We start from the raw sequence: 72089 nt of genomic DNA, 5'->3' as shown, positions 1-72089 counted from the left end.
GCAGGGAGTTGCTGATGAGTAGTGTTCACAACTGTCACTACCACATGGAGTTAGGTCCATTGGGCAGAGCGTCCTAGTCTGTTCTCATTCAAAATGTGGCCATCCCTGGGTAGATGGCTGTAGCAGCCCAGTGGGCTCCATCATCTTTGAGATTCATGGATCCATCCAGGAACCAAGCCATAGGATCAGCTAGAATATCTTCGAGCCCTGCACCCACTGAGCAAAGGGAGGGGTGAGAGCACCTGTTCCAGGGCATTCAGTCCCCTCCAGCAATGCAGCCACTTGTTCATGGAGTCAGCTGATTCCCTGGAGCCCTGGTCGGACTCAATCATGAATGTACCATTTTCATTTCATGAAGGAGCTTTGCAGAGCCTGCTCTCCCTTATCAGTGGGATTAGTGAGTACTCCCATGAGGACAGGAAGCTTAGGTCTTAGGGTCACATATGGTGTATCAGTGGTCATGTGTTCTGTTTCCTGTAGGGCCCAATAGCAGGCTAGGAGCTGCTACTGGAAGGGGGTGTATCTGGCGGCGACCTCAGGTAATTTACATGTCCACAGTCAAAAGCCCACTCACCATGGTGACAGTCGTTTGCCACAGGCTCCGATCCACATGCATTGGAGTCCCTGAGACCTGTAGTTCCACGATGCTTGCAGGCTCCACTCACCCCAATGGGAAGGCTGTGCCGTTGCATGTTGCAGGGCTTCTAACACCTGCTATCGCTGGGGTCCCACTCAAGGGTGATTGGCCTTGTAGGTACACTTGATTAAAGGGGCCAAATAATACCCATATGTGGTATATGTTGTCTCCAAATAGTCAAAAGATCTTCCTGGCTGCAGAGCTTCTGTCTTGTTGGTGAAGGCTGCTATGGACAGTTAAACCTCTATTTAACTTTATCAAGAATACACCTCTAACTACCAGGCCTGGTGGTTCCCAGCATCTGTACTTGTCAAGGAAGTCCTGGGATCTTTTCAGGGTTGACAGCCTAGCCTGCCAATGTCATAGTTTGATGACCTTATATAGGGCCTGGTCAATTTATTTCTCAGATTAGCAACGGGAATGTCATCAGTATAGTGGATGATGAGTACTTCTGGAGATAAGTGGGCCTTTTGTAGATCATGGCATATTGCAGGGGAGTTAAGTTATCTCTTCAGAAGTTCAGCGAAAGGATTCTGCACGCCATTCCATGTGAACACAAATTGGTCCTCATCTTTGTCCCACAGAGAGACTGAGATAAAGGCATTAAGTAGATCAATAACGGTATGCCGGTGTCCCATGCAGGCCGCCACTGCTTTGGTGATGGCAATGATGCCAGGTCCCCCATTGGCCAAGAGTGGCATCTCATCATTTAATCAATGGTAACCCATGGTCAGCCAGCCAGACTCTGGGCTGTTCGCTGTGCTGACAGGACATGGGATCCTCCTGCCTGCTGCAAGCCCTGAATTCCCAAAGTAGTGCGTTTTCCTCTGGCTGGTGGGAAATGCTGTTTTTGTTGAGTAATTTGTCAAGTTTTGGGTGATTCGGGTGGTGAGTAAGAAGGCTGGCATCCCACGTTACAGCTCTAAATCCTTTGTTGTGGCGAGGCGTGCCCCTGAGGCTGTGGTGAAGTTTGTGCTGTAAGCGGCTAAAATATCAACACCTGTTACACACTCAGCTTTAGAAACCTGGATCACCAATGCCAGCAACGACCCAAAGGCCCCACCCACAAGTATGTACACACTTGTCTGCCATGGGTCCTCACACTTGTCCGAAAATCCCTCAATGCCACCAGCTTTCCCTAACACTGTGGGGGCCTGGAATTATTGTCACTTGGGCATCCGGGTCCAACAGTCTCATCAAAGTCTGAATCCCCACTTGAGAGAAATGGAAACCCTTATACATTGCTGGCGGGAATGAAAATGTTTCAGTCAGTGTGGGAAATAGTTTAGTAGTTTCTCAGAAGTTCAAACATAGAGACATGTAGTAACATGACCCAGCAATCCCACTCCTAGTTTTATACTAAGAGCTTTGAAAATATATTTTCACACAAAAACGTGTACATTAATGTTCAGAGCAGCCTTATTTATAACAGCTAAAAAGCAAAAACAACCCAAATGTCCATCGACTGAGGAATGGATACACAAAATGTGGTATATCCACACTGTTGAGAGATATAGTTATGTGTAGTTTCTGACCCCCTTGCATGGCTCCAGAAAAATGGCCTTGGATCCAGACCATTTCTTTAATGGGAGACAAAGAGCACTCACAGCTGGTGCTGAGCTTATGTCCTTACTTGGGAATTTCTTTCCCCATTTTGGACTTCCTAGTTCAGCTTAATCTTTTGTGTCATACAGCACCTGGCCAACCCCACTGTTCCTGGTAGCATTGAGGGATTTTGGGACAAGCATGAGGACCCGTGGTAGACAAGTTTGTACAAAACAAAACAAAATAAAACAAAACAAAACACCAACAGTCATGAGGCCATAACTGCTTTGGAGGTAAAACAAAAAAGCAACACTTGTTGCTTTGCATTTTGTTTATTGCAGACACCTTAGTGGGTATGAAGTGGTATCTCAGTGTGGTTTCAATTTACATTCTCTGATGACTAATGATGTTAAGTCTCTTTTTATTCACCTGTTGGCCATTTGCATATCTTCTTTGGAAAAATACCTATTCCAGTCTTTTGCCTATTTTTAAATTGAGTTGTCTGACTTCGTATTGCTGAGTTGTAGGAGTTCTTTATGTATTCTGACGCTGGACCATATATTTGCAGATATTTTCTCCCATCATGTTGCTTGTCTATTCACTTACTTTATAGTATCCTTTGAGGCACAAAATTTTTTAATCTTGAAAAATTCCAATTTATCTATTTTTTTCTTTTGTTGTTTGTGTTTTAGATGTCCTATTAAAGAAATCATTGCATAATCCAAAGTCACAAAGATGTACACCTACGTTTACTTTTTAAAGTTCATTGTCTTAGCTCTTACATTTAGATCTTTGATCCATTTTGAGTTAATCTTTGCGTATGGTTTGAAATAGCACAATTTAATGAATAAAGCAATCTTACCCCATTGAATAGTCTTGGAATCGATGTTGAAATCAGTGGAACATAATGTGAGTTAATTTGTGTAGTCTTATTTTGAATCCATTGATCTGTATATCTATTCCCATGGCAGTACTACATCATTTGACTACCATAGCTTTTCAATTAGTTTGAAAATCCAGAAGTGTGTGCCCTCCAACTTTATTCTTCTTTTTCAATGTTTCTTTTGGTGACTCATTGTCCTTTGCAGCCCCATATGGGTTTTAGGATTAGTTTGTCAATTTCTGCAGAAAAGGCAGTTGGAATTTTGATAGGGATTACAGTGAATTTGTAAAACAATTTGAGGATTGGTGTCATCATTACAATATTAAGTCTTCCAATCTATGAGTACAGGATGGCTTTCCACTTATATATGTCTTCAATTTCTTTCAACAAAAGTTTTACAGTTTTCAATGTACGTCTTGCATTTATTCTTAATTATTTTATTGTTTTGGATGTTAATGTTAGAATCTTCAGAGTTTTCTATATTTAAGATCATATCATCTGCAAATAGAGATACTTTTAATTCTTTCTGATCTGATTGCTTTTTCTTTCTTTCTCTTGCCTGATTGCCCTGGCTGAGATTTTCAGTCCAATATTACATAGCAGTGTTGAGAAAAGACATCCTTGTCTTCTTCCTACTCTTAGCAGGAAAATTTGTTTTTACAGCATTAAGTATTATGTTAACTGTGAGTTTTTCATACATGCCCTTGATCAAGCTGAGGAAGTTCCTTACTATTCCTCGTTCTAGACTTAGTTTCTATTTCTAGAGTTCTTTTATCCTGAAAGGGTGTTGAATTTTGTCAAATGAATTTTCTGCATCAGTTAAGATGACCAGGTATTTGGTGTTCTTCATTCTGTCATATGGTGTATTGTATTAATTGGTATTTGTATGTCAAGCCCCTCTTCATTCCTGGGATAAATTTCACTTGGTCATGGTGCGTAATCCTTTTAATATATGTAATCCTTTTAAAATATCCTTTCCTCCTGGATTTGGTTTGCCAGTATTTTGTTGAGGATTTTTGCATGTATATCAATAATAGGTGTCGGTCTATAGTTTCCTTTTCTTGTGACGTCTTTGTTTGGCTTTGGTATCATGGTAACACCAGATTCAGGGAATGACTTGGGAAATGCTAAAAAAACCTCTCAGTCTTTGCAGAGAGACTGTGTGTGGGTTAGGGCACACCTTTGACACTCAGCCCGACAGCTGACAACTCTGTCTTAGCCTTCACTACCTCCTTGCACAGAGCTTCAACATCAATCAAAGGTTAGAGTTCAGGGTCTTTTCAGGTCTTTGCTGAGGCGTATGTACAGCATGGGCATGTGTGTGACCTTGATTCAAGAAACATGTTAGAGTTTTTCAAAGCCCTGTTCTCCTAAGCTCTCATTCCTCAAACTTTCTCCACAAGCTCTTTGTTTAGTCTATTGTTTGTTCTAACTGTTATCCATTGCTTCAGGCAGCAGTGGTTAAAACATGTTCCTGTATATGCTTTGGACAGATGCTCAGCACTCAATAAGTTCTGAGTTAAGTGAAGTAAAGACAACCCTTTTGAGCCAATTGTCTAGATCCAGCCACCAGCAGGCAATAAACAAAGACTAAATGCGAATAAAACAAATGACTATAAATACCTAGAATTCTTTGCAACTGAGGTCAGTTCTGCTTTCTCCTGTACCTGTAATGGAATCTGGACTGTCATTTTCAGGGATACCGCTAAGCTGGGAATTGGGACTTGGGACTAGGGTAGGTTAAATGACACATAGCTCTCAGTTCTTGCCAAGACGCAGACACTTTTCTTGAATGAATTCTCCCTGTTTGCTGCAAGCTTTTGGATGATTTCCAGAGTTCTGAAAAAGTTTATTCTCACATTTTTTTCCAGTTCTTCCATTGCCTTTATGGAGAGGCAGACCTTTGGAGTTCCTTAATCCATTCCCTATCCTACCTCATAGGAATTTAACCATCCACTTTTGTATTAACATTGGTGCTCATCTTAGATGGAAACAAATAAAGCCAACCAACATAAGCTGTGCAAGTTTAGAAAGATGAAATCCATATGTACATACATATACACAAAGACTCCTCTCACGAATTTCTTTTAGTAACTTTACTCATAGTTGGAGGCTATCTGTCATATTTAGTGTTTTTATTTTTATTTTTCTTAAATTAGACTCAATGGAGTGGCCTTCAAATAGTAACATGACAAAATTAAGTAAACACTGGAGCAAGAGAATTGAAAGAAACTGCCTTTTTATTTTCCTTTACAATAATTCAGGGAAAATCAAGGCATGTCTTTATGGGATTTTAGGATTCATGCATCAAAGTGACAGACTGGAAAGTTAGGAAATGATGCTGTAGTCCCTGGAGGCTGCCTCCAGGTCAGGACCAGATGGCTCTTTCTCTCTCCCTTGTAAGCAGTCAGAGCACTCCTGACCGATGCTGTGCTATGGAGGGAAATATTCAGCGAGCGGATGTGTGAAATGAAAACCTAAAGAAAGCTTCCCTCAGCAAGTTTAGACAGGTTCTGTCTCTGCCCTATGAGCAAAAACAAAACAAACAAAACAAAACACACAAGCTATGTTCTCTGAATTATCTACTAATGGCTTATATGTACGCATATTTTCCATTGCTAAGATCACAACTAAGTGACATATACACAATAAACGATAATATAAACTGTCTTAAAATGACTTTACTGTCAAATAAAACAAGAATACTCACTGCTAACTCTCCAAAAAGGAATATAGTAAATTGTATTATGATATTTTTGAAGGGCTAGCATGAAATCTTACAATAATTCTGTTGTCATTTTGTATCACTGAATATTTATTGATCAACTAGCATGTGGTAGACATTTTCAAGATCTGGAGATTAAGGCTGCCAAATAAAATACAGGATATCCCATTAAATTTGAATTACAGATAGCAAACACATTTTTAATGTATGTTCTCAATATTGGGGCATATAAAAAATTGTCATTTATCTGAGCTTCAACTTTAAATGGACGTCTTGTATATTTTTTTTGCTAAATGTGCCAAATTTATAGGAGATACAACTGTGGACAAGATATGAGTATGGCTGTTCTTATGGATTTTACCAGGTTGAGAGGTGTAATTAAATGGGCAGGGGCAACCCAGGGAAAGTAGTGCAACAAGGGTGCTGAGGAGGATGTAGAACCCCTCCTTAGGGTGGTCAGAGAAGTTTTGTGGAAATATCAACAGGTGTCTGAGCCAAAAGTTAAGTTATAAATCGTAGGAGAAGAGTCTGAGGAAGAAGGATTCAATTAGAAGGAAGAGCTTGTACAAATCCTTAAAAATATAAAAGATCTTAATTGAGGAATTGTAATTGATTCATATTCCCAGAGCATTGAACGGCAGATGGAAATTTCATATATGAATCCTAAGGTCCCACATAGACCAGATAAGTAAGTCCATATCATCCAAAGTTAAGAGGAAATTGTAAGTGGGCTTGGTGGGATCATGTATGGAGAACATTCACTCTGGCTGCAGTCAGGGGGGTAGATCTGGGGCATCAGGCCTAAACTAGGGAGTCCCGTCCATAGTCTATTGCCATGTCTGACCGTAGTAAGAACAGAGGAATGAGAATAGAGATGGAGAAAAACCAGATGTATTTTTGAAAGACCAATGCAAGTTACTGACTGATAAAATATGAGGGATGAATGCAAGAAAGGGGTCAAGAATGATGTTTAAGTTTCCACCTTTGGTGACTAGATGCGTAGAGTCACCTGCAGGACACAGGGGACATCACAGGAAATGAAGATTGAGGAGAGTTTAATTTAGGCAATGTATAGGGACATCCAAAGGTGGACATCTTGAATATTGGTGTAAATTATATATATTTATACACATACACACATTTATACATGTACACACATGCAATCATACTCTATATATGTGTGTAAAATGGTTATTATGTGCATATATTGGAGCAAAGGATATATGATTGAATCATCAGCCTGCTGATGATACCTGAAGCTTTTGGAATGGACCTGTTCAACCAGGGATGAAGAATAGAGAGAGAGAAAGAGGGGCCCCCAGTAGAACCCAAGGAATCAACCCATGGTGTTTAAGCAGCTGGTAAAGGGGGCATCTGAAATATCATCAAAAGTTAGAGGCTAATGTTCTGATGAAAAATCCCAAAGAAAAAAGATTTAAGGAGGGATGATCGTTAGTGTCAACATTAACATGCATATAAAGGAAGGAAGCCATAGATAAATATAGGACCCACTGAATTACATATTAAAGATATGGGTGACCAAGGTCCATAGTTCTCTACCTACTTCACCTATTTTTCTTATAGATTTTGGGAGAAGGTAAAACTTTCTTTTTAAAATCAATTTAATTTTATATTATTTTTAGTTTATCATCATTATAATTATCAGTATTTTGCCTAATTCCTCCTCAGTAGGATGATGTTTTCAACGAAAACCAGCCCAACTTCCATGCATGGTTGCAACTTCCTGGCTGAGACTTTATCTGACAAATCTTCATATGTTTACTGATTTGTTTTTGTTATCCAGGAGACTGCTTTTTACTGCTTTCAAAAAAACAAAAGTTTATTTCATAGATAAAGCATACATTCATATTTAAGATTAGAAAAAAATATTGCCTATTTCTTTCCTTTTATTCTAAGGCATTGTTTCTCCCAACCTGATTTGGCCGCTGATGAACTCATGGATGACACTGAGCTGAACAGCTGAAGTTGCTCCTACCGATTAAGGGTTGCTTAAGCAACAGGCTGGGAGAAGCAATATTTCCAGTTTACTGCAGTTGCTGAGAGCAACAGTGAAATGAGAACCACGGAATCATGAAACATTAGATCTGGTGGGACCCTAGAGAAATCTTATGCCTCATTTTCAATTGAAGAAACTGTGGCTTTGAGCAGTTTATTGATTTCTTTAAAGTCACACAGCTAGTACTGGCAAATCAGAACCAGACCCTCATTCTTCTGACCTCCACTCTGGTGTTTTGCTGGATCTCATTCCTTGTCCAGCGATGCCCCAATCTCAGTATTACCAGGGCTGAAAAGGCAAATTTGAAAGGTTGCCTAGTCACAAAACCAACAGAGAAATGGGAGAAAGATCAGATCAGGGAAGAGTGGGTGGAGAAGCTCAGTGTTGCAGAAGTTAGGGAGCGTTAGTACCACACACCAGAAAGACAGGAACAATGACTAGGAAATATGCCGCATCAAGACCCAGCACAAAGCCAGCTTCACAAAGGCTCAAAGCCACATGCTAACTGGGCAGAGTACCAGGAAAGACAGCTGTATGGAAGCTATAGTCCAGAGACATGCAGAAGAAATGCTGAAACTTGAAATGTGTGGCCAACAAGGGGAACAGGCACCAATAAACTGGGAGCATATTGAGTAAATAGCCTCATTATTTCAGTCAGTGGCTGAAAACATAAGGCTTTAGCTGGCTGTAAAGATTCCTTTCAAGCCTTTTGGACCTGTTCTTCCCATCTGAAGAGAATGTCGTTCCATTTGAGCAAAGGGAGAAAGAGGCAGGTGCATCTTATCTTTACAGAGCATGTTCCATGGGCATGTTTCAGACCTGTGTTAATTCTAACTAAAATTCTTCCAGTTTGCTATTATTTTCTTTGTTTTACAGATGAGGAAATTGGACCTGAAAAATAACCATTTCTTACCTAAGGTCATACAGCTGTAAATGAAAGAGAGGGGTCTTGGGCACCTGGGTGACTCAAGCCCCAAGTCAGGCTCCCTGCTCAGCATGGAGCCTACTTCTCCCTCTCCCCCTGCTGCTTACCCTGCTTGTGTTCCCTCTTTCTCTCTCTCTCGCAAAAATAAATAAATAAAATCTTAAAAAGAAGAGAGAGAGAGAGAGAGTGGTCTCAAATTCCAGTCAGCTTAAAGCCCAACTTCAGATGTCTTTCCAATTGCGTGGTGGGTCAATTATGGAGGAGAAGATGGTAGTGAAGCTGTGAGGGGCAGCCCAGTTGTATTTTAGGAGATTTAGAGTTGGAGTTTGATGTAAATTTTGAGAAATTAGGGATGAGGATGGAGCTGGAGCTTTGAATGAGACTGCAACGTATTTCAGGCTCAGCACTGGAGTGTGCAGCTCAGGGAATAACAAAGCAATGGTGTGCTGGAGCCAACTCATATGTGCTTGTGAGAGACAGTGGTTACATTGATGGAAATCTGTCAGTTCGGTTAATGCAACTATTATTAGAAATCATATTATATCTAGAAAAATGCTGCTATAGCTGATGTCAGAGAGATTATGGCCTATGCTCTCTCAAGGATTCTTCCGGTTTCAGGTCTCACCTTTAGGTCTTTAATCCATTTTGAATTTATTTTTGTGTGTGGTGAAAGAAAGTGGTCCAGTTTTATTCTTTTGCATGTGGTTGTCCAGTTTTCTCAACACAATTTGTTGAAGAGACTGTGTTTTTCCCCACTGGATATTCATCTTCCTTTGACAGAGATAAACTGGCCATATAATTGTGGGTTTATTTATGGGTTTTCTGTTCTATTTTATTAATCTATGTGTCTATTTTTATGCCAGTACCATACTTGTTTTTAAAAAATATTTATTTAAGAGAGAGAGCAAGAGCACAAGCAGGGGGGTGGGGCAGAGGGAGAGGGAGAGAATCTCCAGCAGACTCCCTGCAGAGCGAGGAGCCCAACATGGGGCTCAAACTCACAACCCCAGGATCATGCTCTGAGCTGAAACCAAGAGTCAGATGCTCAACTGACTGAGCCACCCAGACACCCCAAGTACCATACTGTTTTAATTAATACCTCTTTGTAATATAACTTGAAACATTGAATAGCGATACCTCCAATTTTGTTTTTTTCTTTCAAGACTGCTTTGGCTATTCGAGGTCTTTTATGGTTCCATACAAATTTTATGATTACATTTTTCTAAATATATCTCCTGAGGCAAGGGGAAATAAAAGCAAAAATAAACTGTTAGGACTATATCAAAATAAAATGTTTCTACACAACCAAAGAAATAATCAACAAAACTAAAAGGCAACACCTAGAAGAAATTTGCAAATGACGCATCTGATAAAGGGTTAGTGTCCAAAATAAAGAACAGATACTACTTAATAACCCAAAACCAAATAATCCAATTAAATAATGGGCAGAAGACATGAACAGACATTTCTCCAAAGAAGGCATCCAGATGGCCAACAGACGCATGAAAAGATGCTCAACATCACTCATCATCAGGGAAACGTAAATCAAAACTACAATGAGATATTACTTCACACCTATCAGAATGGCTAATATTAAAAACACAAGAAACAGCAAGTGTTCCCCAGGATGTGAAGAAAAAAGAACACTCTTGAAGTGATGGTGGGAATGCAAACTGGTACAGCTACTGTGGAAAACAGTATGGAGGTTCCTCAAAAAATTAAAATAGAACTACCCTATAATCCAGGAATTGCACTACTGGGTATCTACCCCAAACCACAAGAACCCTAACTCAAAGGGATGCATGCATCCTTATGTCTATTGCAACATTATTTACAATAGCCAATCTATGGAAACAGCCCAAGTGTCCATTAGTAGATGAATGGGTAAAGAAGAAGCGATATGTTACTTATGGAATGTTACTTAGCCATAAAAAATAATGAAATTTTGTCCTTTGCAGCAACATGGATAGAAGTAGAGAGAATAATGCTAAGTGGAGTAAGTCAGGCAGAGAAAGTCAAATACTGTATGATTTCACTCATATGTGGAACTTATGAAACCAAACAAATGAACAAAGGAAAAAAAGAGAGAGAGAGAGATAAACCAAGAAACAGATTTTTTATTATAGAGAACAAACGATGATTAACAGAGGGGACGTGGGGAGGGGAGGATGGGGGAAATAGAGGATGGTGATTAAGGAGTACACTTATGATGAAAAAAAATAAAATGTAAAGAAATTATATTATAGGGGCGCCTGGGTGGCTCAGTCGGTTAAGCGGCTGCCTTCGGCTCAGGTCATGATCCTAGAGTCCTGGGATAGAGCCCCCCGTTGGGCTCCCTGCTCAGTGGAGAGCCTGCTTCTCCCTCTCCCTCTGCCCGCCTCTCTGCCTACTTGTGCTCTCAATCTTTCTCTCTGTCAAATAGATAAATAAAATCTTAAAAAAAAAAGAAATTATAAATAAGCACACAAATTAATTATACCAAAATAAAGGTGAATATCCAAAACTCATTACTTCCTAATTATTATACCACATTTTTCTATTATCTATGCTATTGGAGTTGTCTATGCATATGATTTCTGTAGTAGAGACAGTGTACTACTTACTGAATATCACTGCCCAGCTTTGTGTTCAATATCACATTGGGAGCATGAAATTGGCCATGATGGGAGTAGTTATTCAACAGAAATCAGCAAATACAACAACTTGAGCCTTCATCTTTGGTTTTGTGGACTACCCAGGCTCGAGAAATTGATGAAGGAAAAATTAAATAAGGCAGAGTAAACTCAAAAGTGTGTTATATCTCTCATTACTTCATAAGTCACATAGAATATTGTCAAACCATGGCTGAAGTGAAGCCATAGGTTGGCTGTGGACCCAAGATACAAGCATTTGGCAAACTACATAAAAACATTCTGTGAAAATCAATTGGCTAGATGGAATTTATGATAAAGGTATTGGACATTTTGTTATTAATTGCCAATTGCTTGCCATACATTTTTGCATCAATAAAATACAACACAAATGTATACACACACATACACACACATACATTTTATTTTTTCCGGAGGGCCAGTTGTTAAACGTGTTCTAGCCCACCACAAAGTGAAGGGGATCAAAGTGATGAGGTCAGCTGCAGGCTGACATTGGTCAATATACAAAAAACAGAAATGGAATGCAGTAGACAAAGCAGAAGCTGATTGCACTGATGAAAAGCACTGGGATCATATCTTGCAAAAAAGCTCGAACAACCCTGATGGTCATAACAATGTGACCTTTTAATTGGCATAGACCTCAGCACCATGGATACACACTAAGGGAAAAAACAGGATATTTAAAATTTAGGAGATCCAGTAATCCTTATGGAAATGGATGCAAAAGCACAGGGTGGAGGAGAAGTGGGAGTAGAGGAGAATTTATGAAAACCCATGCCTGTGTTACTGCATTTGCCAGGGTTTGACACCTGTAGAGATAAAATTACCTGCCTTCCGATTATTCAAATGCAGAACTCTGGCAAATACATGCTTTCAAGTTCTCTTCCTTGTCATTGATCAATTCTAGTCAATGGATGTCAATGAGAAGTTGATTTTCTAGATAAGAAGGACCTCAGATACATTATAATTCTACAGGTATTTTTCATTAAATACATTCTGTTCTTTGGAAGGCTTTTTGTTTATTTATAAAATGTTTCTCCAGTTTTATTAAAAATTGGGCTTCCTTCTTCATTCATCTCTGAAATGATATTGCAGAAAACTGTGTCATTTAAAAATCATCCCATCACTGTGTACACTCCAGCAACTTTTCGTACCGTGACTGCATATTCTCTTCTCAGCAGTCCTGGGAACCTTCCCTCATTAGATCCTAACTCATTCCATCTTCTCTGATGGGAGCTGCCTTCCAGGCAGGTTTAGATTTTTTTTCTCCAAGACTTAGACATTTTATTTACAAAGTTAAGAGACATTTTGTGAATCCAATTTCTTTTTTCTTTTTACATTTTTTCTGCTTTAAAGCAATTGATTCAACTCAGGGTCTGTTTTTTTAAGGAGAGGCGTTTTCTCACTTTACACATAAAAATTTTCCTGTACAAGATTTTGGGGAAAAAAACACAAAAATAAGGAGTGCGTTTTGTTTTTTTCTTTTTTTTATTCAATTGCAGACAGAGTTGAAACAATGATAATGGAGACATTTTCTCTGGTAAAAAAGCAATGGTGAAACAATTCAATTTCTATTTTATTTTTTTCCTAAAGAACTGGAGCATACTGTCACAGGGTTATACCCTTACTTCCATGTAAAACTAGCTATACAACAAGCACCGTACATTATGAGGACCTCACAAATTAAATATGGAGTGGTGATACATCCACCGACATAAAGATAATAAATACAACACAAAATACGGGTTATATGACAGAGTTGTTAATCAAAAACATAGAATCAAACCTCAGATTCTTGTAACAAGGCAGCCATTTTTATAAATTCCACCGCTTAATAGTACATACTGGTGAAATATTCAGTGGATTTATGGCTGGTTGACATTTTGTACTCCAACAGTGTCATTATCATTTGGCCGCTATTACATATGACTTTATTTTGGGTTGAGGACTCATCTTTCCTATAAGACTGAAGGCTCATCAGGTCAACGGCTTTGTTGTGTTTTTAAAGCTTTTGCACATTACACATTGCTTGGTTCATACATATTACTTGGAGGAATGATATATAATTATAAAATTAGTACCAAACAATCTATTTGATAAAGAAATATGAATGAATATATGTAGCATAAACTGTGAAAGATTCCTTTTATCTTTCTTGGTTGAAATCAGGTTCCACTAGCAGAGTATTGACCCCAGCTCTAACCTAAAAGAAGGGCCTGAGCAATTGCAAAGGTTCAGATAAGAGCCCCAGAGTAATTTTAGGGCAATATTCAGCTGAAAGAATCAAAAAGCAAGGCACTTGCAGTGACAGCCCACTGTACTTGATGCAACTGATGTAGTATGAAGAGCTGTTCTCTTTGTTCTGGAAAGCAGAACAAACAGGCTGATGATTTGAATTAAGTATGAGGAAGTAATATAATATCCTTTATTCCTAGCTTAATCAAATGATCCCATTGCTTGAGATCAGAGAGTTCTTTCTGCATTGACGGCGTTGGCAAGCAACTATGGCAGATTTCATAGTAGCAGGGAAAGCCATCTCCTGTCTTCACTGAGGCTGGAAATCACACTGATGGTATTGTTTCCCTCCATATGAAATATTAGCCACTGCCTACCATAATCCTTTAAAATTCACATGGCCTTACACAGTGTAATTTAGATCTTGCAGTTGTCAGTACTGATGTTGTTTATTTACCAGATTGTTGCCACTTCTCCCTCTGAAGACAGCAGTAAGGTGTCTCAGGGTGTGTGTGATGTTGACTCCCAGAGAGGGAGTGCCAAAGAAGAGAGAGAGAAAAAGATGAGCAAAGAATAGAAGAGGATGTAGTCTAACAAATAAAAAAATACTTATCTTAAAGTAATTATTTTTTTATTCATGGGAGTGAAATGAAATTTATGTACTATTTCTACTTTTATTATTCTAGAATTTGGTGAAGCTCTTTCAGAATGTGTTATTATATAACAGAAAACAATCTTTCTTGTTCTTATGCGAAAGATAAGTTAGTGAGAAATAAGCTATTAAATCTTTTTAATTGTTCAGTAATGATTAATAAGCTATAAATAATTATGGTGGTGATATTAACTGATGCCATCACAGAACAATAAATTTATGCAGAGCTTTGCAAAAGCAGCTCTAAATGTGCCTCGGAAGTAAAACATGGGCTTCTAGACTATTTACTTTCACATAAAATTAAATATACCCCAAATTTAATTAAAAAATCAGAATTATCACTTTAACAGATGCATAGTTTTCCTCATTAGATCTCTTTAACTATTTGTCTTCGTTTATTGACTTACAATATTTAGGATCTAAATGAATACTGTACATAACATTTGGTAACATCTGTGCCATATATTAGCCTAATGGCAGAAAGTATTCTATATCATGTAGATACATACTTAGTATTTCAATTATTTTTATATTTTTATAATCCATCATAAAATTCTGTACATTTGAGAATACCTTAATACATTTAAAATATTGTCTCACAAGTAATTTATTGTTTCATTTCTCCATTATTCAACAAATACTTATTTCATGCTTGTTAGGTGCCACTCGTGTGAGATATTACAAGGAATTCAGTAGTGACCCAAAGAATAGCCCAGTGAAGGAGACTGACAGACAATTAAAACAGAGAGGTAACATACAGGAATACGTATTGGAGGTAGTGAGAAAAAAAATGGGAGCAGGGATTTTTATTTGAAGTAGTCTGGGAAGGTCTACTAAGGACTCAATATTTGAACTAAATGCTGGAACCTAAGAAATGGCTGGCCAGGAAGAGCCAGGGAAAGGGTGTACAAAGCCTCCTACCACTCAAACCTTGCAGCCCAACGTGGGAGCATGGGGTCCAAAGAGCTATCGGCTACCCCATGCTCTAGAGACGGGTAATCAATAGCGACTCCGTTCCAGTGGGGAGTATTCTTGAAAAGACAATTTTGGGGGAAAATGAAAGAGTTTTATTTCGATATTATCTGTTCATGGTAGTTATGAAGCTTTTATGTGTAGATTTTTGTTGAGGAAACAAATTGGAACTCAGGAGACCTGCAGCTTGGCGTCATCAGAGTATTGATGGGTAAATAACTGCAGGGAGAGTTAAGATCCTGGAGACAGAGGAGGATTCTGACATCCACTCTGGAGGAGCTCAGAGACTACTTGGAGAGCAGGGTGGACAGGCCTGGGAAGGCTGTGCCAGTGCTGGACACATGCATCTTTTTTTTTTTTTAAGATTTTATTTATTTATTTGACAGAGAGAGACACAGCAAGAGAGGGAACACAAGCAGGGGGAGTGGGAGAGGGAGAAGCAGGTTTCCCGCAGAGCAGGGACCCTGATGCTGGGCTCGATCCCAGGACTCTGAGATCATGACCTGAGCCGAAGGCAGATGCTTAACGACTGAGCCACCCGGGCGCCCCTGGGCACATGAATCTTGCTACTAAAGGTGGTGGAGGACTGAGGAAGTGTGACCTCCTACGATCTCTTATTTTATCAGGCATGGTTTTATTACAGAAGATATAAATCATACCTGGACCGAGGGGAATGATCCTGCACAATATTGTGTTTTAATGCATAAAGGGGTCATCAAAGAAACATGGGTGTGGGAACTTGAGTTCATGGTAAGGTATCACCCTTTGATTACAGAATATTTGATTTTTTTCAAATGTTTTTAGAAATGGGAAGGAAGAAGGATGCTAAAAGTGGGAGTCCTGGGGCAGTAGCATTTCCATAGGACGTCAATATTTTTTTCAATGAAGTAGAGAGAACACCCTCTTTTTAAGAGTGTAGTGGTACTGTTGCCAGATTTAGCACACACAACTACAGGATGCCTAGTGAAATTTGAAATTCCAGGAGGCAACGAGAGATGTTCTATATATGTACGCCCCATGCAATATTTTGAAGAATATATGTCACTATAGTGAATGAAGGACATGTCTATAGCACACATTACAGAGAGCAGAGACCAAGGTTCCTCAAAAGATAGAATAGAAGTGACCGGTGTTGTGTGAGACCATATCAGGCAGGTGGCAATGAATGTATAAGTGGTGTCAGGTTGCCAATTCTGTGATTTTCTTCAGGAACATTCTGCTGCATGCCTAAGGAAGATTCAAACATAGATTTGCAGCTCGTTGGGTTTCTAGAATTGTGGTCTTAGAGTACCAAGTGCAATGGAAGGAGAGGAATATGAAAGAATTGTTTTTTTTGTTTTTTTGTTTTAAAGAGTTGTTATAGTGATTAACCTAGATGTGGATGTGATTTCAGGGATATTGCAGTTTCTGGTGATGAGAATGTTCATGATGTCATCTTGGGAATGGGGATCTGCGGGCAAGGAGAATAAAAATGTGAGGTATCACAGAGATGAGAATAACAAGTGGTTGGAAATTTTACTAAGTTAGTAGGAATAAAGAGAAGTCTACGAACACAGATTACAGGCTTGAGCAAGTGAGACAATAACTGAGTTGTCAGGGGGTAGGTAAATGTCAGTAAATCTATAGGAATGATTATTTTCTTTCTTTTCTTTCTTTCTTTTTTTCTTTTGCATGAACCAGCTCTCCTCTTTTTTTTTTTTTTTTTGCCCAGTTTGGGGTGAGGGAGACAGGGGTGGTGTTACTGAGGAGAACAAGCTCCTTCTTCCAATTTCCTGACAAGCACATGTTCTCAGAGACACGTATCAGTATTTCTCTGTGAACTTAGAATTGCATTTTTAAATTGATGGCCAAAATCAACATTATTCAATATGTTTTATTAAAGATTTTCTCCTGTAAAAGTTAAGAATCTATTACAGTGCTTCTCATTATGATTTTTTTCATTTCTTTATTTTGTATCCCATTTCATATTTTTTACTATATATAAAAGAAAATTGAAGTGTAATTCCAGAATGTACAAATATGTTCTCGGCTGAAGCAGGAGTCTAGGAACTTATGACCAGACCACCAACATTAGTTTTGTAAGAACTGTATCTCTTTATTTTTGTTTTCCCATGACACATTTGGTTCTTATTTCAAACCCCATTTTACCTGCTAGCAGAACACGTTTGCCGATAACTCAGGAAAACCGAGTCAGGTCATTGTCTTTTAACCTTTGCCAGGTAAGCTGTACCCATTTCGGACCCTCCCCTCTATTCCAACTCCTGTGATGTGCATTTTATGTTTCTGGGAGGCTAAGCAGTCATGTCTTTTTGCACGTGAGATAAGGAGGAGAGCTCTTCCGCGCAGAACTGAAGGAAGATACCTTCAATACACAACTGCCCCAAATAAAAAGGTTCTCACACCTTAGATTTGAGACTGGACCTAGAAGGGTAGCTGGGTGCAAGGCCCGTTCTCACCAACTCCCTTTTATTTCCCTGTGATTTTTCATTTTCATTATCTTCCAGTTTGGAATATCTTTATCTAGACACATGGGAATAGTTGTGGTGAGATAAACTGTCTCTGTTTGAACACATTCTTCCAAAGTTCTATGTTTTCCATCTGATCTTCGTCTCTTAAGGGCTAATCAGCCATTTCCTAAATTTTAAAAATTAAAACAAGAGAAGACCAACAAGATACACAAATATTATACTATTTAACATATGCATATACAGATATACATGCTGATAAACACACAGACAGATATTTATGTGTTTGTGTGGGTATGTGTGTATAATGTCAGGTGGAATTGAGGGCAATAGAGAAAATAAAGCAGGATTTAAAAAAAGATATGGAGTGCGGGGTAGGGGGGAATTGTCAAAATAGGAAAGTTCTCTCTAATAAAGTGAAGCTTCCATAGTCACCTAAGATAGAGGTGAACCACATGCATTTTCCAGGAAAAATATTCAAGCAGAGAGTATTTAGCACATAAAACTCTGAGACCTGAGTGACCGGGTCAGAGTGTGTGTGTGGCGGGTGGGGGGAGAGAAAGAGAGAGACAGACAGACAGACAGACAGAGAGACAGAGACAGAGAGAAATGGAGAGAAAGAGTGGGGGAGGGAGGGAGGAAGACAAGTTGTTGGATGCAGATGTGGGGAACAGGATCGGATCGTTAAGTTCTGTAGGTCACCATGAAGACTTCACGGTTCAGTGGGAATGAGACTTCAAACCAACCATTACAGGGGAGTGACATGATCCAAGTTACATTTTCAAAGGGTCACTCAGCTCGGTGGAGAATTGGCCCTCAATGGAGGGACAAGGCTGGCCACAGGGAACCAGTCAGCAGTTACTGAAATGACCAAGTGGAGAGATGACTGTGGTTTACAAGATAGTAGCTGGGAAGATTTCAGAGGTAGTCAAGATGTTGGACATATTTTGAAGGTGGGCCAAAGAGCATTTGTTGATGGATTAGGTGTAGTGTGTAGGAGAACTTGTGACAAATAGTTGACGGTGGTTATAACACTTTTTCAGATGGTGATTCTTAGCAAGTATAGTTTTGATATGTACCTTAAACTCCTAAAATATATTTATCACCCATACAATATTAACGTGTATAAGAGATTCATTGATTTACCCACGACCAAAAGAGGCATTAATGTCTCAGCAAAAGTATGTTAGCAGATGTAATAAAGATTGGGATTAGTGTATGCAAAAGACTTTGTAATGATAGGTGCTAATAATATTATCAGTGTTCCTCTATTTATCTTCTCCTTCCAAAACAATAGCGTGATCCTTGGAGTCACTTTCATTTCAAAGAGATCATTCCTAATGACATGCTACAACCACCTGTCAATATAAATCTTCACAGTGATTTCATCTTCTGAACAGCTAAGACTAAAATTTTCACACTCAGCATTAAAAAAATGTATCATTTAGTAAACAACACTTCAGTTTTTTTTAAATCGGATCTTCAATATTCAAGACTATGCCAATTTAACATAATGAGATTTAATATTTATATTAAATATTTGTGCATTGGTTTGCATATATTCTTAGACACAAAAGTTCCACATGAAATATACATGCCCTTTACATAATTATACAAATGTTCATATATTCAAATAGGCATGAAAATTTTGAAATCGTTTGTGTAGCTTTTCTTTTATCCCAGTCTATCTAATTTCAAATACGCTATTTTTGTAACTTCTGTTTCTCTGATAGCTTATATGAATAGTTTTCACATTTTATCTCAGTTAATTATCAAAGCTACTTTAAAAGAAGTAAGTCATTAGAATTATGGTACATTGAGGAAACACTAATGATTAATTGACTTAGTTATTTAAGTACTATGAGTTTTACCTAAGATGTGAATCCCAACATTATGATTTCAATTTCTCTAAAAATATTCTGTGTTGTATTCTTTTTGAGTGGAGAGTGGCAGGGGGATGGGGGACAAGTCACCTTTATTAGAACTGTCTCACAGAGGCAAATATCATGGCTGATGCACTGTAGAGAGTAAGTGTACCTTTAACTGTGACCAAGGTACATGGCAGCTTTCTGGAGGAAAAAAAAAAAAATTCTTGGGCTGTATGAACAATTTGTGAAATGATGGAGCTGAAGCTGGGGAGTTACAATAAGTTGCAATTAAATGATGGGGACAGGATCCATCCCTGTTTTCTCTGATTCCAAAGTCTGCAGCATTCCTACCATATCAGACTCTCTTCTAATAAAGTTAAATTAAGTCTGCACACATGACATTTAAGTAGTTTCTAAAGGCTCCAAATGAAATACATATATACAAATTTCTACCTAGATATATAATAGGAGAACAGAGAGTCCTGGGGAAACATGTGATCGCTATGTAGAGTCCCAGAAGTTCTGCTCTTAAGTGCTTCTGGTGAAATACTGAAGATCTAGAAAAGGTAAGGAACAATCTGCTTACTTCTTAGGCATTGCTGCTCATTAGAGTGCTCTGTCCCACTGAGTGCTCCAGCATTTAAGAGGATTATGAAGACTTTGGTAAAAGCACATTGCACAGCAGCAAAAATCATTACAAGACAGGAAAACAGAATCTACGAGGTCAGGTTAAGGAAAGTGACACTGATGAGGATGGCAGATTTCAAAATGACTCTCACATATAAAAAAGAATGGGGTCTTCATCTTCAATGAAACTTGGGGGAAAAGGTTTAAAATTGCAAAATAGACATTTCCTGTAGGTAAAATGTTTGACATACCGAGAAAAATAGGAAACGTATTTGTTTGTGGTATCATTCTGTGGTGTAAATAATAACAACAGACAAGGAATCAACATTCTGCTGATGTTATTTTTTAGTTGGACACCGATAGGGTTGGGAGAGATCCAGAATGAGCTTTAGCTCTCACTTTCTCATATATGGTGAGGTCTTGCATGTCATTGTCCAAGGAGGCAGCTTTTTTTAAAAAAAGATTTTATTTATTTATTTGAGAGAGAGAGAGAGAGCAAGCAGGGGGGAGAGGGCAGAGGGAGAAGCAGGCTCCCAGCTGAGCAGGGAGCCCGATGCAGGACTCGATCCCAGGACCCTGGGATCATGACCTGAGCCCAAGGCAGACACTTAACCAAATGAGCCACCCAGGCGCCCCAAGGAGGCAGCATTTTTAAGGATGGGTATTTTAAAACCACTTGAAAGCTTTTGAAATACAGACTTTATTTTTTGAACAGTTTTCAGTTCATGGTTAAACTTGAGCCAAAAGTACGGAGATTCCCCATGTACCCCCTGCCTCACATAGGCACAACACCCCCCACTACAGAGCTCCTGCACTGGAATGGAACCTTCCCTCCCATGGATGAACCTACATGGACACACACCATTGCCAACCAAGGTCTGTAGTTTACATTACAGTTCACTCTTGCTGTTGTACGTTCTATGGGATTTGGTCCTTTTTATAAAACATGAAACTCCTGTGAGTAACAACAGGTGAGAGAAAAGTGCATCTTGCTGACACCAGAGCTCAAGAGCCGGGTTGCCTTAGCTCATCTGAGCCTCGAGAAGCTTTCCAACCAGGGAGCCAGGTTTCAAGACACTTGTAGGAGAAAGAGAACTGCATTTGCAGTTGGACAGATCCTCTGTCTGGCTCTGTAATTTAGTAACTTAATCCAAATTGCCATGATTCATTTTCCCTATCTCCGAAATAGAAATCATCCCAGACCTCACAGGCCTTTGGGAAAGATTTAACGGAGGTCAAGTGTATGTAATATACCATAATAGCTGGCACAGGTAGTCATTCAGTGAAGGATAGATTCCCCTAAACTTTCTAAATCTTATTTTACTCAAGACTAATGTGATTAATCCCACCTCTGCCTTCTTCCAAGTACAATGTTGAAGGTACATTGCAATGAGTGACATTTTATTATTATTATTCAGAGAGATCACGAAGTATTATAAGATGCCAGCCTCAAGAGCAGGTTAAATATGGCATGATGTAGATCTGCTAATAAAACTCGAGTAATTATCTCAAAATATCAGAAAGCTGAAGTTTGCATTATTCTAATTTATAGAAAATTATTGATTTCACATAAGCCTCTAAATGTACCATTTTCACCCTGCTTAGGTTATTTCTATATGACGATCATCTGCATGGGGAAATAGAGAAGACAAAGAGCAGGCACTCTTTCTGATAATTTTTTTTGTCTTACGGCATAAGGAATGTCTCTAATAAATTAAAGGCATACGTTTAGCCATATCTTATGGCACGTAAATATTTTTCTGAAAATTTAACTTTGGAATCCAAATTTCTGCCTGTGTTTTGACTACTATTCCATTACTTGACTGAATAATTTTGAATAATAGCCTATTCTTTTGATTTATCTTCATTTTTCACCTATTGAAAGAACCTGTTTTCTACTTCCCCATCTATTTTGCATGAATATACCAAGATCAAAGATTTAGTGATTATGAATAACATTCAAATTCCTGACTGTAATGTAGTACATATCTTTTCATTATCCTTTGTATAGATTTACAGGATTATATGATAAATTATGTTATTTTACTTGGCCTTCAGTTAATTCTATTAGAATCTGAGTTTATAATTTACAATGAAGTGAATTAATGTTGGAGTGTTTTGTTGTCATTTTAGCTTACCATAAATAATTATCTCTATGTTATCTACTGTTGACTTCTCATAAAAGATTAATGTAGAATTAGTGACAAAATGGGATTCTCATCAAATATAAAATCCCATAAAATTAATGCTTCCCAAGTTGTAACTTGAAAATTCAAAAGGCATTTGTGATTTAAATCTGTTAACGCTCATTATAAAACTTATATTTCTGCTTCAAACACGTACATGAGGGCACACACACATTTTGTGTAAGAAGCAAGAAGTGTGAAGAAATGTCATAATCAAGTGTAATAAACTATTTATGGTAATGCATTCATACTTTTTTGTTGCTGTTAACATGAATTATGGGAATATTGAGCTACCATGAATCTAGGTACCTTTCTAAAGGTAATCCCCCCTTATGTTCCAATGGGTCTTCTAAAGGATAACCAGTATGTAACTGCATATTACATAAATTGATTTGGTAAGTAAAATAAAAATAAAATGCAATATTTTCAGATTTCTTAGCTTGGAAATGATCTAATCAAGAGGTACAGAGGAATGCATTTTTCCACGAGAGTTATAAATTACACATAACATGACATAACACTAAAGCATTAACAGGTCTATCACTGGTTAAATAAAAAAAAAAATGAAGGCTTTCTATCTGACAGATCTGACTTTGCTACTATATTACATGTTGGCACAAATTTATTGTTAAAAGCCTTTTAATACTATCCATCCTAATTTTCATTTTTAATCAACTAGGCAAGGAAATATTTAATGTATCGATTTGTTCAGATAGCTTACGTATTGTTAGCATCAACCCAAACCTTGTCTTTGTTCACTATATTGTAATAAAGTTTTGTGCCATGTGGCTGTCCTCAAAAGAGTAAAATATAAATATCTCAGGGTGAAGGATGTCCTTTGTTTTGCATTTTGCCCTTTGTTTATACAACATAAAGGGGAGTTCTAAACTAAACTTCATAAAGGGGAGTTCTACAAAACTCTTCTCTATAAAACTTCCTAGAAAATTATTTGCCATTTCACTCTAGGTTTGCCTGGCTCAAAGATAAAAGAAAAGAATTCTTTCCATATTTTCCATACCACACCGTTTTAATCTATTTGCTAAGAATGCTCTAGGGCATGTAGTACTGCCTTATGTTGTGGTGCTTCTAGACCGAGGACCATATGGGGTGCTATCGAAACAACAGGGTTCACTTACAGGGTTGGATGCTTTTTTATTTCCTTACCCTGACAGGCCCTGCATTTATACATTGTTGCCATCAGTGCTATTTATTTAGTATAATTAGTATACTTCTGATGCATTTGTTAAGAATGCTATATACAGCATTATTTACATGTATCTCAATATTCACAGCTTTGTGACTTAAAATGCAGCATTCTGTATTATATAGCAGTGTCATCCACAAATAAATTTGAGCATCAACCAAATCTATTTTGGAAAAGATAGAAATTATTCTACTGCACAGATTGTCTCCCCCCCTAAAAAGGTGACTGTGAAGGCACTTTACCATACCTTATTGCAGAGATTGATAAATGTGTATCAAGGCAAGAGTGTATAATCTATTGGGTCTGCTTTCAAAATGATCATAATATCTTGGCTCATAACTTATGATATGAGGTTACTCTACAAATCTATAGTGTATTCCTGAGTGCATTTAAATTTGAGTTAATAATTCAAATTTATAATATCTATTCTGAAACTATTATTCAATCTCTAGGTTAATGCAAAGACTAGGAGGCAACTTGTGGAAAAGGACTTAGAATTTCTGCTTCCTTAGAATCAGAATCTGGGAAAACAGCAGAGAATCCTTTGAGGATGCATTTGATTTGGATTTTGGTAACCTTTAATTCATCCTGGAGCATCCTCCATAATGGAGGACTACTCTCTGAGGGAAAGGAATTTACTTGCGTCCTATACCACCCAGAGGAAGGAATGCCCTGACTCCAGCACCCTCTAGCCTATCTGCATGACTTAAAGAAGAAAAGGAAAGAAAAGAAAAAGAAAGGAAAGGAAAGGAAAGGAACAGGAAGGAAAGGAAAGGACAGGAAACAGAAAAGGAAAGAAGAAAGGAAAGAAAAGAGAAAAGGAAAGAAAAAGCTAAAATATACATATGAAGGCCACAGCCCAAGGACTTAGCTCCACTAAAAGACTAGGATTTAATCATAAGATTATAGAAAACTTCTCTCCCAACTTTACTGCCTTACCAACAGAACTCCCATGTAAAACATTAGATTATAACTGAAGAGCTGGGAGAGAGAGATGTTATCTAAAGAGGGTTTTTAGGAAAGTCCAGAAAAATAAAGGAAAAGGAATTATAGAGAAATTTGAAAACTCTAGAACGAACAACTAAAACAAACATTAAATGCAAACTCCTAGCCAAATTAACATAAAACCTCACACTAAGGGCCTAACTACCTCAGCATCTATTCACTGACAGATGATGACCATTTTCAACAAAAATTACAAGGACAAAGGAAAACAGCATGAAGAGACAAAGCAAACATCATAACCAGTCTCAAATATGACACAGATGTTGCTATTATCAGACCATGAATTTAAAATAACCAATGACATACCTTCAACATCACTGATGATTTCATTGGCTGTGTCCAGTCTACTGATGAGCCCACAAAAGCATTCTTCATGTCAAAATTCTTTTTTTTTCACTTATTACATTTTCTTTTGATTATTTCTTAGCACTTCCATCTCTTTTCTTATATTAATCATCTACTCTAACATGTCATCTGCTTTTTCCATTACGGCTCTCACGAACACAGATGCAAAAATCCTCCACAAAGTATTAGAAAATTGAATTCAGCAATATACAAAAACATCAAACATCACATCCAAGTAAGACATATGACACATATACAAGGCTGGCTTACTATTTGAGAATCAGTCAGTTTAACTTACTACGTCCACAACATAAAAAAGAAAACTCATATGAGTATATCAATAGAAGTTGAAAAAATATTTGACAAACTCAAATACTCATTCATGATAAATACACTCAACAAACTAGAAATAGAGCAGAACTTCCTCAACTTGATAAAACACATGTACACAAAGGTACAGTTAACATCTTACTAAGTGGTGAAAAGCTGGATGTTTTCTCCCTAGGATGGGGAAGAAGGCAAGGATATGGTCTCATCACTCTGCTCTAACATCAGACTGGAAGTCATGCTAGTTCAATAAAACAATACAAGGCGATAAAGCTATACAGATTGGCAGATGTCATGATTATCTATGCAGAAAACTCCAAAAAATAATAATATAAAAGAAAAGAAAGACTGCTAGAATTGGTAAGCAAACATACCAGGGTTGCAGGAAACAAGATTAACACAAAAAAATTCATTTGCTTTTTCATACATTACCAATGAATAATTGGATTCAAAATAAATAATGATGTTGACAATAGAACTAACAACAACAACAAAAGAAACCCTGAGGTATAAATTTATCAGATATGATCACAATATAAGAATCTTGTCTACCCCAGGTCATCAGAATATTCTGCAATGCTTCCTTATACAAGATGGGTAGTTTTACTTTCTATGTCTGTGACTCATCTAAAATAACATATGGGTATACTTTATAATATTCAGGTATTCTTCTTACATTCCTAGTTTGTTAGAGTTTTTAATTATGTGTGTGTCAAATTTTTTTCAAATGCTTTTCCCACATTTATAGAAATAATTGTGTGAATTTTCTCCTCACATTAATTCATTTTTGAATGTTCAGTTAACCTTCCATTCCTGCTTTATATCCTTTCAGTCATTATGTAGTAGTCTTTATAAATTACTGGTATGAGTCAGGACCCCAGTTCATGTCTTTCCCATAAATTAATCCAATTCAAGCATGTTTCATTGAGAAAAAATTTTCCATTTTCCATCAAATTGCCTTATTGTCTCTGTTAAAAAGGAACTGACAAATACATGCTAGTCTATTTCAAGGCTTGCTATTCTGTAACTCTGTTACACAAATCTCTTTGCTTATCCATATGTCAAATCGATACTGTGTTGATTGTTGTGAATATACAATAAGACTTGAAATCAGGAGGTGCAAGTCATCCAGTTTTGTTCTTTTCCAAGATTGGGTTGGCTATTCTAATTACTTTGCATTTTCACATAAAATTTATAATCATCAAATTAGCACAAAAACCAATACCATAAACTATTATAACTTTAATTAGATGAGAGAAAAATTAAATTTGGGGATTAGATAAATGTGGATGGAATTGGCATTCCAAACAATATTGAGTTTTCTAATCTGTGAACTCAATGAGCTTCTCCATTAGTTAAGTCTTCTTTAATTATTTTCAGCAAGATTTTAATGCATATCTGTTGTTATAATTATATATATTTATATCTATGAATTTCATGTTTTTGATGCTATTTTAAATAGAATATTTTTTTAAAGTTAAATTTTCCAATCGTTTGCTACCAGTACATAGACATTCAATTGATTATGTATCAATCTTGCTTTCATTAATCTTGTTACATTCACTTATATTTCTAGAATTTCTATAGATTCCATAGGATTTTACATAAATAATCACATTACCCACAGATAAAGATTGCTCTTCTTTTCTTTCAGTATTTATGCCTTTTGATTCTTTTCCATATTGCATTGACTGCGATCATCAGCCTAAGGGCAAGTAGGAGCAGTAAGCACAGACATTTTTGTTCTGTGCATAGAGACGTGGGTAAAGGTTTCTTCAGATACCAACATGTATTGGGTGTGGATAACAGAAGATTTCTCAGCATGGCAGCATTTGATTTTACCCTGAAAATGTCAGAAATTACCTACAAGGACACGGGAAGACAGAGGACTAGACAAATATGCACAGAGACATTAGACAACTTTAGAGGAGAGTCAGACCAGAGATTATGAAACAGCTGGTTTGCTTAGTGAAATTCTGGACGTAAGCACAGCCATGTATTCAGCCACAGATCTATATCCACTATGTGTGAAGCTTTGACCAAGCTTTCTGCCTTCTCCTGCAAAAGGCACTCCCTTTATCTAAGCACAGCACCTTCTTCAATTCTATTGAGATAAAACAAATCTATTCATCTATCTATTATCTATCCATATCTTTTATCTATATTTATAGATGTATAGATTTTTGTTTGTTTGTTTGTTTTTACTGCTCCAGTCAAGGGAAGGGAAACTTTATTGAAGACCCAGGGCCCTGGGGCTCTGGCAGGAGGCTGCCCTGCAGCAAAGGAAGAGCAGGTGGAGAGACTTATTTGACCTCCTTCTTGGGGCGCAGGTTGTTGGCGTGGCCATACTCCAATGGCAGTTGACAGAGCAGGGGTGCAGGTGAGCGTAACAGTTGGGGCAGATCATCTGGTTGCAGTTGTATTTCTGGGCCAGCTGGTGGAGGAAAGGCTCAGTGATGATACCACCCCGCAGGAGAAGCACCAAGTGCCGGGTGGACTCTCTCTGGGTTATTGTGGCCTGAGAGAGCACCACCATCCTGCAGTTGTTTGCCCACAAAAATCAGACGCTGCTGGTCAGGCGGGATGCCCTCCCTGTCTTGGGTTTTGGCTTTGACATTCTCCGTGGTATCACTGGGCTTGACCTCGAGGGTGATGGTCTTGCTGGTCAGGCTCTTCACAAAGACCTGTGTCCCTGTGTTTGCTTCAAAGCCACCAGGATCAAATCACTCTGCCACCTCATTGAAGACAAAGTCCCTAGATGATTTTAATAATGTATTTTAATCACCAAAAATATCAGAATTTCCAAAGGAACTAAATTGAACCTATCCAAATTAAGGCTGATTCTGAAATTGCTTATTCCAATGCCTAAAAAGGGAAATGTACACAGTGCTAGAGTTTAGAAAAGATGAGAAAGAACTAGAAAATTCAAATTTACTCAAGTTTGAAAAAATATGAAGAAAATCATAGGGAATACATAATCTGTATATGAAATAGAGTGAATATTAGGTACAAACGTGCCACAGAGGAATGTGAAAATCCCTCCTTCTCTTTCTCTCTCTCTCTCTGTCTCTCTGTCTCTGTCTCTCTTTCTCTCTGTCTCACTTGGATGATATGTGCGTGTTCATTTGTGTGTCGGCATGTATATATAATCATGGGAAATGTGATATACCGTAGTATACAGTGTGCTATTTTCTTCCTTCTAGTAGCTAATTTAGGAAAAGAAAAGCATGTATTGGGGTATTTTTAAATAACTTTACATATAAAATGAATGCCATTTTAGCTAAAATAGATCAAAACTTCATGGCCAGTTGTTAAATAATAACTAACAATGATTTCCTGTTGAAGGAAGTAATTAAAATCCAACTTGTGAACCATATAATTTGTGTGAGTGTGTAGATCTGCACTAGGTGATTAAAACTGTAATCACTTTTTTTTATGGGTTTCACTTTGAAATGATTATAAAGACTTAAATGTTGGGAAATGCTATCTACATTGTTACTGACTCAAAGTAACTTTCCTAGATTATAGTCTCCAGGAAATGAGACCTCTGTAGAGAAATAAGTAAAACACACCTTTTCTTAGAGATTTTCCTGGCTGTTTTTTGTTTTTAAAGAAATAGTCCATCCAAAGGCAAATGAGAAGAAAAATTTCGTTCCACTAGAACTTCTCGACTTAAATTAATTTCCACTTAATTTTCCTTGAAACATTTGTTATATATGTTCCAAAATTTACATGCAGATAAAAATCAAAACAATCTATAATACCTTCAAATGCATTTGTTAGTTCATTCCTAGGGTTAAGCAGAAATGATTTCCAAGAGAAAATATAATTTGATTTTAGCTGGGGCAGTGATTGTTTGACACTGAGTGAAGTCCAATAAAGGTTCTTATTCTAATGCAATATTAATAGAAAACATTTGGGAAATTTGCTTTGCATGTGTGTACTTAGTGCTTAAACAACTTACATAATATATATTGAAGATGTTTTGGCATTTCCTGTAAAATTAGAATGCTGTTAGAATTGCTGTGTACTTTCCAAGGACACTTTGGTCTCTGGTTAGAGGACATCCTTAGATATGCCCTCTCTTCTCCCTTCCTAAAAGTCCTCTCCCAATTTCTTATTGATACCATTGAGCTCCCTACAGACACAGATCAGCAGTCTTGTTGTTGACATACAAGGTGAATCTTTGGGATTTACTCTGTTTTACTTACTTTCTGTATTCAGCAGACAGTGCAGTCCAGTGCTCTCCTGAAGCCAGATAACTTAGCGCACATGGCCAAAACTTCAGAAGTAACAGAAATAAAATCAGTGAATCACTGAAGCAATAATTAGTAAAAGTTTATTGTGCACACACACAAAAAAGACATTTTGCAAACTGGGAGCACTCATACCAAAACATGGAATGAGGCTCAGGGATGTATTGTTATAAAGCAGCTTATATAGTGAGAAGCAGTGACTGTGTTCTTCACAGTGAGAAGCTATAGAATTAGAATTTTTTAAAAGATTTTATGTATTTGAGAGAGAGACAAAGAGCACAAGCAGGAGGAGGAGCAGAGGGAAAGGCAGACTCCCCACTGAGCAGGAAGCCCAACATGGGGTTCAATCCCAGGACCCCGAGATCATGACCTGAGCCAAAGTCAGATGCTTAACCCACTGAGCCAACCCAGGTGCCCCTAGAATTAGAATTTTCTTAAATAATAGAGAATCCAGTCAGTGATTACCTCATATCAACCTTGGGAAACAGTTCAAGTTTTGCTTCTGACTTTCAGAAACATAAGCAAGAAATGACTCAGGTCAAGTTAGCCTTGCAAAATTACTTAAATGAAGCTTTGCTTGTATAACTAAAGTGGTTTGTCTGCTCAGGCAATTTTCAAAGTTGGTCTTGTTTGTTTTTTATGTTAACACCACTTTCATGAGCAGTCAAAATGCAAATAATCGCACAAATTACTGTACTAATTACAAACTGATAAATGCTGTGAAAAAGAAGTAGGAGTGAAGAAATACGTGTACATATATATTTATATGATAATGCATAGGTATACTTTAATACTTTATCTGCATATGTTTCCAGTTATATATATATATATATATATATATATATATATACATACATAAACATAAACACAGAGCAACAATGTTTTTAGGTGTGTGTATACATTGTTGTCCTTACTCCTCTTTCTCTGGCAATTCTTATTAAACAATTATACTGTTGGGGATCTATCAGACTGAGTGTCATATGGAAAACACTGAATCACTGTCTGGCTGACCCATGAATGGATATCCTACTCATAAATATAACACATAATGCATAATTCAATGCTTCCACACAGAAGGAAGTACAAAGTTTAGAATGATTGATACCAATATTGATAAAGTCACCTACAATAATAAGTTACCTGTGACTCTTCTATTTTCTTTTTTTTTTTAAGATTTTATTTATTTATTTGAGAGAGAGAGAAAGAAAGAGCATGAGAGGGGGGAGGGTCAGAGGGAAAAGCAGACTCCCTGCTGAGCAGGGAGCCCGATGTGGGACTCAATCCTGAGACTCCAGGATCATGACCTGAGCCGAAGGCAGTCCCTTAACCAACTGAGCTGCCCAGGCGTCCCGACTCTTCTATTTTCTTTTTATTTTTTTTTAAGATCTTATTTATTTATTTGACAGAGAGAGACACAGAGAGAGAGGGAACACAAGCAGAAGGGGTGGGAGAGGGAGAAGCAGGCTTCCCGCGGAGCAGGGAGCCCGAAGCGGGGCTCCATCCCAGGACCCTGTGATCATGACTTGAGCTGAAGGCAGACGCTTAATGACTGAGCCATGCAGGTGCCCCTCTTCTATTTTCTTAATAGTGAATTTTAGAGGAAATTCCATGTGTTATTCTTTTTTTGTGCATGAGACAATAGATAATGGAATCATTAGGGACACTATTTCCAATATCCTATCATTAAAGATAAATGATAAGTTGTATTCTCTTATTTTTATAAAGAGAGAAGCCTTTCTTCCTTTTCTCCTCAAGCTAGATATTCAAATAATCAACTTAATCCCTCGTTCATAACAGATGCAGGAATGTTTTCAAGTCTACTGAGAAATCTCAGGATTAAAACACATTAGAAACACATGACTGACATGTATATGGATCTCTCACTTAAAGCCATCACCTTTTATGAAAATTCAGGTTTAATTAAAATAATAATAATAATAATAATAATAATAATAATAAACATAGAGACCAGGATTTCTTTTATAATGAATTAAACTTGGCAACATGGGAAATTTCTATACAGTGTGTTTCTATTTTCAACAATAAATCATTACACAGGAATTAAATTTATACATAATATTAAGAAATATATGTATGTATCTATGTGTGGGTTACAGAAAAGTTATCATGGTATACAAGCATAACTTTTAAACTTCCTTATTTAAATATAGTTTGAGGAGCACCTAGGTGGCTTAGTTGGTTAAGTGTCTGCCTTGGGCTCAAGTCGTGATCCCAGGGTCCTGGGATCAAGCCCCCAGGTCAGGCTCCCTCTTCTACGGGGAGCCTGCTTCTCCCTCTCCCTCTGCCTGCCCCTCCCCCTGCTTGTGCGTGCTCTCTCTCTCTAGCAAATGAATAAAGTCTTTAAAATAAATTAATAAATAATGTTTGAAAAGTCTCTGAGAACATTTAATTTTTGCTTTTCACTGCAGCAGAGTGAAGCTATTATAACAATCCTGGTCAGAGAGAATGGGCAAAATGAAGTATTACCAGATAAAAAAATTGTTAAATCCAAAATCTCAAAATTTGAAGCTCTGAGCAGACTGTAGGAGGTAAGTGGAGACTTGCTTTTGGAATTCTGACTGTGGGCATTGGACGCGCAGGTGACACGAGGCTGAGCTGGACAAGCCCCGGTCTTCAGAAGCCTGCATGCTTTCTTTCTTTCATGATCTCAGAAGCAAGTTTAAGCTAATGCTGTGATGTATTAAAAACGACCCAAAGGCATTCCTTTGGGAGGCATTGAGAAGCATCCAACAGAAGATTCGGTGACTCCAGAACAGGACAGGACACAGAGATCGGGCAAGAGATGTCAAGCTCTCTGCAGGAGAAGCTTCGTGCAGTCATCTTTCCTAACTCCAGAACCAGCATGGAGCAGGGCCCAGCACATGGCTCCCATGAAACAAAGGCAAAAATCCAGGAGAACAGTAAGCAAGCTAACACCTAGAAAAGAGCTGACAAACAGAAAAGAGAATATTTGGGTTGCCTTTTTTTTGGTAACCAAAATTTGCTATTAAAGAGCTTGAGACATACTTAATTTAAATGAGCAATAGAATGTGTTAAAGTGGTTATATTTTTAAACCTGTAAATATTTCCAAAACAATTTCTATAAACCATAAAACTTCCTACACCACTTCAGCCATCAGGTGCCTGGAAACATCAAGCCACTCTGGTCCCCCACCCTACTCCGCACACACGCCATGTTTGTTCTTGTCTTCACAGTTTTCAGTTTGCTTTCTGACTGCTATTCCAAATGCTCCCCCGGTAAAAGTGGAAGCCTGGAACCTGTTTCCACTTTGGAGGAAAAGTGCCATCTCCACAGTATAAACGTGCCCTGGGGGCAATCAGAGGCTCCCCAGTTCCTTCAGCTGCATTCATTCCTGTGGGAATGTGGACTCCTTGCTCAGCAGGGAGCAAGAAGTCGTGCTTACCCTGATGGGACCCCTCATGGGATAGAGGGGCTATCTATTGAAATCCACAGGCATATCATACACAACAAGAAATCCCCTCCATTGTGCTCCTCTGAAGGGCCCTCTGTCTCCAAAGTGAATGCATATTACATTTATCATTAGAAAACAACATTTTAAACATGTCTTAGTGAACTTTCTATTCATCCATCAATGCCCAGATTGACATTTATGACTCCCAGAAGGCCTTTCTAATTTTTCTCTGTGTATAACTTCGTATGAAACTTCATGCCCCCAAAATTGTCTATCTTATATTATTATTTATATATACCCTGTGTCCCTTTTATAGCATTAAGTTCTTGAAGTCTATGAATTGTATCTAAACATCTGCATGTTTCCCACAGGATCTAGAAAAGTGTCAGCCTTAAATATATTCCTTCAATTGAAATTAATGAAAACATTACTCTAAATTTTTTATCACATATATTTTCTTCATAGCGAAGGCATTGGGATGATGGTTATGTCCCGGATCTGTTTTGTTTGCATTGAAAATTCATAAATGAGGGGTCTGTTTGTACTGAGTCTCCTTCCCAAATCTCTGAGTACCACGCCACACCATAACCTTCCGCTAAGAACCAGATGTTGTAAAGCAATGCACCAGTGTTTTTCAGATTTATGAGAGATTTCAGAGAAAGTGCAGTGCTGAAATAAATGTACGAAACTCTGGGAGCCTGGCATGCAGGTGAGCTCGCAGGCACTCTGGAAAGCTACATATCATTTTGATAATGAAGATTCTGAACTTGGGTCTGGTGCCATGTTGAATGAGGTCAATCCAGGAAGTTCTATTTCAAAAATGTGTGTTATTATAAAAATGAACAATAAAAAAATTTGTGAAACAGTTTTAAACTTGTGAGATGTTAACCCTTGAAGTTTTTCCACGGTCAGTGAAATCTGTCACTGAGTAAGTGCAGGTCATACCAGCTGTAATTGACTGATGAGGGGTTACACTGATTTGGAATGGCAAGAAATTAAAAATGTCTTCGAGCTTATTTTGCGGAGGTGCACTGTATTTTTTTTTTCTAATTTATTTTTTGTGTTACTATGTAGTTGAGTTTAAGAATTTTAAAAACTAGGAAAAAAAAGATAAAAATAAATACCTGTCTGTCACCTTTTCATCAAATATTATAATTTAGTCATATTAGTGTGAGCGTAATCTTAATGAATTAATAAACTGTAGATATAGTTGAAGCCCCATTTTGCCTCTTCCTTGTTCATTCTGATTCTATCCTTTCCCAAAAAGTTCATTATTTTCAATTTGGTGTTCATCCTGAATACAGTTGCTAAAGATGTTCCTCTAACAGAAGATCTTCATATTTAATATAAAAAATTCTTGCATACTCCACATCATTATGCATCTTGCTCCTTCCACTAGGCATTTTAGAATATGTATCCATATTGGTGCACATGTCTGTGGGCTCATTCTGCCTCCCAGCTGCCTCTCTGGCCGAGGTTGACATATCTTATTAGACACTAAACAAACAGACAAAAACCCAGCTTTGGTTTCAAATTTATTGCCACTTCATCTCTCGTGACATTTCTCCAGAAGTTTCGCTTCCCTTGAGTTTACTCTTGCATAGTGCTGTCATCATTTCAATCCACTTCCACATGCGGGCTACTTATTTCTGTTTAAGTAGATAATATCTTAAAGCAATCATTTTAATAAAAAAAATTTAAGGCACACTGCTATTCAAATTGTGTTTATCCATTATCAGTCTTGGTCTCTTTAGCTGAGTTTAAAATTACCAGTTAACAGTTATTTTTTTTTGTGATTACTTTGAAGTTATTAGTCATTGCCTTTAAGTTTTTGTTTTGTTGTGGTATAAAACACATAACATAAAATTTACCATCTTACCTATTTTTAAGTATATGGTTCAGAAGTTAAATAGCTCTCAGAACCTTTTCATTTTGTCGATCTGAAAATCCGTATCTATCCGTAGCCCCACCCCCGGTGACCATTGCTCTACTTTCTATTTCTATGCATTTGACTACTTTAGAGACCTCATATATTTGAAATCATACAGTATCTCCCCTTTTATGTCTGGTTTAGCTCACTTGCCAAAATGTCTTCAAGTTTCATTCATACTGTAGCATGTGACAAGATTCTCTTCCTTTTTAAGGATGAATAATTTTCCATTGTAAGTACATATCACATTTTTTTCATCTCTTCATCTCTTGATGAACATTCGTCTTGCTTCCACCTTTTGCCTATTGTGAATAATGCTGCTATTTTCTTTAAGCTTTGTGTTTTTACCATTAGTCTGGTTTTCTTCACCTGTAGATCATCTATATCTTGTAGCTTTAAAAATATCACTTTATACTAGGTATTCTTTAGTATTATTACCATATACCTAAATAGGAGTTTCTTTCTTTTATCTTCCATGGCAATCACGGTCACTTGCAGTAGAAAACTATTCTTTTTCACATTCCAGAAAATTGTTTGCTTCTCCTGCAATCACTATTATACCACTAGACACGACAGAGATTCAGTTTTTATCCTACATGTTTATAATATTTCTTAACATTTTTGTTTTTGACTCTCTGTATTGATTTTTATATAAATCCTTTATTTCTATTTTCCAGTTCATTATTTGTTTTTTGCTTTACCATATCCAGTCTAGAATGTATCCCAATCATTTACTGTATTAAATTGAATCAGCATATCTAATTCATCATTTTTTATCTACCTCTTTTTACTTTATATATATACTTTATATATGTCTGTTTTGTGTTCCAACTTATATATTACAATAATTAAAGTTGAAAATTATTTTTCAGGGCGCCTGGGTGGCTCAGTTGGTTAAGCGACTGCCTTCGGCTCAGGTCATGATCCTGGAGTCCCTGGATCGAGTCCCGCATCGGGCTCCCTGCTCAGCTGGGAGTCTGCTTTTCCCTCTGACCCTCCCCCCTCTCATGTACTCGCTCTCTCTCATTCTCTCTCTCTCAAATAAATAAATAAAATCTTTAAAAAAAAAAAAAAAGAAAATTATTTTTCAAAGCCAGGCAGCCTATTATAAATTATAGGAAAATCTCAATTTCTCAACCCTACACTTTTTTATATAAGTATTTGTTATAAAAATGGTGTTAACTAGGGATGCCTGGGTGGCTCAGTAGGTGAAGCGTCTGCCTTCAGCTCAGGTCATGATCCCAGGGTCCTGGAATCGAGTCCTGCATTGGGCTCCTTGTTCAGAGGGGAGACTCCTTCTCCCTCTGCCTGCCGCTCCCCCTGCTTGTGCTCTCTCTTTCTCTCTCTGACAAATAAATAAATAAAATCTTTTTTAAAAATAGTGTTAAACCATAAACAATGTGTTTTATAATGAAACACAATTATGCACAATTGTACAACACAATTGTACAAAGAAAAGAAAAACAATTATGCTAAGCCTAATTGTCAATCCACCAATTACCTATGCTAGTCTCATATAATAAGTGAACTTCATTCTCTTCCATTAATGATCCTAAGATTCAGTGCCATGAAAATAAATGGTCTCTTCCTTATAGATGAAGTCTTTTTTGGGGTGGTGGACAATGTCTACTGACTACAAATCGCTGATGAATTTGGACTATTTTTTTTTTGTGTTCCTGGAGTATTCTGTTGTCTATAGCAATTTGAAGAGGTTGGAATAATAAGATGAAACAGATATCTGATTTCAAAATTCTATAGATGATTTGGTCTGTATCTAATTTTTAGGTACATGTTCAAGGCTAAGCTTGATATTTAAGAATGAACTTAATCCCCAGACAAATAGCAAAAGAGTTTGGAATTAGTATACAAATTCCGATGCAGCTTCTCATAAATGCTTTTTGAAAGTTTTCATGGCCCAGTTGGTGCTTCGACATGGCCTATATTTTAGTCATTAAATACAGTTTGGGGGAAGAGGTCATTTTTATTCTCCTTCATTTTAGAAGAAAAACTGAGGCTCATAAAATCCGATCACTGCCGCAAGGTCATATGGTAAGTGGATGGCTGGGATTTAAAACCAAGTTCTGTATCTCCAAATCCAGTGGTCTTATTTTATCATAGCTGCCATATGGAAATATCAACTTGGATATCCATCTGTGATATTTCCATTGCCTCTTGTTTCAGTATTGTTGGAGTTCCAATAAAAATCTAACTACAGCATTTTCTTCGGTCATATAACAGTGAGAATGTGTTGCAAGTTTCTAAGCAAGAAATATCTTCTGAGTCTTGTGTATCTTCACAGCAGGGAACTCCACTAAAATGCTCATTGATTTAGCAGCTCCCTGAGAAGAGAATGACAAAGTAACTCAAGGGTGGAAGGACAGACTCAAAGGACAGGTAGAAGATTAGAAAAGGCAAAGTAAGATGACTCCAAGTTGAATTTCTTTCCAAGGTGTAGCAACAACTATCCAGGGAAAGAATAGCTCAAGGGGCAGTTTGGTCCCTATCATAATGCCCGCTGTGTCTGCCACTGTGTTCATCAGGAGAGCAGTGTTGAGTTATTTCTGAAGTTGAAGAGGATGCCTGCTCTCAGTAACTCTGTAGGCTGCCAACGGTGAAGGGAGCTCATAAAAGATTGTCTTTTCTAATCCTCCTGACCAAACTAAAATCTCCTGACACTTTTCCTCTTGTCAACTCAATGTGTGCTTTACTTTATCTGTTGTTTATTTTTCCATTTTAAGGGAAGTAATTTCCTTGACGATTCCTATCAAATACTACTATACAGTTTGCACTGATCACTTGATTGTAAAAGCTCAGTAACATAAACATTTAAATGCATATAACACGAAGCTGTATATATGGCAAACTGCCATAGACATTGATTGGCCTTGTATTTTATAGGGTAACAGGATGAGTACAATGGACTTAAGAGCAGAGTATACTCATGCTTTGCCTAAAAAGCTTGTCCGACTCTACTTATTAGTATAGTCTGAGAACATTTATAGTTGGAATAGGATGGATAATCACATCTTACCAATGTTGATACACATCAGTTTCCAATTTCCCCCAATGACTTGGAAATTAGCTGTTGAGCTAATCAGACTAAAACTGCCAGAAGTTGCTAAGCCACAGGGGCAGTTCAGCATGGATAATCTGTGTACTGAAATTGATGCCATTCAACCACATGGGAGCTGATGGCCAGAACCTAAGTCTGAGATGAAAAAATCTGTAGTTTCCTTTCAGCTGGCTTGACTTCCCAAATATACAGACTGATATTTTCCCTTGGGCCTCCGGCGATTTCAGGGTTGTGGTCAGAAGTCAGGCATTCATGTTGAACTTGTCTCTCCCAACACGTTTCTCTTTATTATTTTTTCTTGGATAGAGCTCTAATACACCTTTTGGATAGCTTTTTTTTAACTATATTTAAAATTCAGTACAACTAAAATAGGCAATTTTCTATGACAAAGGACAAAGCTTATAGACTTAACAGATCCACTTGTAGACTAATGATCTCAATTTAACGTAATGGGGATTCTGGCAGGTTAAGTGATTTATCCCAGGTCAAAGAGTCAGTGAAAAGTATAACTTGGATAGACTACACTAATAACCTATTTATTATTATTATTATTATTATTATTATTATTATTATTTTGCTATTGTCATTCCTTATTCAATTCAGCCAAATATCTAATCTTCATGAACATCATGAAAGCATTAGGAATCGTTCAGGCCTAATTTAGACCCAACTCCTAAAATCTGCTGATGTTCATATGATATAAAGAGAAGTGATTTTTCCACTCAGTAAATACTAAGTAAATTTGGTGGATAGGACATGTAGATGGATGTATAACTAAAATATTAACATGCCAAAGATGTCATAGAGTTAATTGTTAAAAGAGTGCACTATTTGCGGCACATAGCTCCGTGTGACAAAGTATTGGGGAATATCACCACATCTCTGCATGCCTCAGTGTTGTAACATGAATGAGATAAGTGGGTGATCTTGGCAATCCCTCTTAGCTACAGACTACAAAGCTACTGACTCAAAGCTAAGGGATACACTTTCCCAAAGTATCCCGTTATTCTCAGGGCTATAATGTCAAGGGTACAAAATTCATAAGAAAAGCCCTGAAGAGCCAGAAGTAATGCAGGTCATCATCAGTTCATAACTTTCCTTTTTGGGTGTATCTCACATTTTGGGGGATAATTTACAAGTTTGCTTCAGGAGTGAGTGTAGGAACTTATGTCATTTCTATCCCTGTCATAAATGATCTCAGTCCCTTGACTTTCCCTACTTTATGCTCCTCTTAATTCTCCTCTGAGTGAATTTTATCCCACTTATCTTTGGCCAACCACTCAACTATGCTAAGCTATAATCTAGCATATCTCTAGCTAGCAAATACATTCCAACTTATTTCATAAATAGCAAAAATGAATAAATATATGCAATATTATCCGTTCAGGTTGAATCTTTTTTGCAATGAATGGATGGCCATTTTCAACTTGGTTGTACACTAAGACCTTTACTTTTGGCAAGTGAGAGCACAAATCTCCTGGAACAAAGAGAAGAATCGATTTTGAGGCAGGGGCAGAGCAGTTGGGCGGAGTTGCCTTTTCTTCCCCAGGGTGGAGTGCCTCCCCTGTTCTCACTACATCTGGTAGCACAGATGGCAGGAAAATTAATAGGAGGGAGGAAGCATTGACCTCATGTGGATATAAACAAGTCCTGAGACTACACAGGCAGGCAAATCCGATAATAGCCTTAAAAGAGACCTTGAAAGTTCATTGAGTTCAGCTCCCTGCTGCTGATAGAGCTGCGCTTAACAAAGTCCAATGTCCTGGGTGAGCATCCTTGAGGTACTGTGCCTAGAGATACTAGAATAGGTCACTGAGGACAGCCATGCAGTGCATCTCCTTAGGTAAGTGTCGAAGTAGGATATGAGCATCTGTTTTATATTAGTATATCTTGTTGGAGATACGACATGAGAAAAATGACTACTTACGTGCTTCCTATCGCATGGACTCAACCCAGTATTAGAATCCTGAGAGACAAAGAGCCTATAAACAGATGCTCATCTTGAAACACATTTGTAGGGTTAACCCAACTAGCTTATTTCAAGAACATGTTGGTAGTTTACATTAATCACTAAACAAGTTATTTGTTGATTAAAAAATCATTGAGCTGAAAATGACCTGGGTTTTGTCCAGCCCTGGACTGGCCATTCAGACATGGTTGACGGGCTGATGTAAAAGTCATTCTCATCTCCCTCTCCCTTGTCACCTCCCATTAAAGGTGGCCCCATTGGCAATGAGCCTTAAACCAAGGCCCACTGGAGGGTTTTACAGAAAAAGATGTGCTTTTCTGATTAAAGGGATAAATGGATCTCATGCTGTGCTTTCTCCCCTTCTACTTTCCTTGAACATGGACTTGATGATATATTGCAACCATGGAACCAAAGCAAGAGAATTGCAAATTGCTGACATTGTTCCAACAACTTTCCTGGCAACACATTCTTGTTATATGAAAATAATTAACTCCTATTTTTGAGCCAGAATTAATTTATGAACTTCATCTGAAATACAGCTAAATGATGCACTTACTAGTGTCTAAATATTCTTTAAAATATCTTAATGGCAAAAGTCTATGTCATGGTATTCAGAGTAATATTAATCCAACACTTACTCTATATATTACTTCAACTATTATATTTAGTTTTTATAATCTAGAAAGCACTTTCAAATACTATATCACCCCCAGGTTTTTTCCTAGTCTTGACAATTGTTTTTACTCCAATTATTTTTCATCCGTACCAACTAAAAGAGCCCTCCTATTGTATATTAAAGATATGCATTTCTCCATCTAAAATTAAATTTGGAAAAAGTGCTAGATTGACATATATGACATTTCTACAAAATGAAACATAAAAGGGATTTTTCTGAGGCGTGTTTGAAAACTGTATATGTAGACGATGAGTCCTTATATGACCAATGATCAGGGGGTTGAGCTAAATTTGAGTATTCCCAATATTTTTCAAATAAATCCACTGGTACTCTCAAATTGTATGAACCCATGATTCTCTGAATTAGCATGCATCCAAGCCCTTTAGAAAACTTGCTAAAACACAGATACTTGGCCCCACTTCCAAAATGTGATCCAAAAAGTCTAGTTGTAGAGTCCAGCAATTTATATTTCTAACCAGCTCCCAGGTGATCCTGATAATGCTGGTTTGAGGAACAAGTTTTCAGTAGCACAAACACAAGAGATTTCCAATGACGCTTATTAATAAGATTTTATACTTTCACTTTTTCAATATGGGAGAGACCAACTAATCTTTGGGACAGATGTTGCCATATGCTCATTCAAAGCCATGTTTCTGTTTAATATGGCCCTTACATAGCACTGACAAAGTTCTAATTCATATTTAGATCAACAGCCTGATTTCCCAGGCATATAACTCTTAAACTTATGTAAAAACATTTATGCAAATAAGTGGTCTCCCCACTCCAATTCTGGTAGCTATTGTTTTAATGGGTCCCACCATTTCTATCTTTGGAATTCATTATGATCCACTTCAGGTCCTGTTGCATGTGAACAATCTTTAAAAAACATGTTAATACTATAATAAAAGAACATGCTGGATCTAAAATTCACAGAAAAATACATGACTATGTTATGATGCAGTGATCACATTTTCAATTTTTAAAATTTCCATTTAAATAAGGAAGAAAGCATGTTTTTTTACTGATCAGTATTCTTTTCTTCTGTTTCTAGTTTTAATCACACACACACACCCACACACACACACACACACTCACAAGTTGTGCATGCTGGAGAATGCCGGGAAGATGCTACTTTACTCTTGATGGAGAGAGTACAGGCTGCTGTGATGAATCTCATGCAGCAGGTGTCTGATGGACTATTATTTAATCTCTGCTTTGGGAAAGAGCAATCAAATGGTAGCTGTTGGTATTTGTTTAATAAAAACTCCAGATGTTGACAATGTTTCCCCATGGCCATTGATATATAATGATTTGCACACAGCTGCTAAAAAACCATCAGGCCCCACTACTTCATGATTATCACTGGGAATAATTCTTTTTTTCTTTGTGTGTTTTATGCACAGCCCTCATGGCATGACTCACATATTTCTTGAGTGTTAAACTGAGCCAGCTAAATAAGATTTATTCACATTTTTTCCTTTATATTTCTGTAAAGAGCTCTGTCACACAGAAATGGGGGCATTCTGATGTAACAATAGAATGTCATCATTTCGAGCCACTAGTTACCCTGGAAATGCTGTGAGCTACACATATTTATATGGGGTACAATTTTGGCAAATTTTTGTGGTAAAATACATATATTCAAACGTTGAACACAGGCAAAGAGAGAGAAGCACAAAGATTTTGTTGATTTATTAAAGGGCAATTCAGATTCAGACTCACCCAGCATTTGAATTTTTCCTGGGATTTAAAAAAAATATTTCCTTATTTGTATTTTTTTACAGTCAGCAAATGTCAGAAAGGGGAACGTATTAAATGTGTTCTACATCCACAGACATATTTTCAGAATGGTTTTTGAGTTGCTGCAGGATTGATGGATAGGTGATATCCCCCAGAGAGCAAAGACAAGTCCTCTCTGGATTTTTTTAAGACACACAAGAGGGTGATGGGGGTCCAACAAGAGCTAAAATGCTTAACAGCAACAAATGTCATGTACATTTCTTTCTTGTTTTTCCTTTCAGTTACTCGTGGGTGGGCTCCTTTAAGAAGATGTGAGTAATCCTCTTCCCTCTTCAGGGGAAGAGAGCCTAGCGGAAGACATAGGTAGCAGAGCTGCTATGTGGCCCTACTCCGTAACTGGACTCGGCCCACAGACTGGGCAAGAGGTAGGGTCTCTAATGGGTCCAGTCTTCAGGGAGGTGGAGATTGAGTTCTGTCTGCTCCCCTGGCCTTCCCAGTCTCCGTAGGTCACCTCAGATCTACGCCAGAGTTGGTCTCCCTCTCTGTCCTCCACTGAGCGTCCCTTACTGTTGGGATAGGAAGAGCCACAGCTACATACAGCAATGCTGACTCATTAACAAGACGTGTGTGTGTTAAAAACTGCGTAAGTGACACTGAGTGATTATAGAATATTGTGTCAGTTTCCTACCGCTGCTGAAACAAGCTACCACAAACTTACTGGCTTAATACAACACAAATGTATGACCTTAGAGTTCTGGAGGTCAGATGCATGGAATGGGTTTAACCTGGTAGAGATTTCAGTGTCACCAGGGCTGTGATCCCTCCATAGTCTCTAGAGGGGATGCCATGTACTCACGTCTTCCAGCTTCTGAGAAGCTGGTGGCGCCTCCTCCATCCTCAAAGCCAGGACAGCAGCAGCTTCCAATATGTGGCCTGCACTTCCCTGGCTGCATCTCACTCTCTCAGACTCTCCTTCCTCCTTCTTGTGAGGGTCCTTGTGATCACACTGGTTGATCCTGTCTACTCCCCCATCACAAGACCCTTGACTTCATCACATCTGCAAAGTCCCCTCTGTCCTAAAACAGGCTGCATTCACAGGTCCCAAGGACGATAACACACACCCCTGGGGGAGAATTATTCTGTCTACCACAAGCACTACAAAGATTCTAAACCATCCTTATAAATTCCAGATGAGACCATGTCATTCACCCATGCTCTTTATAGTTAACTTTAGGGCATTGTCAATTAAAAACAAACAAAAAACAAAAACAAACCAAAAAACAAAATTCTGATTTACAAGAAGTTCCAAACTGTTCTTTTTAAAAAATAGTTTTAAATAGTTAAATGTTGCAGAGGCCTAAATAAGATTACAAAAAGCATATAAGATTTAAGGCAGCTATTTTGGGCTAAACTATACTAATTACTACTAATTAACTGATTATAATATGAAGATTAGAATGTCAATGCATATAATTTAACATAAACTGATTTGTAATGGAACAGGCATGATTGACACTTTGTCTTGAGGGCTCTTTCTACTCCCCAGAGTTTATTTATGCATGTCATTTTTACTTGATGGTAGAGGATAGTAAGACCGGGAAAGCAAAGTAGGAAAGAAAAGAATATGGTGAGTGTAAAATACGGGACCCCAACTATTCTAGGTCACCATATGATGAGAAGGAGGGGCAAGAGCTCCAGGATGTAAGGTAAGGTACAGGCATGTGGTGACTGGTCTTCAGTAAGTTACTGGGTTGAAGATGTGAGTTGTATAAAAATGTGGCAGAGGGTTGGGTGAAGTGGCAACGAACAGAGAGGGCCATCTGAAGTCATACATAACAAGCTGTATTTATTGAGAGTACTATGACATCAAGTCACCTACTGTCCTTGGAAAGTCATTGGGCACCCATAGATCTTTGGGTGCTCAGTGAGCCTGCCCACAAGGCACGCCCTTCAGTGGATTCTCCAAGATCCTCAGGGGGGTATTCAGGAAATCTTTCCAAACATGAAAATTATAAGCTCTTTTTTTTTTCCTAAGAGCGGCATATAGCTCTGTGACTTTCCTAAATGTCAGTGATTGTGTGAAAGATAGGAATATTTGGATATAAAAACATGCAACTCTTTATTAAAAAAGAAAGGCAACAAAGAAACAACATTTTGACAATTTTACTGTGGTGCCAGAATAATCTTAATGTGCCACCCACGTTCCCATCCATTGAAAAACCCTCCTGGGTTGCCTGGGTGGCTCAGTCGTTAAGCGTCTGCCTTCGGCTCAGGTCATGATCCCAGGGTCCTGGGATTGAGTCCTACATCGGGCTCCCTGCTCAGTGGGAGGCCTGCTTCTCCCTCTCCCACTTCCCCTGCTTGTGTTCCCTCTCTCACTGTGTCTCTCTCTGTCAAATAAATAAATAAAATCTTTATAAAAAAAAAGAAAAAGGAAAACCCTCCTCGGTGTCCACATTCCTCTCCAGATTCGGCCTCTCTTTTCTCTCTTCACCTCACCTACATTCATTCCTTAACTCATAAATAATGGCTTTGAAACAACTGTGTCAAAAGTAAAAAATGCCTCTGTTGCTTAAATCAATGGACTTTAAGTCATTTATTTCACTGGGTTCCTCAACAACTGTGAACATACGTGATCCATCTTCCCTCTTTCAAATATTTTCTTTATAGTTGGCAACACTCACCTTCTTGGATTTTCTATTAACACTTTAGCTGGTTTTATCAATTCCCTTCAAAGGTCTGTGGTCTCCTACCCAATCCTATCCCCTGTCCCAGTGCACAAACCTGCTCCCTCAAAAGTCTGTTCTAATACCAACAAGATACTGTAGATAGCCACATGCCCTTCTCATAAATTTCTCTTCCATCTCATATAAATGCAATTGCATAATTAAAATCCTACTCACATGGCTCACAATTATTTAAACTCAATATATTCTAAACTGATAGGAGATCTTTCCCCCAAACTTGCTTCTCCAGTGTCCCCTATCTTAGCTAGAAGCTAAGCCTTCATTCATATGGCCAACCAGTCTCCAAGTCCTGCTGATTCTGTCTTCTAAATGCTTTCCAACTTCACCCTCTTCTTGTTCCTGCCACTTCCACCACACTAATGCAAGCCACCATCATCTCCACAGCCCACCTCCATCTACTTATTCTGCTCTCTCTCATCTGTCTCTAAACCTATTTTCCATTCAGAACCAGCGTGATCTGTCAAAGAAGCAAATGTCATCTACAAGGCACTTGATGATTTGGACTCTGCCTAAAAGTTCAGAATTTGCATTGACTTTTCCTCTACCCTCCAGACAGTACTCTGACTCCCAGCCCCCATGCACTACCTGCTGGCCATACTGACCTGTTTCTATTTCTCCAATATCACAAGCCTCTTTTCTATCTCAGGTAATTTGCACTTCCTATTTTTTGCCAGGAATAATCGGCTCACCCATGTTTCCAAGTACATCTCTCTGGTCTTGCATGCTATGTATGGCCTATCCTTATACTCATATGGTACCTTTCACGTGCATACATCTCAATTTACATTGCATGATTATTTCATGGACTGCAACCCAGTCCATTTTTCCACTGCTCCATCCAAGCACGAATACTTCTTCTTGCTTACAACTAACTTCATAAAATATATTTAATACATGAACATCTTTCATTTATTTATTTATTTGAGAGAGAGGGAGGGAGATAGGGAGAGAGCATGAGCAGGGGGGAGATGGAAAACCTGAGCAGGGAGCCCAATGTGGGTCTTGATCCCAGGACACTGCGATCATTTTTTTTTTATTTTAATACATGAATATCTTGACAGATGCATGATATGAATGAGAATTGCCTACTGATAGAAGTTGACAATGGTCAGCTGTAGAGAGATCTAGATGAAGATTCCAACCCACATTGTTCATTGTATATGTTCTTCCCACATTGAAGCTTCCAAGATTATGCCTCCTGATAACATTATAAAATAAATCACTGAAAAAGAGTGCACACAATTTAAAGGACCACTTTCAAAATCTATGAAATAAATAACACATTGATAAGACCAAAATTAAGATGCCAAAATACAAATCCTAGTACAAAAAGTTCGAAGAAAGAATAAAATCAGCAAAAATGAAGAAAATCGATCCTTCGTAAAAAAGAGAAAACGTAACCAAAAGAAGACAAATGAAAACAGAGTCTTCTGAGCTGAAATAATTCCCCAGAGCATGATGGGCGTGACAAGGTCACCAAAGGTAAAAAGTGAAGGACAAGGGAAAGTATAAGCTTGTAGCCAGCCTCTTACACTTCCACCCACATCTGGCAGTTCAAACTCTGCCCCGCCTCTCCTCTTCAGGTTCCCCAGTAAACACAGCTGCAGTCACCTATTGGAAAGATTTAGTACCATTTTGCACAGAGTGAGTTCTTAGTGAATATTGATTCATTGAACAAATTGAAGTTTGAATCTGTACTTGGACCAAATTACTCCAATAACTCATATTTGTAGACAATTCTAACCCACCAGCCATTGACTTAAAAAATGTGGAATATAAATGTCTCTTTCTGTCTCTCTAGATAGATAGATAGATAGATAGATAGATAGATAGATAGATAGTCTACGGCCATACCACCCTGAACGCCCCCGATCTCGTCTGATCTCGGAAGCTAAGCAGGGTCGGGCCCGGTTAGTACTTGGATGGGAGATAGATAGATAGATAGATAGATAGATAGATAGATGATAGATACAAAGAGAGAGACAGAGACAGAGAAAGAGATAGAAAGAGATTGAGATAAAGAGAGAGACAGATTGCTTCCAACCAGGAAACATACTGACAAACAAAATAGTTGGAATACAGAAAATAACCTCTGTGGTTCAGACTTCTCTTATATCAATTCTTTCAGGAAATATCCCTAGAAAGCAAAGTGAGAGGAAAGGGGGAACTAATTTCAACCTCTACAAGGAAAACACTACTTAAACCCTGCATCCATTCAATCATCCAAAAATATTTCCACTCTTCTACCCTGTAAGTAGGTGGCAAACATTGAAAATATATGAGAAAGAGGTTATTAAAATTCCTGACTTTCTCAGTGCCTGTGGTTTCTCCCAGAAGACTAATGTGAATCAGTATTTGGCAAACAACCAGGTAACTTCACTTATCAGGGAAGTGTATCACGCCATGAATGTGGATTCAACATGATTTAAAGATCTATTTTGCCTCACTGAGAAGCTGACTTAATCTGAAGCCTGAAGCTTGGGACAGCTTATCCATGCAGGGTTAGGTGGGGCATGGAGAGTGTCTCAGACAGAAGAAATACCTATAGGAGTGGTTCTCAAACATTAACACGTGTTAGAAACACCTGGTGGGTTTGTGAAAGCACGGATTGCTGGGCCCACCCCCATCATTCCTGACTCAGTAGGTCAGGGATAGAACTCCAAAATTCTACAAGTTCCCAGGGGATGCTCTTTCTGTTGGCACAGGGAACTACTTTGAGAACCGTTGCCTAATTATGTACTTTTGAGATGACAGAACATTTATCAAAGAATGGAAAGCAATTCCACATTCTTAAAGGTGAAAGAAAATAAGAAACAAGCTCAAGGTGTAGTTGAGAGGTAGATGGAGACCACACCATCAAGCATCTCTTAAGTTATCATTAAGAGACTAGTTTATAGACAATGGGAAGATATCAGAGTTTTAAGCAGGGAGGAACAATTTCATTTTGTTTCATTTCAATCATTCTAGCTGTAGCTGGAGAGTGGTCTGTGGAAGAAAGTGAGTGTAAGTAGGGAAACTAGCAAAGAAGGAACAGAAGTGACCCAGGCAGGTGCAATGGAAAGAAAAGCATAAAAGGGAGTTGTGAATACCAGCAAGAGAATATAGATGTCATGGCTCATGGTGCTAAAGTGAGTAAAAAAGGCACAAAAATCAGAAAGGGCCTGATAGATTGCTTGAAGCTGAAAACAAACAAAAACTTAAAAAAAAAAACTAAGCAGATTGGATGTTTTGATGAGACCAAATACAGGTTAATGGAGTTAAATAGAAGGAAGTGCTTCTTAATTCCATGAATCTTTTGGGTAAGGAAAAACAGTAGACAGGGAGACTTCTGATTCCAATAAAATAAAGAACTAAGCTTGCATGAAAATCTTCCTACAAAGTACTAAAGAATCTGGGTTAAATATAGCTTTTTAAAATATTGATAGCTAGCTCCAAATATAATAAGCAAAATCCACAGGGTTTATAATCAAGGAGGAAGCAGGCAACCAGGAAAAAGGATGGGTTCCCCTGGGTCAACTGGACTCTAAAATAGCAAGGAGAGTCTTGAGAAAGGAGATCAGGTCTCTCCGCCCACTGTGTTGGAAGGGACTGAAACTCATGAATGGGATGATAGTCTTGATCTTTGCAGTGTTACAATCTCAGTGAGAAGATGATAAACTGCCCAAAGGTTGAGATGGAGAGATGATATGGCTGGGAAGACTACTTCTATCTTGACTTGGGGGTTGAGGATCAGGGTATTTTTCTAAAGAAATTAAAAGCTCATGCCAGCACTTTGCTTTATATTTGTTTGATTTTTCATTATAGATAAGCTGCATAAATGCCCAAGCCAAGCTATGAATATAAAAATTGGTCCGTAGACAATGACAGCCTAGCACAAGCAGTGGGTACACACTCAAGATCAACTTGGAGGAGTAAATAAGTAAGGGAAGAAAGAAATCATAACTAACAGGAAGATATTTTCCACCAGGTGGGAAAGGAGCAGACCCAAAAATGAGGAAGGTTATCACACAAAACTTGAGGTAAGTGGAAAAACAAAAGAGTAATAAAATCAGTACACTCAAAAAGGTGTGAGACTAAAAGGAAGTATTAAAAGATGCAAAAAGAAAGACAGTGGAGCAGACTATAAAAGGATCAAAAATAAGTTTTAGAAACAACAATGTAATTATTCAAATTAGATTTTTAATGCATGCCTTGAACAGCAGATTAGATATGTTAAAAAGAAAATTAAAAAATTAAACACTATAGTTGAGGATATTACATAGTATGTTAAAAACCATTGAAGAGGTAGACAATTGGAAACAGTATTTGAAAGATGAATATGGTATTTAATAAGACAAAGACACATATGAATACTTTGAATTCCAAGAGGATAAAACAAAATCAATGGGAGAAAGGCAATACCAAAAGAATGAAAGACCTGATCAAAGGACAGAAATATTAATATTGAAAAAATGCAGTCAATTTTAATCCTAAATAAAATAAAATATGCCTAAGTACATCATGGAAACATTGGAGCACTAAACACAAAGGAAGGAAACTCTTGGAAGGCACAGGAGTGTCCCTGATCTTAACCATTAGGCTATAAGCCACATAAAAGTAAAAAATATATTTAATTATGTATGGGTTACAGAAAACATAGGTAAAACATGCTGGTGTAGAGAGTAAATGATTTAAAAAAATCTCAAATAAAAATGAAAGAATGCTGGCATAACAATATTAATTTCATACAAGATAGACTTTAATAAACATATTTAAGGATAAAGCATATTATTGTAGAATGATAAAAAGAATAAGAATAACCAATATACCTGAGATTTAATATCCTACACCTATGGGAATGTAGTAAGATAACAATATATAAAATAAAATTGACAAAATTACCAAACAAATCAACCAATGTACAAAATAATTAGAAATTATTTATAACAACTCTTTCTCAAGAAGTCAAGATATAAGTGATAAATCTGAAAAGATCAGAGTAAAAAACACAAATAACAAGATTGGTGCAAGCGACAGGGTGGCAAGGGAGAAAGGGAAGCATCGTGAAATAGACAATATCTGTGATTTTGAAACATCAGTAATTTTGAAGTATATGAAGAATATTTCCAGTTGACAATATAGGACACAGAAAAGGTCTCAACAAATACGAAGATAGCTATATCAGGCAAATACATTAAATTGGGGATTCATATTTTGAAACATCCCCAAAGCTTCGTATTTTGGAAAATAAAATATACACACATTTAAATAATTCTTGGGTTAAAGAAGAAACAACAGAAAGTACAAAAGATTTAGTTCTTTTTTTTTTTAATTGGAGAAAATAAAATCATTTATATTTGTAGCCCACCAAGTTTATAATATTCAATAAACTAGTTATATGTTTTTAAATGTGTTATCATGACTATGTGGGGGTTTTGTATTTGTTCCTGTTTTGTTGATTTTTAAACTCTATGGCTAATCAATTTTAACTTGATCAAATCAAATATTGTTTTTATTACACTGTATGTTAATGAACTAGAATTTAAATAAGAACTTAAAAAAATTATTTATCCTGAATCACAAAAGATTTAGCACTGATTAACATTGGAAACACTAGATATTCAAACTTGGGAGTTTCAACTATAGCAGTAATGTGAAGGAAATTTGAAGTGTTTTATTTATTTATTTATTTGAGAGAGATCATGAGTGGGGGGAGGGGCAGAGGGAGAGGGACAAGCAGACATGCTGCTAAGCAGGGAGACCAAGGTGAGGCTTCCATGCCAGGACCCTGGGATCATGATGAGCTGAAGGCAGACACTTAAACAAATGAGGCACCCAGATGCCCCAGAAATTTGAAGTTTTTAAAATGCGTTCATTCATTTAAAAAAAGGGTTGAGAACTGCATGATGAATATTTAATTCAGTGAGTTAGAAAAAGAGTAAAAGAGTAAGTGCAAGAAATATTGAAGGAAGGGAATCATAAAGTCTAGAAACTAACGAAACAGAAAACAGAATCCAGAGAAAATATATATTTTTTTAAAATCTGATTCATGGTCCATATATACAATGGAATATTACTCAGCCATCAGAAAGGATGAATACCCAACATTTTCATCAGCATGGATGGAACTGGAGGAGATTACGCTAAGTGAAATAAGTCAAACAGAGAAAGAAAATTATCATATGGTTTCACTTATTTGTGGAACATAAGGACTAGCATGGAGGACATGAGGAGAAAGAGGGGAAAAATGAAGGGGGGGAATCAGAGGGGTAGACAAACCATGAGAGACTATGGACTCTGGGAAACAAACTAAGGGTTTTAGAGGGGAGGGGGGTGGGGGGATGGGATAACAGGGTGATGGGTATTAAGGAGGGCATGTGTTGTGATGAGCACTGTATGGTGACTAACATAACATAGTAAAAAAATTACTTAAAAAATCTGATTCTTCAGAAAGATAAATCCAATGTGTGAAACTATGGTATGATGCATCAAGAAAATATAAAGAAAATACACACACACACACACAAATCAGGAATCAGAGTAATGTAGAAATCATGGATTGAATTGGTTAAAAAAAATGATTATGTAGATAACTTTCCAACATATATAAAATGACATTTTCAAAAAGGAAAAATTATTAAAACTCACTCAAAATGAAATATAAAACTTAACAAGCCATTTGTGGTATTAAAGCTATAGAAGCAATAGATTAACATTTACCCTCCTCCCCACCCACTTCCCACATGCAGAATAACACCAGGCCCAGACAGTTTTATAACCAAGTTCTATAAAACCTTAAAAGAACATGTAATCCCTAAGTTATATAAACTGTTCCAGAGGGCTGAAAAATGAGTTTCCAAACTCAATTTATGAAGCTACTATACCTCTGATAGCAAAGCCAGGCAAGGATAGATTGAGAAAGACAAATTAGGTGAATTAAGACAGTAAGTGCAAAATTTTAAATATCAGCATCTCAGCACTCTCACTAAAATTATGCAAGTGGATAATATGTCATCAATGAGCCAGATTTATCTAAGAATAGCCAGAATGGTATCGTTAACATCAGATAAAATATACATGGAAGTCTTCATATATTAACAGATCAGAGGAGGAAAGGTAATGTCATCATTTCAGTAGATGGTAAAACTAATTAAATCAACTACCAATAAATGAAACTAAAACAATGTACCTGTAAAATAAGGATAGAAGATAGCTTCCTTTATTTGTTAAAAGAGAACTATAAAAAATCTAGCCAAAATAATATCTAATGGTGAAATTTTAGAAGCTGTGCTTGAAGTCATGGAATAGACAAGGGTCAACACTACTACTACTTATGCAGAACACTATATTTGAAAGACAGTGGGACAAAATATAAGTAAGTAAATGAATAAATATATGCAAAGAAAAAATAAAACTGCTACAAAAATATGATTCTGTAATAGACCATATAAGAGAGTATGAGATTAAACAAGCAACAGGGTTCCTGTAACTAAGCAACATGCAAATATATAATTAAAATGAGGATACCATCGAATTCTACTACATTCCTGAGGGGGGAAATTCTTACAAATATATGTTAGTTTTCAATAGATACAATTATAAGAATTTGTCAAAGGACTTACCTGTCAGACATGGTTCTCATGCATAGAAATACGTAATTCAAAAGATTACTTTTCTACGTTAAAAAAAAAAAAAGAAGAAGAAGAAGATAGCAGGAGGGGAAAAATGAAGGGGGGGAATCGGAGGGGCAGACGAACCATGAGAGACGATGGACTCTGAAAAACAAACTGAGGGTTCTAGAGGGGAGGCGGTGGGGGGATGGGTTAGCCTGGTGATGGGTATTAAAGAGGGCACGTTCTGCATGGAGCACTGGGTGTTATGCACAAACAATGAATCATGGAACACTACATCAAAAACTAATGATGTAATGTATGGTGATTAACAAAAAGTAAAAAAAAAAGTTTAAAAAAAAAGAAAACATTACTTTTCTCAAATCATGCTAATTATTCCATGCAATTTTAAGGAAAACTTCAAGTCCTTGTCTATGAAGCTTAAGAAAATGGATCTAAACTTCTTATGGAGGAAGAAAAGCCCCAGAATGACCAAAACAGATTTGAAGAACTAGTATTTCTCTACTATTTAGTTAAACTTATCATGAAGCAATAATAATAAAGTGTGTGTCGGTATAATGGCAAAGTACACCTTCTGAAAAAATAGCCAGGAAGCATATCAACACATGCAAACTCATGCACACACTGGAACTTTCCAAATAACAAGTAAAATTGCAAGTCAACATAATTAATAAATGGTGTTGGACAATGTTTACCTATATTAAAAAAATATATCCAACTGAATAGTTTAAACAAAATGTAATCAACTAGGTTTAAAGATAGAAATGCAAAAGTAAAAAAAAAAAAAGAATTTTGGAGAGACTTTTATTTATTTGTTTATTTAAAGATTTATTTATTTGTTTTGGAGAGAACGAGTGTGAGCAGGGGCAGGGGCAGAGGGAGAGGGAGAGAGAGAATCCTCAATCAGACTCCGTGCTGAGCTTGGAGACTTACACAGGGCCTGATCCCACGATCCTGAGATCATGACCTAAGTTGAAATCCAAAGTTGGATGCTGAACTGACTGAGCCACCCATGCACTCCAGAGAGAGACTTTTTAAAAAATAAAATATTTTAGACAAGGTCACCAAGGGGGGGCAGGGGAAATAAAGAAAATGCTAGATAATTTTCTACACTAAAATAAACATGGTGCACTAAATTAAAAGATCTTCCACAAATGCGAAATGATATTCTCAAGACATATAACTGAAAAGGATTTGTACCCTGAGTATATATAAATAGTTAAATTAACAACGGTGCCCAAATGAAAAGAAATTCATAAGAATGGTCAAAAGATATGAACAAGAAATTGTTGGATTTAAAAACTTGATGAAATGGGCTATGTGAGTGGCTCAGTGGGTTTCAAGGGCCTACTCTGGATTTCTCCTCAAATCATGATCTCAGGATTGTGGGATCGATCCCTGCATTGGGCTCCACACTCAGCAGGGAGTCTGCTTGAGATTCTCTTTCTCCCTCTCCCTCTTATTCCTCCCTCCACTTTCTCTGTCTCTCTCAAATAAATAAATAAATCTTTTAAAAAACCCAACTTAATGGAAGATAAAGAAAAGGATATGAAAGTTTATTATTTCCACAAATAGAGAAATGGATGCTAAAACATCTCATAAATACCAATTTGTTCAAATCTGCGTGAATCTGATGACTCAAAGTATTGGCAACACAAGTACTCTCACACCTTGACAACCCTCATATGCACAAGGACATTTTCTCTACGATGCTTATTGCATCATTGTTTGCAATAAGAATATAGCAAAAATGTCTCTAATATTAGGGAAATAAGTAAATGTGTTTGACGAACAGTGAAATGATAATCAGTTGTATAAACACATTGCCTAAATATACATTTCATCATCTTTCAATTGAATGAGATGAAATAATCCATATAATAATGGAGTCAGAGTATGAACTAGCATGAGAGTGAGAAAATTCTGGAGGCTAATGATTTACAGGAGGGTACACGCTCTCTGGGGATTTATCTCTAGGAATCTTACCCGTTTCTCATGGAGAAGAGTCTAGGGGGAAAAAAAAACACAAAACCCAAAACATCTTAGTGTTTCTAGCATGGGTTGTGGCTATGAGGAGAGAGGGAAGAAGTGAGGTGGGGGGAGAAAGATAATTTTGAAATAAGTCCAGGGAATTATCCTATCTGGGAGAGGGAATTACCCAACTACATAACACTCTAGTGTTCCTGCCTCAACCAAGCTGTCAGGAAGAAAGTGAGAGACAATAATGAAATTCATGGCCAAGGCTCATAAGAGCACTAAAACAGTGACCTTGAATCATAAGATTACAGAATATTTTTCCTACCTTCTACACCTTACCGTCATATCAACTGGTAAACTGCCTTATAGCTAATGCAAAAAGACAAAATAAAATTTATGCAGATTAGGAATGAAGAAATTAAAATGTTTTATTTTGTACATGTAATGATTACCATATAAAACACACACACACACAAAAAAAGCAAATGAAAACACCTGCAACTACAAGTGATTATAGCAAGGCCATCAGATACAAGGTCAATATACAAAAGTCAATTGCTTTCCTATATACCATCAATGAAAAATAGGAATTTCAAATTAAAAACAAAATGTTCGTCACAATAGCAGCAGAAAATGAAATATCCAGATCTAAATCTAATAAAATATGATGATATATAGGCAGAAACCCTGATGAAATATAACAAAGAAGATCTAGGGGTGCCTGGGTGGCTCAGTTGTTTAAGCATCTGCCTTCTGCTCAGGTCATGATCCCAGGGTCCTGGAACAGAGCCCCGCATTGGGCTCCCTGCTCAGTGGACAGCCTGCTTCTCCCTCTCCCTCTGCTGCTCCCCCTGCTTGTGCTCTCTCTCTCTGTCTCTGTCAAATAAATAAATAAAATCTTAAAAAAAAAAAACAAAGAAGATCTAAATATATGGAGAGATCTTTCATGTTCCAGGATTGGAAGACTCAATATTACATCAATTCTTCCTTAATTGAAATATAGAGACATTGCTATTCTGAGCAAAATCCTAGCAAGCTATTTTGTGGATGTCAACACACTGATTCTTACGTTTAAATGGGAAGGCAAAAGATATAAAATTGCCAACACAATATTGAATGAGAGGAACAAAGTTGGAGGACTGACACTATCCAACTTCAAGACTTACTGTAAAGTGAGAGTAATCAAGACAAACTAACATCTGAATAGCATATGCAAATATATCAATAGAACACACTAGAAGTGAAGCCCCTGGGTGGCTCAGTCAGTTAAGTGTCTGCCTTCGGCTCAGGTTGTGATCCTGGTGTCCTGGGTTTGAGACCCACATCAGACTCCCTGCTCAGTGGGGAGTCTGCTTCTGCTTCTCCCTCTGACCCCCTCCCCCCCGCTCATGCTCTCGCTCTTTCTCTTTCTTTCTCAAATGAGTAAATTAAAAAATATTAAAAAAAAAACCCACAAAACATAACACAGTAGAGGCCCCATAGTAGACTTAAAAATATAATCAACTGACCTTTGACAAACATGCAAAAAAATTTAATAAAAGAAGGATAGTCTTTTCATCAAATGATGCTGGAACAACTGATGGCCATGTGTTAAAATCAAAACAAAACAAAAACAAAAAAACTTAGACACAAATCTTACAGTTTCACAAAAATTAAGTCAAAAGGGATCATATATATAAAAAGCAATACTGTAAAACTCCTAGAAGAAAACACTGGAGAAAATCTGTGTGACCTTGGGTTTGGTGATGAGTATTTAGAAACAACACCAAAGGCGCCATCTATGAAAGGAAAAAAATAAGGGGGACTTCATTATAATTAAAAACATGCGTTCTGTAAAAGACACTCTTAAAAGAATACAAAGTCAAGTCAGAGGCTAGGAGACTATATTTTCATACCACATATTTGCTAAAGGACTTATGTTCAAAATATACAAATAAAAACATAAAAAGAAAACTAGGAAATGGGCAATAGTTCTGAACAGATGCGTCATGAGAGAAGGTGCAGATTGTTCAATAGAAACATGAAAGATGTTCAACCTTCTTTGTCTTCAAGGAATTGCACATTAAAACCATGATGAGATACCACTATATACCTATTAGATTAGTTAAAAATCCAAAAAACTGACGATACCTAATGCTAATGATGTTGTAGAGCAACAGGAACTCTCATTCATCGCTGATGGGAATATAAATAGTAGAACCACATTGGAAGATAGTTTGGTAGCTTCTCAGAGTTAAGCTCAGTGTTACCATACAATGCAACACTTGTATTCTAAAGTAGCTCCTCAATTAATTTCAAAACTTATGTCTGCAAAAAACTGCACATATTTACAACAGCTTTATTCATATTACCCCAAGCAAAACAACCAAGATAGTCTTTGATAGGTGAATGGATAGGCAAGCTGTGGTCCATTTATACAATGGAGTATTATTCAGTGATAAAAAGAAATGAACTATCAAGCAACAAAAAGACATGGAGGTAAGTTAAGTGGATATTGTTAAGTTAAAAAGCCAATAGGAAAAAGCTGCATATATGATTCCAATTATAAGAAATTTTGGAAAATGTAAAATTATTGAAGCTGTAAAATGATCCGTGGTTGCCAGGCCTTCAGGGTGGGGCAAGGGGATGAATAACTAAAGGGCAGGAGATTTTTAGGCTATTGAAACTTTTCATATAAAACTGTAACAATGGATACATGGCATTATGCATTTGTCAAACCTTTAGAAATTTACAGCACAAATAGTGAATTTCAATGCGTGCAAATTTATTTTGAATAAAAAAAAATTACTTGGATGCCCTGGAATCTTAGGAAAGAATGCAGACTGTGGCAAAAGAATCCAATTGTATTAAAAATATGTGAAACACCCCTTGAAGGAAGTAGGAGGAAGGGACTGCTGACTAGTGTAACTTTTCAAATGAGTAGCAGCTGTAAGAGGAAAGGATGAAGCAGTTGCACAAAAGCCTTGTGGTCTGGTTGATGAAGTTTACCCCATTAAGATATGAGTTAACAATTCTGGTACTGCTATACATGAACACTGAAATTGAACAATGAAGTAAATAAGTGAATAAATGGTGGATGATGAGAGCCAGGTTCCTCACTATTGGAGTGAGAATATGCAGATAAGCCAGCGGAGATGGGGGTCTAGAATTATCTATATGGATCATTGGAGAAGTCAGTATTAACTTATGTTTTTTGAATATAGAAATATTTATAGACATGTGTATATGTATGGGTTAGTCTGTGAACCGAGAGTGCCCCAAAGAGATGATATCCTGGTAGCAAAGAGCCCATCAGAGCTTGGGTTCTAATGCTATTTTCCACTAACAAGTTCCAGGGCTCCTTGAAGAAATGACTGATTCTAGGACTGGGTCAGAAGAACAAGCAAGATGAGCCTGAAGCATTATATGGGGCCAGAAATTAAGGATCTGCTAAAAAAAAAAAAAATCCCATTGATGAGGTTTGTTATTTTTCCAGATATTTTGCTCATATTGAGCCAGACACAATGCTAGCTTCTTGCACTGATTTTCTCTTTTAAACTCAGTAATCAACAATTTCCAGGTATGCAAATTGGATGGTTTCCCTGGATCATTAAAAGTACATTAGAGTTCAAATAAGTTATAGAGCTAGGAATCAGACACAGATCTGTAGAGCTTCCAATTTCACTTTTTTGCAAATAAACCCTGAGGCTCCTATACTAGGAATATTCTACTCAGAATTATTAAGATATGCCTGTGATAGTAACAAAAGGGGCATTTGTATGCTCAAGAAGCGTAATAAACTTTTTAAACATAAAATGAAATTTTACTGTGATTCTGAGTTAAGTTCTATTATTATTTGGAGCATAGATTCCACATTTGTGGCAATCCAAGCCTGTCTTATAGCAAAATTCATCATATAATGAATTATGTCATGGTACTGAAGTAGCAAAACAATAACTGTTAGGTCATAATAAAGAAGGGTCATAGACAATGGAAAAATCTGATTCACTCATCCTGAGAGGCTATTGTCCCCAATTCTACAGGGTTTCATACTAAAGATAGCAATGACAACAATAAATAGCAGCCCCTGTCTCTGCAATACATGAGCTGTGTCCACTGATGCTTTCTCATAGAGCATCAAGCAATCTTATTCACAAATGGGTACTTGCTCATGCAAATTAATGGTAATTACAAAATAAATCATAACAGCATCCAAAAAACCCTATACTTCTCAAACCATATCTAATACAGGATCAATTGTTAGTTGATGATATTTAAAATATCACAAGATACTTTTTTGTATAACGCTTTAGTTATTTTAAATATTGTAGATTTATTTATTCCCAAATTTCTTAAAGATAGTGAATATGGAATGTTGAAAATAACCACGAGAGTATCTTCTGAACAATTGGTGTATCAATAGGGACAGCTGTTCTTCTCTGGACTTATGCCACCTATACAATTTTAATTGCCTTTAAAAATAGTTTTAAGCATTGATGCTTGAAGCAAAACCAAACTTGGTGGTGAGTGTGTTATGCAGATTGACTTGAACATTTTAGACACTGCTCGTCAACAACTATCTTAGGTTTTCCACTTTAAAAATTATCTTCCTGATAATCATGTAAAGAAAACATCTATCAATATTTTTTTTTAAAGATTTTATTTATTTATTTGAGAGAGAGAGAGAGAATGAGAGAGAGCACGTGAGAGGGGTTATGGTCAGAGGGAGAAGCAGACTCCCTGCCGAACAGGGAGCCCGATGCGGGACTCGATCCAGGGACTCCAGGATTATGACCTGAGCCGAAGGCAGTTGCTTAACCAACTGAGCCACCCAGGCGCCCCAACATCCATCCATATTTAAGTATTCTACCTTGAAACATGATTTAGCTGCTTTCACTTGAATTTCATTCTCAAAAACACAAAATTAAAGATTAATTAGTATGGAACTCTTATTAATTAATCACAATTCCAAAAAGGAGTTTGGTGGTACTTTTGTTTACACTTTGTGTCAGTGATATAATTACATAGGTGGTATCAGGGTTTGTTTGTTTGTTTTTTTCTTATTTTTACTTTAGATTCTGAAATTATTGAGTTTTTCATGCATAGTGATATGTCATATGATAATTTTTTTTTCTTTTTTCTGTAGTGCAAAAAGTTAAAAAAAATAGTCAAGCACAGATCTAAATAATGCTAGGTGCAATTCTCATATGGACCTTACTTTGGAAATTTGAAATTTTCATCGCCATTACTCTTTCAAGTTATTGTCGTGACTGTTTCCTACATGTAAAGAATCCTCTTCTTCAGCCTGTTGCTTTTTTATATGAGCATTTTCTTTTCCATAGACTTTGAGTTGCAGTTTTGTGTGAATGTGCTCAGTTGTTAAAAGGGGATTATCTTTGGCCATCAATCCATAATGCTTGGAATGTTTCCAGATGGCCACACTGATTTTAACTGTTCTGCTACACAATGTAGATTGTTTTAATGTTGGGCTGGGCTGTCATTGGGATACTTCCAGAGATAAAATAACTTTAAACCATTTGGCCTTTCTTATCTTTTGTTTCTCATTATTTTAAATCTCTCCTGCATCACTTACAGGAGTTTCTTACAGTTAAAAAAAAAAAAAGAAAGAAAGAAAAGAAAAGAAAGAAAAATACATATACAAAACCCCTATAAACTCATATTTCTAAGCAAGATTCTCTTACCAAGAAATGTTATCTTTTTGCTGTGTCCTTTGTGCTTCTAAAACGTCTGAAATTTGATGAGTGAAAAAGAGCTGTTATGTTTATCCTTAAAACAAATAGTAGGTGAGCTATAATTTTTCTCAAGTTGACCTAAGAATACTAGGCCTAAAAATTAGAGGAGGAACATAAATTTAAGTTCTTAAAAATCTTTATCTGCTATCCAAAAAATAAGCAGACAAATAAAAACTTTAAAAAGATCTTAAATCCAGAAAGAATGATTTTTTTCAATGGATACCTAAGTGTTCTTTACTTTGTGCCTGTATTAAGTTCATTAATCCACTTACACAAACACTCAGATAGCTATCCATTGCTCTAATTTTTCTGTTAAATATTCATGTCAAATTATGAAAAGTAAAACTTTTGGAGAGAAAGAATCTATGTATTAAGTTTGTAAACAATCTGAACTTATAAAAACAGCACAGGCCTCACCAATGTTCTGGCCATACCCAAATGTTAGCCCTTCGGTTCTTTTGTTCATGTCTCTGTTTTATTAAACTGCTAGACTGTAAGAATTCTTAAGGAAGATAACTATGCATTATTCACAAATGTAATTCCCACATAATCCAGAACCATTCCTCTGCCATAAGGAAAATCGAAGTATTGAATATTTTTAAAACATAAAATTAGTAAAATGATTTTTTTAAATCCATTTTAATTCATCTCTGGAACCAAATGATGAAGAAAAACTACAAATGTAGACTTTTCAATATTTCTATATAAAATACCAGATCCTCAGAAAAAATTGTTAGAATTACAAACAGAAAACGCACCTGGGTAGCTCAATCAGTTGAGCATCTGACTCTTGATTATAGTTCACATCTTGATCTCGGGGTTGTGAGTTCAAGCCCCGTGTTGGGTTCCATGCTGGTCGTGGAGCTTACTTAAAAAAATAAATAAATTAATTAATTAAATTTAATTAAATTTAAAAAATTGCAGACAGAAAAAGATTTAGATAGATATCAGAATAAGATAGTCAAATTGGGGGCCAGAATTCAATGCTTCTAACCAAAATACATCTTAAAAGAATTTGCACCAACTATGTTGTAATAGAGATTTTCGTCTTTCATATTTCTCTAGAACTTAAGGAAAAAACAGGTTAATACATGAAAGAAATATTTGAAGGAACGAGGGCAATCAAAAAAATATTAAGCTATCAAGTTTCTTGAAACCAATAGAAAGTAACATCTTATAAATCAAAAACTAATTATAAAAAGAAAATTACAAAATATAACAGTAAATCTACTTGTGATTTATTTGGAATTTCTCCTTTGATTCAGATAAGAGTTTCTTTTGTAGATCAGATTAAGCATTACAAGATTAATGGCACACTGACACATGTATTTGAACATTTTTTTTCAAGCTAGTTCCTTTGGAGATCTGATCCTAAAGGCTCGCCTGTAAATTGCCTATAACTAATTACAGTTATGTAAACACTTAATAAATGCAGAACCGAAGAATCTTCTCTCTTGGTTCCTTGATTGTTTGTTCTCCTTCTCCACAAACTTCTGAGAGTTTTGCGTTCCCCCTTTTTCCAGCAACCACAACTCTAGTCCCAAATCCATATCCTTAAAATTATATTATATTCCCTTCATCTATCTCCTAACAACTTTTCATATTGGGCTTGGCTATTGATATATGCTAGGTGATATTGTATAGTTTTCAAATCAATTGTCTGTTTCAATTCTCAATAAGATTGCTATTTTGTCTTTTGTTGTTCAATGATTCTATTTTAAGAATGAAAATTCAAGCGGGTGCCTGGGTGACTCAGTTGGTTAAGCGTCTGCCTTCGGCTCAGGTCATGATCCCAGGGTCCTGAGATTGAGTCCCGCATCAGGCTCCCTGCTCTGTGGGGAGCCTGCTTCTCCTTCTCCTCCCCACTTGTGCTCTCTCTCACTATCTCTGTCTCTCTCTCTCTCAAATAAATAAAATCTAAAAAAAAAAAAAAAAGAATGAGAATTTATGGGTCAAGAATTATTCTTTGGGTACCAAAATAATTCTTGGACTAAAGGTAATCTCAGGATTTCACCAGAAAGTTTCATGTGGAAAAAGAAAAATATACAAAATATGTCACCAAATTTTACCACTCTTATTTTTGTAACGTAGCTGTAATTTGAACTATTCAAGCAGGCAGCATTATTACATGAGAAAGTGTGATATGGGTATATAGGTGGAATTTTTCACTTATAATTCCACTGGAGATATAATAAAGAGAACCTGCAGACCACAGTTGGGAAGTAGCAATATATATAAAAAAAAAAAATTGGATTAAGATGCAATCAGTTAATTTCCATCTAACATAGCAAGCTGCACTAGAAATAATTTATTCATAGCAAGTAAATTAACAGTGAGTAACTTACTTACAGTGAGTAAATTACCAGAGTGGTTCATAGTATAAAACATACATGTTGTGAAATGATTTCTACCTGGAGAAGTAAAAATCATATACTACTATCACCATTTTTAAGATGAGAGCCTTTGCAAATAATAATGAATAATTGCATTGATTATTCATGTATTCTGTTATGGGTTCATTTATGTCCCCTCTCCCCACAAAAAAGATATATTGAAGTCCTAACTCCCAGTGCCTCTGAGTGTGACCTTATTTGGAAATTAGGTCTTTGCAGATGTAATTAATTAACATGAGGTCATATAGGAGCAGGGTGTGTCCTAAACAAATATTAAGTGATTCTCTTAAAAAAGGTAGCCGTGTGAAGACCAGGGTAATGCCATGTGATCACAGAGGCGGAGACTAGTTATCCAACTGCAAGCTAAGAAACACCAAAGATTACCAGCAACCAACAGAAGCTTGGAGGAGGCAGGGAAAGATTCCCCTACAGGTTTCAAAGGGAACATGGCCCTGCCAACAACTTGATATTGGACTTCAAGCCTCCATAACTATGAGACAGTAAGTTTCCATTGTTTTAAGTCATCCAGTTTGTAATACTTTGTTAGTTCATCTCTAGGAAACTAATACATAACACTACTTGTATTTTAAAGCAAACATTTATTTAGAATTTACTATGTATCTACCATTCTACTAATTACAGATAATGCAAAGATGATGGTTGCTTGGGATTGAAAAGTATGGGATGAGGATGAAGATGGAATGCAAATGGATATGGAGTTTATTTATGGGGGACAAAATGTCCAGAAACTAGATTCTGTTGGTTGCACAGTCATATGAATATACAAAAAAACATAGATTCAAAAGCAGTATATGAATTATACCTCAAAAAAGCTATTTAAAAAAATGAAACAGACTCTGGTTTCAAGCAAATCACAGTGAGGTTGAGGACAGAGATCAGTAAATAACTTAAGAATTTGTGGTTAATTGAAGCATGATGGAGGCTGTGTTGAGCAGTCACACTGGAATGTTACTCACCAGGATGAAGGTCAAGTGTGTGAGGAGTAGAAAAAGCCAGAAAGTGTTCTCAAAGAAGGTGACAATAGGGCCAAGTCACTAAGAATGAAGCATGGCCAAAGGAGAGGTTGGAAAAAGACATACCAGTTGGGGGAGAGCATCCTAACAGAGATGGCTTCACGTCCAAAGACCCTGAAGCAAGAAGAAACCAAATATAATATCAACATAAGCCAATTCCTCAACTTTGGATCTTTGCAAGTCTTTTTGAAGTGAAGTAGAAAGCAAAACCTGTAACAGAAATATATATGGTCATATATGCCAACCTGAGTTGGCATTTCAGGATATTTAATTTGATTTCAGAGCATAAAATGTCTCTTACTATTCACAAATTTTCCTATATTCATGTCTCTGAGCATTTAAGAAAGATAAACTCAATGAAAAAGTAGTCCTTTAAAAACATTATTTTAAATCTCTTATCTACCATATTTAGAGTCATATGAAATTTATTGGAATATACTATTTTTCTCAGGGCCCTTATGAAACATACAATAGGCTGTTTTTCAAAGACATTCTCTAAGTACATTTTGAAAAGATGAGTTAGTGCTTCTTGCTCTGTAGGCTTGAATTGATCTTGAAAATTATGCCACCTTAAGGCTAAGCTTTTCGGTTGTAAAGAGCTGGTGCGGTAGCGCACCGTGTAAGTGAACACTCAGATTCCCGTCGGTGCTGGAGCTTTATTGCAAATATGCATCTATGCGTGTTGTTGAGCGCAGAAGTGTGGTTGGTGCCGAAAATGGATTACTATTTTCAGTGAAAAAGTGAAATATGAAAAAATAGTATAAAAATCTAATGTCAAATATCTGTTGTGCATTTTAAAATGTATCTGAGAGAGATCATAGTATAGAAATAAAGAACATACGTTTTAGAGTCAGACGTATGTTATTCTGAAATTTTATTCTGCCTGTTTCTAGCTGTGGGTATTTGAACAATTTTCCTAGTTTTTCTCTGCTTGTCTCCTCATTTGTTAAACGCGGATATCAAAATATCTAGCCATAGCATTGTCATGAGAATTTAATAAGATGATGGAAAGTGCTTGCTAAGTAAAGTGAAATTTTGTTTCAGCTGAAGCAAATAAAAAGGTTTCTGATCTAATTTTTATTTATCAACTATTTTGATTATTGGGAAGTTATACGTGAAATAAGTAAATGACAGTAAGGGTTTTTGTTGTTGTTCATTTTTTGTTTTGCTTCTAATAAATATACGGTAGCAGAGATGATGAGAATGTTTCTTGGGATCAGACTGATGGAGTTTGAATATTAGCTTCACCATTTACTGGGTCTACATGGAGCACTTTACTTAAACTCCCTGTACTACAGTTTTATTATCTGTAAAATTGGTTGATATTATTAACTGTAGTTATTGCAAACTATTAACTGCAGTTGTTGCTGCATGAAACATGTTTCATGTAGCATGAAAAACATGCTAAATATAATATGCAAAAGCACGCTGTACTCGTGTGTGCTCATAAATGTGAACTATTCACAACAGCCTGCACCACGGTGTCATGGTCTGCAAGGAATCCACACTCATGACCATCAGCAGAGGCATGAGGAAGTGGAAACAGACCTACAGTGGTTCCACATATACATCCTTTCAGACACAAGCTTTAAAACACTCACTCTAGGGCGCCTGGGTGGCTCAGATGGTTAAGCGTCTGCCTTCGGCTCAGGTCATGATCCCAGTGTCCTGGGATCGAGTCCCGCATCGGGCTCCCTGCTCCTTGGGAGCCTGCTTCTCCCTCTGCCTCTCTCTCTCTCTCTCTGTCTCTCATGAATAAATAAATAAAATCTTTAAAAAAAAATAAAAAATAAAAAATAAAACACTCACTCTAGTTAAGTTCAAGAAGAAAAATATCCAATTTAGAAGTTTAACAAAGTGTGGGAAGGGTTTCTAAAAATTCCAGAAAATAAAATTCCATTATTAATTCAAATTAAGGAATCCATTGATTTATTTAGCAGTCTAATAGGTACAACTATTAGAGGAAGACATAATTAATTGGGAGATAAAAGTAAGAAGAAACTATTCAGAATGAAGTACTGAGACGAAAGTACTGAAGTACGGAGACGAAGTATGGAGAACACATAAGCAGGGATATGAGACATAGAGGATGGTCATCAGTAAGGGGTCCTGCCATATGGGTGTTAGAGTCCTAGGAAGAGAGGAAAGGGAGGTTGGAGGCAAAGCAATGTTTGAAGAGACAACAGCAGAATTTTCCAAATGTTCTAAAAGACATCAATACGGATTCAAGAAGCCAGAGAAATCCTAAGAAAACAATTAAAAAAAATAAAAAGAGAGAGAGAGAGAGAGAGGAAAAAAAGCCACACCTAATCATATGGTAAAATAAAAACAGAAAAAAAGCTACAGGAGATATGAAATCTGACAGCTAACTATTCTACAATAAAAATATGGAAGACAAAAGAAAATGGAATTATATATTCCATGTACTAAAATAAACCAATAATTCTGTATCTAAAATTTCCTACCTCAAATTTACCGTGATTAAAATGTCTATTTCACAAAGAAACACTGAACAGAGAGAATTCGTCACTAGCGGACCCATAGCAAAGGAAATGTCATGGGTGTTTTCCAGGCAGGTAGGAAAGAACCTCAGATGGGGAGCTAGAGTGGGAGGAAAGAATAAAAAACAATGAAATGGTAAATGTGATAAAATTTAAGCAGATAAATTATTTTAAAATACCATGTACCTTAGGAGGATTTAAAAGTCTTAAGAGGATAACAGGACATCACACGGCTTAGGAAAGGACGTAAGTATCAAAAAGTATTAGCCTCTTTAACTCGTCACTGTCAGAGAACAACATCCACTAACCCTTACAGATCATAGAAGTACAGCATGATGAACAATCACAGAGTGAACTGACCATATGAAGACCAACCTAGTCAATAACTAGAAAATTATCAGAAATTAACCATACGGTTAACAGATAACCATATGTTCTGAAACCTAGAACTATACTCTCTAATGGTATTTGTATTGATATTAATAATAATATTAAAATATCATATATAATTTGATTTTGCTATTTTTGAACTTTATATGCTTTGAATAATATGTTATGTTTTATTTTTTATGTCTGCCATATTTTACTCAACATTGATTTTTGAAAATCATCCTTATTGCTGTAGGTATTGGTAGCTCAATAATTTCCATTACTGAGAATATACTTTTGTATGAACATGCCATAAATTATCTATTTCAATGTTGATAGGCATTTGCATTTTTTCCAGTTTTTGCTTGTTAGGTATTGTAATTGTGGAGGCAAAATTTTGAGGTGTCTCACATTGCATCACTACATTTCAAGGAAACACAAATGTACACAGAAATATGATGGAAATTATTTCAATAGAAATTAACGTAAAAATACAGATATTCTTCCATAGCTCCAGCTTCTACCCATGAGTTTTACCCCCAAACATGTACAATACTATTAAAATAAATTATAGAAATAATAATGAAATTATGAAAAAACTTGGTGGAATCTCTTTCATCTCAAACATACTGATATCTGTGCTTAATCAGAAAATTCTGAGGACATTTCCAAACTATTAAATCCTTCAATTATCAAATGGGGACAGGGAAGTGGAAAGATTAGCCATGTCCGCCTCTGCTGACTTCATCATCTAAAAGGTGTATGCAGGTGGAGGGTGGGAGCTATAATATACCAAAGAGGTATGCTATCTTGAGACAGTAAAGAGAGAATAAGTGCCAGCTCTTTAACCATGAATCACAAGATAACTTGCTTGTTATCTGTCTCAGCTAAAGTTTCCAAATACTTACTATAGATCTAACTGTAAAAATTGACAACATAGGATGAACTAAGCGTTATATAAGTGAACCAAGCAAAATAACGTCTAAAGAGTTAAATTACAAAGTGTACACACCATGTGGGGAGTACTAGAAAGCTTAAGGATAGCAGTACACAATGTAGACAGTTCTAACTACTGTTTTCTCTGTGTCTTGGCTCTTAGCATCATAATGATACTTTGGTCTATTAACTTTATACACCCATAAACTGTCCTACACTAATCATTTGGTAAGCCTACCAACTCTACATTTCACCTGTCCTTTCCCACAAACCATAGTTAAGACTGTCATAAACACCATAATAACTCAAATACTAAAATTGCTTCTATTTTGTTTAAAAAGGAAAATGATATTTTTATCATTTTATATATTTTAGCAAAGTTGCAGTTCATGCTCCTTTATAATCCTAAAGTAAAATGATCAGGTGGGTCCTCCACCCAAGATATTTCATGAGGACAGGTATCATATTTGTGTCTTACTCACCATGATACATACAGGTCCTATAGTATATTGCCTAGGCATATATTAGACAATCAATATGTGTTGAATGAAAGAACACACGTCTTTCTGGAGTATCCAATCAAATACAGATGGAGTTAGTTAAGGGTAATTAGTATTGGCTAAGTGTTATACTGGAGTAGGGAGTACTTCAAAATTTTACTGGCTCTGAACAAAAGGGTTTATTTGTTGTTCAATCTTCATGCAGTTTGGCTGAGTGAATCTGCTATAGATCTCTGCTAACAGAGGCTCCACCATCTTGTTATGAGTCTCAATGCAAGTTTTCAAGGTTTGCCAGAGCAAGGGGAAAGAGCATGAAAACTAACACATCAACTTGGAAATGTTTCCACCTTGAAGTGATGTGTTCTTATATCACTCAATTATATTAACTTCAAGAGGGTGGGAAAATCTAATCTTCCCAAAAGCTCAGAAGGAAAGAAGAACCAGAAATATTGATGGGCTGCAGTAATGTCTGTCTCACCAAGAGACTACAAATACCGTATGTGTTTGAGAGATAGTTTATTTAGAAACCTCCAATATATACCAAAATACTGTAATTAACTTTAGTGGCAATGTCCCAGGGAGATATTACGGGATAGTTGGGGTGTTAGTGGTGTGCATAAACACACAAAAATATACACTCATATGCACACGTGCACACACACACACATCCCTATACTCCCAACACATTAACACAGTTTTATTGAAAAAAGTTCAAAGAGTTAGATTAGAATTCTAGCTGTCATCTACTGAGAGCATTTGGAGATATAATTTAACCTTTTAAAGCCTTACTCCTAACCATGAATTGAGCGATGAGTAACTAAGAAGGAGCGAAGTATCTCTAGTACATGGAATCTGTATTTGAATTCTGATTTTGATACTTCATTCCTGAATGTCTGTCAGTGACTTACATAAATATCTGAGCCTCAATTTCCTTACCTTCACAATGGAGATACAGTATAAACTTGAACGGTTGCTGTATCAAACATAATGCTGTTTCACAAGGTGTCCTGAAACTGTAAGTTATTACCAGATATTAAGAATTTTGCTTACTTCACACTATTGTGCCTTGATCTTGGAATTTCAGCCTCCAGAACTGTGGGAAATAGATTTCTATTGTTTCTATGGCATTTTTGATATAGCAGCCCAAGCAGACTAATAGGAACACTAATGCAATCTACTGCCAATAAATTCCCATTATTTTAACTCTTGATAGCTCTAAGTTACAAATTTGACATAGAGGCTATAACAATGATCTTTTTTATAAATTTTTAATTCAGAGAATTATTGTGTATCATGGAAAACACATTAGTTTCTTTATCATGGTCATCAAGCACCCAATACAGTACCTGAGACATAATATAAATGTATGCGTGCATTGGACTCAGAACACAGTTAAGACCAAAGCCCAGTTACTCCACCAAATTACTTAAAACAGGGCAAGCAAATCATTTAAAGAGAGAAACCCTCAGTTGTCTTACGTTACACTATAAATAATAATAGTACCTGATTGACGGAGTTGCTGTGAGAATTAATTAAAGTGTGCCCCAAAATAGCAATTGTCCTTCTCATAAAGCAAGTGATTAAGTTGTAGCTCACCAGACCTCCTACTGAGGAGAACTAGAACATATTAGGGAAATAGATTGTTCAAGAGCTAGCTGGAGGCATTAGGGACCTACCCAGGTTGCTAGGACTTGCGGAGTCAAGACCCAGAGATGAGGGGACCTCGTTGAGGTGTGACAGAGCATGGTGCCCTGTAAGTCATTTGCCAATTCCTATGTGGCCAGAGTGGAGAGGTGTGAAGTCAAGCAGAAAGCACATGCTAGAGGATGGGCACCCTGGGCACAGATGTTACCACGTTGACCCCCTTGGAATGATTCTTCAAGCAAACAGGCAAGTTGTAAGGGGAAGACCAATATAGAAAAGATGATCTATTCTAGGGGCGCCTGGGTGGCTCAGTCGTTAAGCGTCTGCCTCCGGCTCGGGTCATGATCCCAGGGTCCTGGGATTGAGTCCCACATCGGGCTCCCTGCTCGGCGGGAAGCCTGCTTCTCCCTCTCCCACTCCCCCTGCTTGTGTTCCCTCTCTCGCTGTGTCTCTCTCTGTCAAATAAATAAATAAAATCTTTAAAAAAAAAAAAGAAAAGAAAAGATGATCTATTCTTATATATGGCTAGTAATAACTTAATTTGGTTTTGTGGGGGAAAAATGTATAATTAACTAAATTGAGACACAGGAAAACTCTGCCTTCAATAAACATCATCTGCTTCCATAATGCACCGTTTGCCTGACTTATTTTTTCAGACTCTGGTTCTTATCTTTGTGCATACAAAAGTGATGTTCATATTTCAAAAATAGAAACAGTGTGAGAAGAGTCTCTATGTCACCCTCTACATGTATAAGTGGGATCCAAATATCCTGATTCTCCACACATTATTCGGAATTACTGAGAGGAATTCAGAGATGGGTGTAATTCACTGTAATGAATGAAAAACAGTTTTGATTGTCAGAGCAGAAAAGGTAAGAGACTATTTTTCAGAAACATCCCCAGGTCGTTGTGATAATAGATACCTGAAGGAAATCACAGAAACAGGTTAATCACCTCAAGAAGGACGCAGGATAAGAGGTCTATTCATAACGGATGTCTACATTTAGGCTTACAGAGGAGGCTGCCAGGGCACAAGTGAGCTTCCTGACACTTGTAGGAGTCTATTAGAAGTGTGCATGGTGAATATAAATGATCATCGTAAACAGGAAACACCAGGGAGAAAAACTTGGAGGTATAGAAATTAGGCAAAACTTCTAAAAGGAATCCTGCTTTTTCTTTTCACATCTCTCCACACCGCTTTCTTGCCAATGTGCTGACATGCTTATGAATACTCGGAGGGTCTACGGGGCTGCCTGTGAATGTGTAGGGCTCCATTTCAGTGACCTATTATTACACTGTCACTGAAATATAGACCAGAAGGCAGAAGCATACAGCAGCTTTCTGTAACCCTGAGATACTGCTTGGTCTTTTTGCCATTTCTTTGGAAGTATGCTAACTCCTGGCAAGTCCGAAGGTAAAAAAAAAAAAAAAAAAAAAGCTCATTGAAAGCAACTCTTCATTCCCCGTGGGTGCCACATGACTGAGAATACAAGCCTCAGTACTGAATCACACTCTTCCCTGCAATTCCAAGACCCAGCAGGCATACAGCTCAGGATGACCCTGGGTATTTGAAGGAGATTAATCACTATTGATCTGTTAAGAATACCAAGAGTCATCTGATCCCAGGAGGACTGTCAAAATTATAGTTGGTGACAAATTTGAGGGGAACTATTTTTTTAGAAACATGAAAATATTTGGGTTATTAAAGCGGGTTCCCTATAAGACAGTTTATGTCTATAAACAGAGACAAAGCATTAGGATAAGCTTCTCCAAGCATGCTTATGCATGCATGTGGGCATCTGCATGTTCAATAAGAATGATAAAATGAAATCTGTAACATAACAATTTAGTTTTTTTAACAACAAATCTAAAGGCTGTTTAGTATTTAAGAGACTTAATGATAAAAGTAAAACATTTAACTAGTACATCAGACATTATAAAAAATTGTATAAAAAGACAAAAAATAGAAATCAGAAACAGTAAATAATATTAATAAATTAAAAAAAGAGAATGTACTGGGGCCCCTGGGTGGCTCAGTCAGTTAAGTGTCTGCCTTGGACTCAGGTCATGATCTCAGGGTCCTGGGATGGAGCCCAGCATTGGGCTCCAAGCTCAGCGGGGAGTCTGCTTCTCCCTCTCTCTCTGCCTCTCTTCCATGCTTGTGCACATGCGCATGCTCTCTATCTCAAGTGAATAATTTTCTTTAAAAATCTTTTAAAAAAATGTACCACTCATTAGAATAATATTGTTGGAATTCAGTTTCTAAAAGTAAAAGAGGAATGGGATAAAGTCATTTAGG

At 36.9% G+C, this 72089-nt stretch overlaps 1 pseudogene; it reads right to left on the bottom strand.

Annotated features, from left to right (window-relative positions):
• Positions 1-27572: 27572 nt before the first annotated feature.
• On the bottom strand, positions 27573-55026 carry LOC116631375 (annotated as a pseudogene).
• Positions 55027-72089: the final 17063 nt, after the last annotated feature.

This window comes from Phoca vitulina, unplaced genomic scaffold (assembly GCF_004348235.1).
Source record: "Phoca vitulina isolate PV1807 unplaced genomic scaffold, GSC_HSeal_1.0 scaffold5, whole genome shotgun sequence".
Lineage (NCBI taxonomy): Eukaryota > Metazoa > Chordata > Mammalia > Carnivora > Phocidae > Phoca > Phoca vitulina.
The sequence above is the reverse complement of the archived record's forward strand: the minus strand, read 5'-3'. Positions and strand labels throughout refer to the sequence as shown.